Below are 60,948 nucleotides of genomic sequence, written 5' to 3'. Positions count from 1 at the left end.
TGCATATATGACTGAGTTTACATTAAGGTTCTTCGGCAAATCATTTATTATTACTAAAAAGAAAAAGGACCAAGAACGGAGCCCTAAGGTACTCCTATTGTGACGGTTCTAATTTTTGAGTTAGATCCTTTCACACACAAACACACACACACACACACACACACACACACACACACACACACACACACACACACACACACACACACACACACACACACACACACACACACACACACACACACACACACACACACACACACACACACACGCACACACACACACACACACACACACACACACACACACACACACGCACACACAACACGCACACACACACACACACACACACACACACACACACGTACACACTGCTGCACACTAGATAGGCAGGTTTACTTGTGCCTTACAGGCGTGGTATGGAAGCCAATGTTTGTACGTTGAATACACGGTATTTTTTTATTTTGTTAGAGTTTAAGTTTCTCTCATAAGAACGGCTTTTAGATGATAGTATGGGTGGTCTTCTCGTTTTAGTATTTTTACAAGGACAAAAAACAATGACAAATGCACAAAAAATGCAGCAGCACATGGTTTTACATTTTCCGTATCCACATTGGCTTGATTGTGGGTACGGGTTGATTCCAGTTACGTATACATAAAAATGCGTTGACTATTACTGACAAAACAACGCGATCGATGCACTAATATTTTCGCATTTATTGAATGTGCATTAATAATTCATGTTTACATCTCCATTTAAGGTGGAGTTCTTTCTATGGTCAGATGATGATTAGTCTGATAAGACTATCTAGTCTGTGCATTTGCCCCAAACCTGCTGCTAACGACTACTATGGTCGTATAATTCAATAATTGCGTGCGTCTATTTTTTTGTTTGTTTTGGAACAGAAAACTGTTTCAATGACATAATCTTGTGAAATTGTTGTGGGAAGACTTAATTATAAATTGTTGCATGTTGCAAAAATAATACTTTTCGGTTGTTGCAACAAATGATATAATGGCGTTGTTGAGAGGTATCACGAAAAATTTAGGAAGGGAACTATTGCAGTCCAACAGGTCTGCAAGTGTACCAGTTTTGTTTTATCACGAAAATGTAAGTTATAAACTTGCCATACAAATTATAATTTAGTGTCAGTTAATAAGATATATTCTGGTAGTGTTAACCCTTGACTGAAGGTAGGGAGGCAGAACAAATGAAAGACATGTAGGTCTAGCCTATGACTAATTAGTCCTTGGCAGTGTAAGGATTGATTAGTTGGAACAAACATAGGCCTAGTGGTCCTGGTTGTACGATACTAATATACTACTCTTTTAACCTATGGTTAATGTTTATTTTTATTTTATAACTAGTATCTTTCCTATTCTTATCAGCAATTTAACCCATTGAGGAAGCAATTAAACTAGCCTCTCTAGGACTGAATGTTTGAATTGATTTTGGCAAAAATGCATGCCAGTACTAAAATATTAACAGAATGAGTTTGGATGCAGATAAATTAGTCAATTTTCAGGATATTTTAGTCTGGTTGTTCTACAACAGTATTTATTGCTTTCTCTAAATAATGTTTTAAGTGTATAGGCTAAGAAAAACAAAAAGAATAAAAAACGACTCAATATTATATTACTTTTTTTGTTTATATGTGTCAATAAATTTTTATTCTAACCAGAACAGTGTTTTTTTACATGGAAAACCAGTTTTTATTGGATTAGGCTACTTAACACTTAGTACCCTGGGCCTTTAATATATGTTTCTGCGTGGCTCCCTGGGGGGTTTTATGATGCTTTTAAACAATTCTGTGTTATTACAGTAATTATGTTATAAACTCGTACTATATATCATTTTAAAGATAGAGATATACATACTTTTTTTAAATGTATACAAATATAAAGTTTATTTTCAAAATAAAATTATTACATAATATTGAATGTTATGTAAAAAATACAAAAAACAGTTTTTGCTACATAGCTTGTTAGTTCAGGTAGTTCGCCTTAGTGTGGTAATTTTTAAAGCACACTGGTACACAAAGTGGCACTGTACAGTCTGGGCACCACCAGGATGTTTCCTTCCTTCCATCTTTCACAGTTGCATCCTTGTTTTTTTTTCTGAGCATACTTTGCATATTCTTGTAGGCTGGTCCTTTTTCTCTGTCGGTGGTATCTTGTCCAGGAAGTGTCTAGCCGTAAAACTAAAAAATTGTGAAGTAATAGTAATGTAGTACAATAGAAATATTTGTTTTATATAAATATTTTATATACATATATGTCATAAAAAAAAATATTAAGCTTAGCCGGTCAGTCGATTAGAAATCAAACTTGAAGAAGCACCATCACCAGCTCCAGCAAGCATCCCTCCTTTTTCACTCAGAGATTTACCAACAGCTTTGATAAAACTATAAAGATGGCATTTCTTCCTCAGATGTTGTGGCCTCGATTCACAGTAAAGCATAAAATCATTGGCAATCGCTGTCATGAACAGGTGGAAGAATAATTTTTTCCACCACTTCATTTACTTTCTCTTGAATGGGTAGTAGGAAATAATTTGATCTGATCGGTCTACACCAGTTTTATTTTTGTTATAATCAATTATTACATCAGGTTTTGACTTTGTAATCAAGCCTACCTTAGAGCGGACTACAACATCAGAATATGTCATTTTATGCACAGAAGAAAGAGCCAACACATCTCTTTTGTCCTTCCATTTTAGGCACAACAGATGATCTCTTCTCATAAAAGCTGTTTCATTTGTCTTCAATTTCTTGCTAACAATGGAACATTTTCGTTCAGATCGTTCATAAAATCAATATTTGGTCCCAGGTGTGTATCTAAATCATCGTCACTTTCCGACTCGGAGTCAAACAAAAGATCGCGAATTGAATCACTTTTGATTTCATCACCCATATGATTTAAACTCGAAAATAATAAGTAAAGAATATAAAAGAAAATCAACGGAAAGTCGAGAAGAAAGAACAAAGCGAGTGTAAATACAAAACAAAACAAAACACACGGATAACCTCACATTGTTTGCATTTGCCTTTACTTCATTCAGTAAGAAACTAAAGTTCTGATTATTTACAAACAGTTAAATTCACATTTAGAATACATTATAATAACATTTGATTCAGTATTTGTCGGCGAGATTTGTAGAAAATTTAGTAAGACATCACTAAGACTCACAACAACATACAACTTGAAACACTACAAAGCAAACTGACCGTACCGACAATCAGCCGCGGCGCCTACGATCAGCTGTCTAGACACGCTTGTAGTACGACGAAAAATATACGTATTTCATTACTAAAACGTGACCCAGGGATCTTAAAACCAACAAATACAAACTTAGACAACCAATGAACATAATCAAAATGTTTGAATCCAAAAATAAGATGACTGAGCTAAATAATACAATTAAATAACACGACCCGAGCTATACTCGGGCGCCGGTAGCAGGCGCTGCCGACGCGGCCCGACCTATACTCGGGCTCAGGGTACAAAGTGTTAATTATAAAGCATAGTGTCAAACAATACAAATTTATTTACATGTTTTCACTTTTTGATTTCGGATATTATAAGATTGAAGGCCGAGGCGGCAAATCACGAATTTGACATTATCAACGTATTCTGCTCACCCTCCTGAACAAAAAATATATATAGTACTAGGGGGTGCAAATGACAAATAACATGATTTTAGGGGGTATATTCATAAGTAGTAAAGTTTCTAATGTTTTAACCCTTCCCGGGTCAATGACGGTTATATACGCCTAACTTAACTTTTCCTGGGGGTGATATGCGTATATTTACGCATACACTTATTTTGGCCAAGCGTCAAATGCGTGTATACACGCATAATCATGTTTATGAATATCCTCATTGTTTGCAGTTGTCAGCTATTCCAGCTAATCGGGAACATAATATAAGTAGTTTGGTGGCAGTATGGTGGGGGGGGGGGTGGTGTTGCCGGTGTGGCTTGAGCTGTTTGGGGGGGGGGGGAGAGGGGCTTTAGCGGCAACTGAATGAAGGTCATTGTCGGTTGCCTCTTTGTTTACTGAGTCGCTCTCCACTCGGCGTACTGAACTGAAGTTGTTAGATTGTTTCATACTTGATCATACCTATTGAATTGATGAAGATGAAATTTATAATGTACGTTGCCTTAGAATAAGTCATGAATATTTTATTCCTACATCCCACCCAATCTCCTTTGTTATATGATTAGTTTTTACATTATTTGTTTTGTATGTTAACCCTAATCATGTAATACATACTTGTTTTTTATCATAAAATATTTTTATTACCCTAAACACAAACATCAATAATTATATTTATATACGCATGTTAATTCGTGAAAGGATCAATGATGCTTATATACGCATACTGGTCTGTTACACAAAAAAAGGTGGGAAAAATTATTTATGGATAGATTTCCATTTTTCCATGACAGGTAAGCAATTTAAAATCAAATTGAGTAGTTTTGGTCAAAAAACATTTTTTACCCCAACATATGAATAATAGGCAATCTAAGGCTACAGTAAGTTGACCCTAAGGGTTAATGTTCAGTTTGTGTGCTGTGTCTGGATAATCTGTTTACTTGAATATTATCTGCAGCTGGGACTGATAGCAGCCTGATAGCTTATCTGTTATATGAGTTCTCTGGGGCATGAGTCAGTGCTTAACAAGATATTGTGTTCAGTAGGTTGGATTGAGTGAGTGCGTTACAGTTATGAATCAACCATCCACTAGTTCGACCAATCCTAGTGAATTGTGTGTGTCGGAGTGTTTAGTAGGGCACGTAAAGAGTTTAAGTTTTAACCGAAACGAAATTATTTCCTTTTTAATTGAACATGGAATTTTTAATAATGAGTGTATTTATTCGTTGTGCGGTCACGTGTTGTTTTTAAACCGGGAGACTTTGTTGTTTCGTTGCGATAGGAAAATTAGAAAAAGTAAGTGTTCTCTGTTAATATCCATCTATATATTTATATTAGAGTTTTTCATGAATTATTAAGTTTTTTTTACTTTACATAATTGCCTTTGCATTACATTTCAATTTATATTTCTGATCAGCCCCTCTAGAATTTGATATTTTTGATATTTTACTGATAGGTACTATCTCAAGGGATGTTTTTCTGTCATTGACATCAGCGCGGGGTAGCCGAAGCCCGCGCTGATGGCCGGAGGCACTTGTCTCATTTCCATAACAAGTAATTAATTTGTAGCTCGAAATTAAGAAAAACATTGTTCATTTGGATCAAACTTCTGCTCATTTCAATATTATTTTTCATTTACGTTTGCAAAGATGGCGACGCATCCGATGACGTCATCACGAGGTTGAATCATGGTCACAAAAGGTCACGTGACGCTCGACGTGGATGTACAACATGGAAATATTACTCCGCGCGCGTGAACAGTTGTTCCATTTTTTATGTTCTAGAACTTCGTTATTTCTCATTTCCACCCCATCAAACCTTATATTTTTGTTGTTGTATAGGACAATTCCAATAAGTTAATAACGCAAAACTCGTATTTTACTGCTCCGGCCGTTAATATGATAATTACCTTGATTTCAAGTTCAAGTTTTATCTCATCTCCTAGACAACTAATTCAGGAGCTTGTAATAATCATTACTTCTCGTCAATACATATATTCTGCAAGATGATCAGTAATGATGTCACTTCTGACATCAGTTTTTAAGGATTTCTTTGTAGCTCTCCAGTTAGAATCTATAGTTTGGGTGTTTGCAGAAGTTAGTGGACCTATGAAGTTTGTATTTAAAACATTGTTCAATGTTAAAAATACATTTTGGCCTAACATCTGCATATTCATGAGCATTGGTCTTCTCGTGTCATTAACCCAAATAGTTCTATTAATGTCCGATAGATCGGGCGATCGTCTTCACTTGTCAACTAAGAATGTTTAACAACGGTCTACGTTTAGAGTTTTCAAAAAGTTTTATAAATATCCTACAGATCGCAGTTGTATGTCGAAGTAGAAAAATAGGTACTTTGGGATTATACCGACCACACCCAGAAATGAATCGTTATTTAACATTTTGCTTCTACTGATTACTAGATTAGCGTAAAACAATATTTCGTTAATATAAAACCGGAATTGCCTTATCGCAAACCCCTCCCCATCCTCAGACAGAGGTCAAAGTCGAGCGGTCTAGTAGATAACGTGATTGCAGTCTCGCCGCCCGTTCAGCTGGTGCGTCGCTTTGTGTGTACTTCCGTGTTTTACCTCTACTCGAGATAGTACCTATCAGTAAAATATAAAATTCTAGAAGGGCTGATCAGAAATATAAATTGAATTGTAATAGAATCAGCTGGTGCGCCGCATTGTTGTACTTTCGTGCCGCAGTGTCTGTCGAGTACTTCGCTTTGTTGCACTTCCGTCTTTTACTGTGAGTATAATAGATTAGTGATGGGTGACACTATGAGAATTTGGGATTTACCAGGGAGCGAAGAGGGGGCCATTCGTTTTTTACAAGATCATTACTTGTTGCCTAAATCTAAAATATGCCTGAATGGACATGACATGACAATTTATTCGTTTGATAAGGCTCCGTTTTGGAAATGTACGACTTGACCGTGCCTTAAAAAAGTTGGTTTGCGCGTTGACACATGGTTTTCTAACAGTAGAATACCATTTGTTACTGCGGTTCGTTTCCTCTACTGCTGGGTTTACGAACTGACATCTGTGGCGTGGTGTGAACGAGAGTTGGAGATTACCGGTAAAACAATTGTTGATTGGAATAACTATCTCCGTGAGGTGTGTGCGTTCTCTGTGGAACGAAAAAACAGTGGTAGGATTGGAGGAGTTGGCCGTATTGTCGAAATAGACGAAAGTTTGTTTACTAAACGGAAAAATAATGCGGGACGTGTCTTGCCGCAACAGTGGATATTTGGGGGTTTATGCCGGGAAATCTGAGGCAGATTTTTGGTTCAAGTTCCGAATCGTGGAGCTAAAACCTTGATGGAACAAATTCAACTCCACGTTGAACCAGGAAGTACAATTGTTTCGGACTGTTGGAGAGGTTACAAAACGGGCCGAATTAGAAGCAGCAGGTTTTGAACATTTCACCGTTAACCATCGCTACAATTTTGTCGACCCAGAAACTGGTGCCAATACTCAACAGGTTGAGCGAATGTGGGGTTCAGCTAAATGGCGCAATAAAAAACAATGAGGAACAGCACGACACCATCTTGACTCATACCTAGCTGAATACATGTGGCGGTCGGCAGTTGCGGCTGAAGGCGGAAATCCACTACGCGCACTCCTCCGTGATATTGCTGCATTTTGGGCATCACAGGAAACCCATTAATAATTGATAATCGTTTTAAGTTTGTAATTTTGTAATTAAAGAGTTGTTTTTTCGTTGTATAATGTTTGTTTCTATAAATTTATATTTTTTTTGTTCCTCATACTGGTGTGGTCGGTATAATCCCAAAGTACCGAAAAATCATTCATATGAGTTTACTCTCTGCTTTTTAGCGCTTCTGATTGGGTGTTTTCCTCAGTTGTTATTATAATACTTTTGAGGTTAGTGACACAGAACTAAACAATGCAGAAGTAAATGTTAGCGGGTTTAGTCTAGACAATGGCTGGATGTTGTAATTGCTTTGTCCGAGCCTTTATTTAGACTATGATTCAGACATCATCCCTGCCTCCCCGGAACCTTGCTCGCGTGTTATTGTTCCTACATCACAGATACCTCAGCATACCCATGTTCCATCTGAACGAATACCTTCACAGCTGAATTTTCTAATATACAATAGCGAGCGATACAATGTGGCGCACCATTGCTGTTCATTCGGCCGCTGACCGTAAATTAATTCGTGCCCACGCGCCAAAACAATACGATCCACAATGGGTTAACCTACTCACTACTAAATGAAATAATATCTGCCAATGACGTTACTAGCAATGATTAATTATGAATATGTTGCATTCAATAATATTGATAGTTAAAATCTATAATTATGATTTGATTGTGGTGGTGGCCGCTTATTATACTACAGCCTACAATTGATTTTAGCCAAGTTGTTTTCAGTGTTTTGTCCTCTATGAAAATATGTCCAAATGGAACGGATAACCCTCTTAATAGGCTATCATATTACCTTTGAAATGATTGTTAATATGAAGTTACAGTGGAACCTCGATAAGTCGGATTAATCGGGACCGCGGCCGATCCGGGCTAACGAAAATCTGGGTTAGCCGGAGAATTAGGTAAAAATTAATAAAATACGGTATACTTACAGATAAACTCCATTATAATTGTAAAATCATCAAAAATATGCACATTTAATAATTATTAATCCTTACAGTACATTTATAACTGTTCATTTCCTGGTAAAAAACTGTCAGCTTTGGTTGAGCCGGCGATGTTCCTGCCTGCCGCTCGAAATAAACCATTAGTTCGTTTAGTTTGGTCACTGCATCTCCATGACTCATCACTGGATCTTCAATGTCCCTGCCTGCCTCTTCAGCGTCTGATTCATTAGCATTAGGTAAAAACAACGTGATCACTTCCTTGTCAGTAAGTGGCTCATAGCCTCCGTTATTGTCTGCCCCTAACCACAGAGTAATGTCATTTTCATCGACTTCAGAGCAGCCATCAATATTTTGGAACATATCCAAAAGTTCTTGGGGCTGGACATCGTCTGGAGAGTAATTTTCCATATTACAGTTCCCCACTGGTTGAATTATATTTTCAAGCAAGTCGCATACAGCCTTCCACAGATTTTTCCAAGATTTAATTAAGCTGATTCTAGTCACTTGTTCCCAAGATTCTGCAATCATGTACATTACAGTTTTCACATTAAATGTTTTGAGAATCTCAACTACACCGTATTCTCCTTCATTGTCAATGATTGTGCTTAGCATCTGTCTTCTGTAAACCTTCTTGATTTTCTCGAGAACCCCCTGGTCCATGGGCTGTAATAGCGCTGTTACATTAGGCGGCAAAAACTTGACGGTAATGTCCCCACTGACCAGCACATTTGCAGACGGATGTGAAGGAGCATTATCAATTAGCAGGACAGCTTTAATTGGCAACCCACAATCTTTTAAATATTTCGTCACACCTGGCACAAAACCAGTTTTTAAAAGTGTTGCTGTCCATCCATGCACTTCTTTGAGACTTGTAGACAACTGGTAGAGAATCCCGATTTACGTTTTTCAGTGCTCGCGGATTTTTCGCTTTTCCTATTAAGAGTAGAGGAAATTTATGCTTCCCGAAGCATTGCTGCAGGCCATTATTGTCAATCGGGCTTTGCTTTTTTTGTATCCCTTCGCGTCTTTTTTTAGTTTTTGAGGCCAAAGTTTTGCTTGGCAACATTCTGTTAAAGAGACTCGTCTCATCAGCGTTATATGTTTGATCTGCCATTAAATTTTCTTCTTTAACAAAATCCAAAAACTTGTTTTTATAGTCATCAGCAGTGCTGTTGTCCCCAGATAGACTTTCTCCTGTGATAGTTGGCGAATACCATGCCGTTTTTTCCACCTATCCAACCATCCTTGACTCGCAGTAAAATTTGGTTCACAATCAGGCAACTGTTTATTCAGCTTGATTGCCTTTTCTTGAATGATAGGCCCAGACACTGGCAAACCACGTTCCCTTTCCGCACAAAACTAAACATACAAAGCGTCGTCAAGAGTCTCGTTTTTTAGCTTTCTTAGCTTTGCACCGATTGCCCAAACTGTCTTTTGTTATCATCTTGAAACAAAATTCTTCGATTTTTGTCCTATTTTTTTTCCAATCCGATACTGTAGATGTACCAACACCATAAGATACTGCAATTGTTTTTAAAGATTCCCCTTTATCAATCCTACCCTCTAAAAAAGTCCCATCAAGACACGTCAAGTCTAGAGTGTAGAAGTCCCTCTGGCCTCTAGTCTCTTTTCCATTGTTACTACAACATTTTTACGTTCAAACGCACAACACAAATGAAGCACACTATCTGAAGCACAATTGTAGAACAGAAGCAAACAATACAGTACACTACACACACAACACGGGCACAAGCGAGCGGAGCGAGGTAGGAATGGTACTGAGGGCCAGGCGTGGCTGTAGCGTGGGAGAGGATTTGGGGAAATGCGGGTCTGTTATTGTTTCCGAGAATCCGGGACAATGACTGCCACTCGGCCGCCGTGTGCCATGAGTCACACACTCACTGTCGTACAGTTCCATCAAATACTGATGCAACATCGATTCACGGATACTATACCATTCAATAATATTACGTTTTTATTATTGAAATGTTTGTCTGATTTTTAATTTTTTAATTGAAAATCGGTCCGGGTTAGCCGGACTTCCGGGTTAACGGGGGCCGACTTATGGGGGTTGTACTGTATTGGCTGAAGTGATAAATCATGATTCTGACATTATTATCTTATTGCACTCATCCTCATAAACAAAACAATGAGTTTCATGGGGAAAAGTGGGGGTGAAAATAACAAATTACTATAAAATTCAAAGTGTAATTTATTTTTTTTGAACAGGGTACGATAACTAGACCCAGTTTTTATATTTTCATTACAATTAAATGATCAATATCAATGTATCTCAAATACTAAATTAAAGTCTCATATTTCAAATTAATAGAAATAGTTGCTAAAAGCTATTTGCCAAATATGAGACAACTTTTATTCGAGTGCAGATTTTCAATATTTTGCTCTGATATATAAGAAAAGTCATACTCAGTATTACAGATACTTACTTTTTTGAAACTTGGTAAGTTATACTTGTTGCTACTTACATAAGAAACAATAATGTTGCATACAAATATATTTAGATAAAAACATTATTTTTTATCAACATTTAAAAAAATTCAAAATTTTATTTATATGATTTTATTATCCACATAATTATTACAAGTCATATTATAAATTGTACTTAGTCCTGTATGAACCTTAGGGCTGCTTCCGGAGTGACAGGACATTCAGGATGAGTAAGGTTAGGGGATAGGGGCCGCCTCCTATTGAGATCCATGAGGAAGATTAGGGCACTAATCTTAAAGTCATGTCCCCCCAGAAAAAGGAGAGGCCAGCTCTGAACCAGCCTCTCCAGTCAAAGCAGGCAGGGGGTGGCACACCCTTGTTGAAGCTAGCAAGAACCTCTAATAGTAACGAAATGAACCCCACCAAACTTGACAGTCATCTCCCGCAGTAGACTAGACCAGTCGAATTGCCCTTGCATCCCAGAATCTCAAAATTTGCAGTTAGTGATGTGCCGCTCCTGGACATCCATAGGGTTGCCCAGATTTAAGTGACATCGGTTTTTGCTGTGTCAAGTGGTAGGTTCAATTGGAAGGTAAAAACCAGCCAGAAGTGATCCCTGCTGGGTTCCACTCAAAGGGTTAAAGGTAGCTGAAAGTATGATATGAATAAATAACCCTCATATGTAATAAGTGGCTTTCCATTTTAACTAGCTGGATAGTTTTGAACAATTCAGTGCCTTTTTGCTGATAATTTAATGTTTAGTAGACATGGAAGTACCCCATTAAATATATATTCATCACTTTATAGAATAGAATGTTTTATTTTAACAGTCATTTAACTTTATAGGTGTAATTGTTGATTTTCTCTTTTAGGTGATTGATCACTATGAGAACCCAAGGAACGTTGGATCCATGGATAAGAATGACAAACGAGTGGGCACTGGCCTGGTCGGAGCTCCTGCATGTGGTGATGTTATGAAGTTACAGATTAAAGTGGATGAAAATGGAAAAATAATTGATGCTAAATTCAAGACTTTTGGATGTGGTTCTGCTATTGCTTCTAGTTCTCTTGCCACGGAATGGGTTAAAGGAAAAACTGTAAGATTTTACATCTCATGAATCAATTAATTAATCCAAAGATTAGTCAATTATTAAGAGGTAGTTTAAATATAATCTTTATGAATCTTATTTATAATAACGATTTGGTCTTTTTAAAAGTACATTTTTGTAAATATAAAATTTATAAGAAACATCTTTTGTTTGTGAGTTTAGTAATAACTAACTAATAAGAACTAATAATTCAGTAAATATTCTATTAATTACATAGGTTTGTAACTTACCTTCTCGGACTTCCTTTTTTTTTATTAAAGATTGCAATAAATTAGTCTTGGTACATTTAATAAATGTGTGTTAATAATAATCCTTGATTTTGGATACAATGAATACTGATAACAGTGCTGTTGCAATTTTATTGCAAAAAATATACTTGTTTAAAAGTAACAATACTAAACATTTTGCAGACAAAAAATAATAATTTCCAGTATATATTTTGTCTGAATTGGGTTTGATTTTTTTAAATAATTGTAAGAGTACAATTAATACAGTATAAAAATGATGCTTAAAAGTAAATGGAAATAAGTTAGAAACTATTACTATATCAAATAAAATGTTACATGATAATGATATTTTTTGTTTAAAGCTTATTATTGATGATGAAAGGTTTTAAAAGTTTTTACAACTGGATCTCAGACATTTGCCATCATTATATGTTACAAAAGGTATTACACAGCGTTTCAAGGATATAATCTATCCTCTTCGTCAGGTGGGGAAGGTATTAGTACATACAAATACTTGTTTCTATGTTTGTATAGATTCTTGGTTTATGTACTATACCTCCCCCACCTGACGAAGAAGATAGGTTTCAATTCTTGAAACATTGTGTTATACCTTTTGTAAGATATAATTATATTATTAAAAAATAAATTGTAAAATCACAACTTAATTATCTGTTATTAACTCAATTAATTATTACCTCACATTTCTTGTAATCATGTTCATATACATGTCCTACTATTTGATTATTTACTAACTTGAAATGTTGATATACTCAAATATGTGAGGACCTTATATCTTATAATTTAACTAGTAACATAATTTTTCCATTTTGTTTACACTTTTATTTTCTTGCGTACAATACCTTTATTATGTTTTGTAGTAACTTATGAATGTTTAATGTTCAAAATTAATTAATAAAATGATACAATGGTCAGTCATACATGCCTTCTATAAGCTGTGACTGAGCTAGATCAGGAAATGTTCCAATTTAATTATTTTTATAATAGAATTCTTCGAATTGACTGTACTTCTTTATACATTTTAGAGTTTTAAAAATGGGAAAATGGTTCTTATCCAAATGAACAGTTATTTGATAATTTAGGTACATACATTATAAATGTGTTTTCATTGTAATTTTCTAACTCTAGCTGGATGAAGCTGGGAAACTGAAGAATACAGATATAGCAAAAGAACTTTCTCTTCCACCAGTGAAGCTTCACTGCTCAAGTGAGTTGCATACATTTTCATCTAAATAGCTAACTGCCCTGAGGTGGTAGTGAAAAGTAAAATTTATACTTTACAATACATGTTTACTCACAGTATTGGTTTTGGTATCAATTTACAATACCGTGACCATGGAAAGGTATGTTCATTTTTTTTCCTGAAAACTACAATTTTTCCTGAAAACAATAGTGAAGAAAAAATTCGTCGGCAACGAAAATCAAAGGAGTTACGATTTTTTGAAATTCTCTGAAAACTCTGTTTTTGACAGTACCTCTGGCAACACTATCCATATTTGACAGTTTGGTATTACTCCGCGGCTCTCTAAATTAAAGAAGGGACGCCATTTTGTTTTTGTTCCTCCGTGTCTATTCTTAACCTCCTTATTAGACAGTTTCGTATAACTCCGCTGCTCTCTCAAATAAAGAAGGGACGCCATTTTGAACTATTTTGTTCCTCCGTGTCTATTCTTAACCTCCTAGTTCAGTAGTGGTAATGGCACACCTTTGTGTTGGATGTTCGTTATCTTACGTGGAAGTAATTCGTAAAGATGAGTATGGAGTTTTGCAATTTTATGTAAACCACGGGGCTTATAACCGGACTAGGCGTTGTGGTAATACAGGAAGTGTGGCAACGAACTCGTTGTAAATGAATTTGGGGACTTCAGTTTTCGGTGTGGAAAGTACTACAATGAACATTAAGGTAAGTGATAAGTTACTGAAATGATAGTGACTAGTACGTTAATCCTGTCAACGATGCCTGCCCGCTGCGCACTGCTTGCTCTTTTAGAAAAAAAATTAACTCGAGCTTGCAAAAGTCGAATCCCAGATCACGTGATGCCCCTGCTCCTTAACGCAATAATGCCCGAAAGGCATCAATATAATACAATAATATTCTTTCCCCCCAGTTTATATGCACCTGTGATAATAATACTAGGCTATAAATGCCCAACCCATGAAAAACAAGTCCATTTTCAATGGTCACGGTATTGTAAATAAATACCTTGATTTTATATATATATATATATATATATATATATATATATAAAACCAATACAGGTTAGACATGGTTGTGGTCTAATTTATTTATCAGTATGATGTGTATATGATTAATTATATATTTCCACCATTATATCTAAAAAATATGAATAAAGAATTGCCTCTAAAAATAATTTAGTAAGTGCTCACTATTGTGCTGTTATTTCAGATTCCTCCTATCTTTAAAATTCTTCAAAATTGTGAAGTGTTGCCTAAACAAATTTATGTTTGTTTTAATCATTGTTTCATCTCTGCACGGTGAAGAATGTCAATATGTAGAGTTATATACTAGCATCATGAGACAGTGGACCAGTCCGGTAGTGACCCATTCAGTTAGTTTTATCTTCAAAAATGTGTTTTTATAGAAAGCAAAGTTTTGTTTAAACATTTTAGAGCTGAAATTTTTTTTATGATTTATAACCAATAAAACGGAGTTTAGAAAGAAGTCTGCATGAAAAGTTTTCTGTAATGAATATTTAATGATTAGTGCTGGAATTATGGGGACTACAATATCAAGTGCGTAGTATATGTGAAGATTAGTAGTTTTGTTCCGATGCTAGTGCAGTGGTACTGTTGTCACGTATATATCACATTCTATTTTGTAATTGTTTTTATTTTTAGTGCTGGCTGAAGATGCTATCAAAGCTGCTCTCGCAGACTACAAGGTAAAGCAAGATGGCAAGAAAGAGAAAATGAAATCATCCTCCTAAAACACTTGGAATCATGTAACTCCCTGGAAGATAATGCACAGAAATTAGTCGGCTTAGTCTTCAAAGTTATTATGTAAATTTTTATGTAAAATAAACACTATATACTTAAGGTTTAAACATTGTGTTTGATCATTTAAATTACATTTTTCCTTTTTGTTTTGCTTTTAATTTAGAAGGGAAACAAATATGAGTGCACAAACAACCAATATTATAAACTGCCTCTCTGAAATAAGGCAATGAGTTAATATATTTAACATAATTCCCTTTTTAGGTAATTTTCTCTTTTTCATTAAATTCACATTATTTACATATTTTTTTCAAATATTATTATAGTTGTGGTTTGTAGTTAAGTTTCTGATATATTTAGTGAAATTTGAAAGGTTCTACATATTTTATTTGTTTTCTATGCTTGGTGTACTTATTTAAATTCTGTAATAAAATAAAATCTACAATCTAATTAAATTTTACTAACACTTATTAGAAACTAACCACAATTACAGAAATACTTAACCCTTAGCACTCGGATTGAAATAACAGTGAATGCTCATCAGGTTGGATGATTGCGTACGTGAGCCCCGTCATCACAGCTGTGCAGATCGGAGGTTGGGTGGCCACGAGCAAGGTCTGCCCCTGTTATGGTGCTACAGCTCAGCTGGCCACACTTAAGACCCACTGTACTTCGTCGTTATTATTTCAAATATGAAATAAATTCCTAACCCTCTAAGGCTTAACAAGTGTTGCTTTCTATCGAGAAATGCGGTAACTATGTAAATCAGTAGTTGTCTTAGGTCTGACAATGGAATAGAACAAATCATTGAAACACTAGAATTTGATGATACGGATGGTGATTTTCGTTATTTAAAATGAGGCTGAGCACAATTATTTACTTTATTCAACTGAACTGTAGATTACATTTAAAAATTTTATTGCTCTACTCAATTTGTATACTTTTATCATAACAAATTGTTTATGTACTCTCAGCTACACAGTGTCTTTTATTCTTACAACTACATAAATGCAATACGACATGAATACTTCACTAAAATTAGTATTATATTTATAATAAAAATAAAAAAGAATTATAACCATGTATAACCATCTGTGGACTGAATAATATAAAAAAAAAGGTTTTCTTTATATATTCTTAACACCGACTACCGAACAACACAGCAGACTCCCATGTTCAGTAAAAAACACACTGTTATTGTAACAATAGATAGCAAAGGTTTAAAGTTACTACATTTATTTCTCTGACTGTCGGTTTCAATACCGTCAAGCTAAAAAATCTGAGAAAAAGTTATTGCTTTATATTTTTTTTACCCTCTCATTTCAATCTCCATCAAATCTAATGTGTCTGATGATGATTTGTTTCTTAAGAGAATTTCCTCTATTGAAATAAAGGAAAATTAGGTTGTGTGCTTAAACAATGCAAAATGATTCTGGGCTCCTAGTAAATTACAGTGAGACGACAACTGCTGTAACCTAGCAGAGAAATGGAGAACTACATGTGATGTTCTATTGGATGACTGTATTCTCTATTTTGAATGGCTCTGTGTTTAAGTATGTTAATGGATTAATCATAAATTATTAATGATGTATGGAAAATGCTACGTTAGCCTGCCTTTTATCCAGCTACCTTGGGACTGGAGGCTCGGTTTAGCCAGATAAATCTATGTGTTCTAAAACTCATTGTGTTACAGTTTACCGAAAGCTAAATTTATGTATTTATGAGCAAATAATTTAAAAAATACATTATTCAATGTTTTTATCTAAAGTAATACATATTTTATCAATAAAACCTATGTACTTGCCCAACAATAAGTACCACAGTAGGAAATATGTACATCATGTATGTATTTAGAACACTCAATTAATCATAGTCACATGTTTGAAAAACCTAAACCTAAACTGTATTTATAAAACGGTGAAAGTAAACACCACGAAAACGAGATAAACTAAAAAGTTAGTTTTGGGCCAAATTCTAAGTTATAATGAGTTAAAAACAGTTTACTTGCGTATGTACAGTCTGTTTTACAATACGGTATCGTTGCATGGAGAGTTTAACAAAACTATATTTGAACCTTTAATTAATGTTATTCATAAATCAACAATCAAAGCAGCTCTTAGTAAACAAAGACATTATTTATCTACTCTGTCATTTATGGATATTGATATATTTGCAATTATTTATTAGGAGCATACTATTCTGTACCTACTTTCATAAAGATTAGAAGGGGTGTATTTTCTTCAGTGCAGCTCTATAGTGAGTGATCTTCAGTTTCTGTCACCAGTCAACATGTCAAGAGCTGGCTGAGAACAACACCTTCCGTAATAACAATATAAAATCTTTAAGTAATTTTCTCCTTAATTTCTTACAGATTTGTTCAAAATGTCTAATTTTAAAGATGTGCCTTTTACGTATCCATATGATAGATATTCTTTGTCACTAAATATCTAACAATAATTTTATAAAGAAAACAAAAATTTTGTTTAAATTTATGCAATATACTTAAAATGAGACATGTATCTAAACTTTAACCAAAATTAAAAGAAAAAGGCTTAAAATTGTAGTATTGTTCTTGTGAGACACAATTAAAGATGCAGGTTAAGCACTAAAATGGTGTGGTGGATTGAGACACACACATTTTTATTAAAACACAAATATTTAATAAAATCATGTACATTATAAAATTTACAGTAAAAAATACTTGGCATTTACTTAACTTAAAGCATGGTACTTGGTACAAAAAATATTTATATAATTACCCAAACGGCTTTCTTAAATGCTAAAAATCAGCCTGGAAAATGGTTGGTGATGATTTTAATGAAATTCCTAAGTGATATTTAAGAAGTAATAACTTTAATTACAAAATAAAAATGTGCCTTTATAACAAGTACTATACAATGAAGTCTTTTTTTATTACTGAACTTGTTCACTCTGTTAGAATTTCCATTTCTCTGTTTTTTAGACCTTTTACATGAAAAAGAAATATTTTAAACAGTTATTATTTTCTTGTAGGTTCAACACAGTCATATGTTGCAATGAACACCATATACTAAATAATTCAACTGGTTAACCCATCCACTCATCTTCAGACCGGAGTTTATTCTGTCTGGTTGCAACGTAACGACGATCTTGTGTCCAATATTCACATAGCCATGACTGTATGTTTAGTGAAGTGTTCGTACCCCACTTGCAGCAGGTAAAGGAATGTGCTGTTCTCCTTCAGTGCTGCCAGTTCTTCACAAGCTAGTAGATCTTCTATTGATGGTACCATGTCTTCGCACCTCCCTGTGAAACAACCAGAGTGTATGAGTCTTGCAGTGGAAACTAGTCAATATGGACACAATTTTAGAGAAAATGCTGACAAGGAAGAATAGATAAAGTAGTATAGAACTTTAGAATACTCACTGAGGATACAAAGATCTATGAGTCTGAAGATGAACATCTGTTGAACGACCGATTGAGGAGAATTGGGATCCATATCGATCCATGAATCCTTCAAAACTGCTTTTGTCCAGATTTCAGAACTGCAAACAACAAATGTTTCCAGGTTAGAACAAAGCACATTTGTACAAAACCAATATCAATAATCCTAAATACACATACACAAAATACTTTTAGTGGACACTTTTCATTAAAGAGACGTAATGTATAATTTTGATAAGTGGTAATTTTAAAATACCTGAAGAAATTCTACTGATATAAGATTTAACAATAACTTACTTTAACTCATCTCTGTCCTGTTCGTGTTCAACATAACTAAGGACATCGAGAGCAGTTGTGAAGGTAATGCAGTCGTCTGAAGCTGGGTTTTCATCACTGATGTACAGCTGAAATGAAATGTTATTATTGGTAGAAAATATATGGAAATACAATAGATTTTCAATTATCTGACAAATGGGCAGCCATGATACTTGAGAAAGTCATATAGTAGAGACATGAAAAATCCTCCTTATAGAACAACAAAATGTTATAGTTTAACCCATTGTTCATACAACAAAAGCTACTAGTTAAAACATTTAATACACTTGAATATGGCCTAGATGCAGTAATATGTCTGTTCATACCTTCAGATGTCATAATAAAACAGGGTGATTCACATATATGCAGAAATTGTGAGAGCTTATTCTACCTGTAAAAATAATGAAAAAGATTTATATAAACATGAGTGCAAAAATGCTTTACAAATAGAGTTACAGCTAACAAAACATTTTGCCTGGATTTAATCCCACCATGTATAAACCAAGGTCTTCTTGAAATTTTGGTAAGGTAGATAAAGGGCCAAATTCAATTGTTTCTTATGGTGTTTGATCTGATAAATTAAATAACACAGGTCCCAGAACTGTAAGTTAAGTAGTTTTAGAGAAAACCAGTGTCAAATGCAAAAAATGGTTGAAAAATAAATTTTTTCATCTTTAGGCAAGAATAACTTTATTTTACCAAGAAACAGATCATAATTTTTAATAAGACTTGTAGAAAATATTATTCTGAACAAAGCAGTGTAAATAAAGTACACACAAAAACCATTAGAAAGGAATGAATTCACCGCTTTATCTAACTTACCAGAATTTCAAGACCTCGTTTCCCATGGTGAGCTGAAATCCAGACGAAATTTTTCACTAGCTGTAACTCGCCCACAAAGCATGTTTATACAAACTTTTTTCATTATTTTTAAATGTAGAATTAGCTCCCACAGTTTATGCATGTCTTCATGAATCACCCTGTATGGCCATCCAACATCCATGAATAGAACTGGCTGTTTTTTAACATTATTCTTCTATCAATTTCTAGAACCAGTGGAATCATGGTTTGTGCAAGGCATGCTATTTTTATTTTGTTCAAATTTTTTTTATTGACTTTACAACTCATATGGCATTCAAACTGTATTAATATCGATGTAGACTTTCCAGTGTTCATTTTCATGAAACAAAATTATTGTATTCAGTAGAGCAACCAAATTTGCTGATTGTTGTGTTGTCTATGTACGTATGCTATAATATTAATGCACTGTTTCCTTTTTATCTTTACTTTTATATAAAAACAAAAAAAGATACTATCAATTTGCCTAGTTTGAAATATTGTGTTGAGAATGGGAGTGAAAAATATCTAAAATCCAAATACAAAATGAACAAAGAAACAGTTTTCCTTGGATTTAATAAGGTAATACAAATGAATATTGTTTTTAGGGGAAGGATAGGAATAGGATGTGAGGAGAAAAGGAAAAAATAACTATTGTTGTCTTTGTTGAATACAGTAATTTTCTATACTTATCTCATTTCAAACCGTATCTAAAAATCATACTAAATTCTATTTCATCAGGAAATGAGTTCACATTTTTAAATAACATATATAAGCATATAACAACGGTCACTGTGTGACCAGTACCATATATTAAAATTATAATCTGATGTTTTTAATGATAGATATAAAATATCATGATGTATAGTATCAGTAGTATACAGCACTAATCTAGTGGAGTGTAAATATTACCTTAATGAGTTCTGAGGGAGAGAACAGCCTCATGTTGTCACTGTCATAGCCATAGGATGTGAGCAGTGTAGAAGGCAGTTGTTCCTGGTAGGCAATGAGTGTGAGGGCAGAATTGAGTTCCTCGAGGCCTGGGCAGGGGTCGGGGGAGGCTAACAGGGCGAGCTTGGCCAATGACAGTTGTGATTTCTTCCGCTGCAACAGCTGTGTCTCTTGCTGAGCCAGTCCAGTCAATGTGTCTGCAGCCTGCCTGTACTGTCGCAGAGCTAGGTCGTGCAGCCAGGACAATGAAGGTTGCTCACTCAACAGTGGTACCAACTGCTCTCCGCCTCTCTCATTACAGTGCTGCACCAGGCTAGCTTGCTTATGCTCTCGGATATACCACGTAAACAAGAACTTGGAAAATCCCTAAATAATATAAATAAATGTATTAATGCTCATTTATTGAAAGACAAAACAAAATTCATTAAAGTTAAAGAAACTAATCTTGAAAATAGGATACCACAATGAAATATTCTTGTATAATATTTTGTGTTTTGGGGTTTATTGGTAGATCTTATTATTATCACAGACAGTGTCATTATACACATTTTATATAAGGTTGATAGTTACTTAAACAAATAGGTACAAACAGTGTAAACACAAACATAAAACCAAAACAGATTATTAATTAAATACATATACATTAACACATATTAACAAGAAAATTTGTAAGCAATTGCTATGATTTAGTATGTAATGTCTTGGTGTAGGTGAAGTGGAGGAAAGTGTGTATGTATATGGACACACCGAATCATGACCTCATTATGTGGTTTGACATCCATATAATGCGCGGCAACAGCCTGTCATGTGGTTCTATCTAGCGGTCAATTCTTGAAATATTCAGACTATGTTCTAAGTGAATGTTTTAAACAAACAACACAACATATGTTCATATTGTTTTAATTATGATTGTTTTACTTTGATCAATATTGTCAGTCTAGAACAGGTTTCTATCAGCTGACTGAAGTTATGGCGTGAGTAAAATAAGCGGTAATATTGTCCTACCGGAACGAAGTTTTGGATTATTTATGTTAGTAGCCTATAATTTAATTTTTTTTTAGAAAAGTGTTTGAGAATTATGATGTTATCTGTAAGTTGTGAAAAAATAGCTCAGTATAGCGAAATCATTTGCTAGATAGATAATGTTTCTTTGTTACCTCACAATAATAAATAAAATTGAGCATACAAAAAAAATTAAATAGCAAAATTGTTATATGAGATTTATTGTGACTTTCATTATGAGTATTTGTACGAAAAATGAAGAATATTTGGCCAAAATCAGCTAAGATATTGAGGCTTTACTCAACCTTTATATATTTGTGTATATTTATATATGTATGTTGATCAAGAAAGTTCTGTTGTAGTGATTGCCATGCAAGCTATAACAACTTCATCAAAGGGTTAAGGATGCTACAGATGTAAACACATATCTAATTTCTATTGTAATAAAGTAAGATATAAATTACCTGATCACTAAACTTTTCTATGTAACTATTCAGTTTTTCCCTATTATTAGTTTTCTGACAGATATCAACCAAGACCTGGAAATCAAGGTATTTCTCTGCTAACATAGCTGCCCGTTCATATTCCTCTTCATCCACTAAAACACAATTCAAATTAATTTAATTTAAACATAGTTGCAGTTTGAGACTCTGAAAACAGGTTAAAAAGTATCATTTCAAAGAGAGTTTTAAAATCAATATAGTAGAATTTTATTAAGTTACAAAATAACTACCGTTGAATTACTTAATTTCGTTTAGATCACAAGATGTCAAGTTTAACCAAGATCATGTTGACCTATATTATGTTTGGAGCTTGTAAAAGTTCACCAGTAACTTATGTACAATGCCACAAGTCTTTTAGTCAAAATCGATTTGAAAGCTTGTCAACAGGAAGCAAATAGAGGAAATTAAGCAAGTGGATAAAGGAACAGTGTAGCTTATCAAATCCAAACTACAGACTATAACAAAGGGTCTGCCACAAGGATCCATATTGGGGCCAGTAATGTTCACTATGTTTACGAATAACAATGCAGTATTCATGTAAAATTATAGCACAACACTTATGTATACTGATGACACTGTCCTGCAATGAACAATGTTCATTACTGTTCACAAAACAACTTAGTGGTGAACTAGTAAAAAAACCAACTCATTAAAAAAAAAATAAAACTCAAACTGTTATAAGATTCCTAGAAATTACTAATAGCACTACCTACCTTGAAATCACAATTAATGAACATATAACATGAACACCACACACAGACAATCTCCCGCATCACATTAAGCACAGTAATTTATGTACTCAGAAGAATTATGACCATTAAACACTGCCAAAATAGCCTACCACTCTCTTTAAATCGCACCTATGGTATGGCCTATTAGTCTGGGGGAAACTCATCAGAGACAAACATGTACATATTGCTTATTATACACAAGAGAGCTATAAGGATCCTCCTAGGAGAGCTAAATCCTAGAGAATCATGTAGGGAGAAATTCAAAGAGCTTAACATCCTTACTGTGGATAAACTTTTCATACTCGAAATTGTCAAAAACACTCACACAAAGACCCTACATCCATTGAAGACAGGATCACAGCTGCAACACATTAATATCTTCCTATACATTGACTAACCAAGTATGAGGAGAAACCAGGCTATATGGGAGCCAAACTCTAGAACCACCTTTCTGAAACCGGAAAGTAAATGGAATAGAAGACCGCAACTGGCTGAAGGAAAATTCTTTCTACTCACTGATCATTTCAACATTGTTACAATTTCTTGTTAATAACCTTATTGTAACTTGATTCTATTCATATATTGAAGATATTGATAATACAGGAATTTTGATTTGATTTGGGTCATACAAGATAGAACTGTCTTTTATAATAATATAAGAACATTATAGCTCAAAACATTGGGAGAAAAACATTCAGTGGAGGCCTATTCAAACAAATACATGTGCTTTATTTTTAGCAAAAGGTTAATATTGGTCTAATCAGGATTTATATATCTTCTTGTAATCCCACACACTCTGTTGGAAATTATAAGAAATATATAATCACCATAGCCTTGGATGTCAATTCAATTATAGGTCATGCAACACAGAATCCCATTCTTCTTCTAAAGCATGGTGCCCACTGCGACCAGCCCGGCCTTTTATACTCTCGTCAAAATACATATGATCAAATGGACACCCGCCTACTGCCGGTCCGGGCTGGGCTGGGCAGGGCCGGTCGCAGTAGGTGCCGTGTTTCAGGGATGGTCTATTGTTTAGCACTTAGGTCTAAAGGGTATTGTGCATCTCGAAATACAAATACAGAAGTCCTAGCAGCTCAAAGTACCAAAATGATCAAACGAATCTTAGTTAATACAGCAAAGCTAAAAAAAACAATGTTCTATATTTTATTTAATTGCATAGACTACAGAATGGATTATCTGCAAGAATACTCTATGAAGATATTTTCCTCAGATATCTATGCTCAGTAATTAGGCACACCATCCAAGATTTAAACACCTGTTTATGTAGAGAAGATAAGGTACTATGATTTGAAAATGTGAATAAAGAACAAGATTGCTTAAGCCCGGCAACATTAGTCATATTCTTTTGAGTTCTAATGAGAGTCCAGTTAAAAATATCTTGAAAGCCTTGGGGATTGCTTAGAATAGTTGAGGTCCTATTATGATTAATGCAGAGTCAAGTTTCTCTTAGTATCAACCCTTTCATTTCCTAAGATCCCCACATGACTGTAATCTGGCAGGCTGTGTGTGGTTGATCTGCTGAGAGAGACAAAACCAGATAATATTCTAAGACAACAAGTTTCAAGCTGTAAACACAGGAGTCCATTGCCTTCAATGCTGCTGGCTATCAGTGAAATTGTTTATTATCTTCTGCTTCAGTGCAGGCTAAAATTCTCACAAGCGAACTTCATAATGGTAACCAGCAAAGCAATGTACGCCTATCGTAATTGTTAATTTAACTTGTACAATCCAGTTGATATTTAGCATTTCAATAACAGAGTTCTACTCACAACTGGTCAAATTATTGAAATTAACACACTGACTACTGAGCAGTGCAGTGTCAAATGTCAGTTTTAATGATTTCTGTAAGACATGAAAGTATCTTTTTAATGAATTTGTATTAATAGATAAGGGATAAAACTTACTGAAGAGTTGTATGTACGCCAGTCTGTCAGCTTCGTACTGATGTAGTACTGTGGTAAACACAGAGGACTCCCTCAGGCTCTCCACGTGACTCTTGCGCCCGTCTAGTACAAAGTCAACCAGACTCAACAGCTGGTCTAGCAGATCAGCCTTTAGTTGAGGGTCTCCTACACTCTTCACTCCATGGCTCACTGTCACCTGCATCTTAAAACAGAGATGAGATATTTTATTAATGTTGCCAACAATATAATAGTAAAAACGGAAACAATGGGATAAAGGGATAGTAATAAGATAGAAAAGGAATGATATATGCCAGTACTTGCAAAACTAACATTTTTTGCTTTACCTCACAGAACTGCATATACGTGAGGTGTGTGAATGAACTATCTGACCTCACAATGCTCCTGCAGCTCTACTGGTAAGTATTTACCATAACTGCCTCAGAGAACTCGCAGTGATTCTCAGGCAAATTGTACCAAATGGATGAAACACATGGGGTTGGAGATCTCTGAGGTTGTAGTAACGAATACTAGGTATTGCAAAGTTTACTTACAAGTTTAATTTTGGCAAATAAAACCTACAATATATATCTTGGAGAGGGGGGGGTAAGCCTGGTGGTTCCATTGTTCTTTAGAATTTTGCCTACGAACTTGATCATTCAATAAAACTTTAAAATGACTTCCCTTCATATTAGTGTCGACTTATACACACAGCGTCAGCATCTTGGCTCGAAAGGACACTGTAGCTGTAGTCACGAAAAGGAAGATTGAATCAAAGTACTCCTCGAAGAGGAATCATTCTAGGACTGAAGAACTAGCGGACACGGTACCCTAAGTGGTAAACAGTGAGCTGTCGAACGGCTATAAAGATAGTAAAAATGACTACACGTACCAATTAGGTTATTATTCCATCAGAAAAAATAATACTAACTAGTAACGAGTAACATGGTTGCAAATATATACATATAAAATAGCTTACAAGCTTATAAATACTTCCTTGGCAACCGCATCAAGCACGAAGCATGCACCGGGCATTTCAAAGGTCTTTTGTGAACTAAAAAACTCTCCAAGAGATAATCTATAATTTGGATATAACTGTATTTGGTGTTTTGGTCAAAGTCTACCATTCTAATATATCTGTCTACGGCACGGGAAGGGTTAAAACCTTGAGAATGGGTTACAAGTATGGGTAAAACAATTTTAATAACGTGACTTGAAGTAACTTGTGAATGTGACTTTAGAAGGTTCTTCAAACTGTTTTAAATTTAAAAAAATAATAAATAAGTGTTTTAACTTAAAATATAAAAAATATTCTCCAGATTGTGAAATTAGGTCAAGTGCTCTTTCCTTTATTTATACTGAAATTTTCTTGTACACAAAATGAGTAAATCCATTTGTAGTTTATATAACTATGAATCTCATACCTGCAGCAGTAGAGCATCACCAACACACTCTGGCCCATTGGTTGTTGTCCACAGCTTCTTCTCCCACACACCAGGAGAAGTCGGATGGTACAGTGTTGTCACACGCTCACGCAATTCACTTATTGCTCTTAGCATCTCCTGTACAACCATAATTCAAATAAACATTTTGGAGCACTCAGATTCCTGTTTAATACCAGTACCTTACAATGCAAAATAACATAATAAACTGAGGTTTTCAGTCTTGTCAAGCTGGGATGGATGACAAATAAAAGCATTGCACGTTCTAAAAAAAGTTCAGATAATACAAACAGATTTACGAGTAAAATTATTCATAAACATATATGCAACATTATTTTCACCTCAACTCATAAATAATAGCGTAGAGGAATGAATATAAAATATAATAAATTAGAACAATAAGTTAACAAAACAAATGTACTAGTATCTAAATATGAAATTATATATTTTATTGATGCTGGTAATAACCTCTCAGAGACATTTGCGGTAAATTTTTTACTCAAAGTAAAGTCTAGTTTAAGAAACATTCTCAAGGTTATGTATCCTACAACTTCACCAAGTACTGAATGACTTACGAGAAGCAGTGAGTTGGCGGAGACCAAGTGAGTGGCGACCTGCAGCGAGTTCTGCTCTGAGAATACAACATCTTCACTCCACCTGACCAGCTGTTGGATTGCGTCCGGGATTAGGCTCACCTGTACAGATCATTGTTGGTCGAGAACAACATTAAAGCCTTTTTCTGAGAAATCTGGTACTAAGTCAAATCATAGTAGAAATAAAATGCAAATATAATATGTTTGTACGTTTGTGTACAACAAGGACATTTGAGTAAAAACTAATCTATGGTTGAACATTTGTGCAAGTTTAATTTTATACAGTCAAACATGAAGCATTTTTAACATTTTAAATTCAAAATGTTCGATAATTTGAACTTTTAGTTCCTGGTCCCTTGAGATTTCCATAAAATAATAATAAAGTCTCCATAATTCAGAGTTTTAGATAGCTATAAATTTTACTGGTTTATTTAGCTTTGAATTATCCAAGTTACACTGTAATTAACAAATAAAATTATATAACTCTAATGAGAAGTAAACTTTGGAATTTTGAGTCCTCTCTACCACCTAACCTCTTAGGTATTGAATACTGTTGTACCTGACGATAGAACAAGTCTTGATTGGTAAGTGTTCCAGGTGGCCTCTTGTTGTGCTTTATAAGAACTTCTTCTATTATCTTATCCACAACTTCAGCATATCTGGAAAATCACGGTAATTTTAGAAACATCATCGAATATATGACAGTTTATTTTTGAAGTTCAAATAATCAAACCAATTTTCTTTTTTGTGTCAAAATAAAAAGAATTGTATTTATTTTGTGCTCAAAGTAAATTATTATCATTAAGTTTTCTGATTCATAACACATAAAAATAATGAATACAATTAAAATAATACTGAATTGTTTTACTATGTTTCAATGTGGTCTGAACCGTGAAGTTAGGTTGTTATAGTGATGACACTGGCTGTGTAAGCCCTAGAATTAAGATGAAAAATAATTTTCTGAGTTCTAGAGGTAGGCTACTTTAGTGTCATCTTTATGAACACTTTCATTTAAGTAGCTCAAACAAAGTGTCCGTTATTTAAGAGAAATTTCCAGAAATGATCACAAAAGTAAGCAAAATGAAGAGTTAAATATGTAATAACATAAAAGAAAATTGATAAGAAGTTGCTATACTAAAATCTATGATCTTCTTTACAAATTAAATACATTGCTCAGTTTGCAGTACACTTAAATGAATTAAAAAGACAACAGCAATGATAAGCTCTGACTTTTGAACCAGTGTCAGATTATAAACTTTTATGTTACACATAATGGCACGACCACCCGAGATGTCAGGCACATAGGTCAAGATACGGTAATGTTGGTTTGTACATCTAATGCTCACAGTTCCTACCAAGATCTGTCTGTCTTTGGTTCAATAATATTCTAACGATTTCCAGCATATTGGGTTTTTTTATTTGTTGAAGGGTACTTCAAACAGAACAACAAATTATGTTAAAAAAATATGATTGTTACTTTTTCTACAATACATATTTAAAAATGAATCAGAAATCATTTTCTCTTAGTTGTTAAATTTAAAAATAACTCTATATATGTACTTTTGTACAAACTTTCTGAAATTTTAAATTAATTTAAAGTATCTTTGATCAAGACGTGTAAACAAAGCCAAAAATTTAGTGATGTCTGGTACCCATTAAATTGAAAAAATAAAAGATGATGCCAAGAGGACAAACATCAATATTTTAACAAATAAATAAAAAAAATGTTGCTCAGTTGCGTGAAATTCTGTAACATTCATATTTTTATTTTTGTTAGTTTTTATTGTGTAAAATATATGATGATAAATCAGATAGTCTAGTTTTTTCTCCATGATCCATGAAGAATTTTTGATTGAATTTCCAATGATGTATATAAACAATCGTACATATACATTGGTTTTTATCAGCTCGTTTTGTCAGGATTAGGAATAAATGTGGGTCACAGAACGAATGTACAAGTAGTTTTAGTTAACTATCTAATTCTTATATGAAAGTCGGAAGTATACACTAGTGTGGTGAAGAAGATCGGCTTCTCCTTTAAAAAAAATCCTACTAAAACAATTAAAAAGTATTATTTCTATTAACAAAATAACTAGTCATAAAGCGATACTACAAACAATCTTGACTAGAGTAAATATGTATTAAAATTTAACATAAAACCATCATTAGGATTGAAATGTAGGAAGGTTCTCAATATATTTATGAGATTGATCAAGGACAGTTTCTGTTTGCAGAAATCAAAATGCCTAATTTGCCTCAACAAATTCTAATACTTACTGGTGATGAAATGTTATTTATCATGACATTACATGTAACGATGAAAGTCCAATGTGGTTTAAATTGGCATGGTTGGCTATTATTTTTGGCTACAGACTTTATTGCTAATAATGCATTCAAGTTCATAAACAAGGTTTATAGTGGAATTTTTCTCAGTTAAAGAAAATTTAAGCAGTGCTACAATGAAAACATAGTGAGGTTTCCTTTATTGCTAAATTAGAGTAAGTACCTCATTAAGTAAATACAGTTTACATTGTATCAACCTCACAAAACAAAATTACTCTGTATTTCTGTTTGATTTATAGTATTAAAAGTGTATTAAAGTTAAATATTAATGAAAAAATAGAATATCAAGCATATTACGAGGCTTTCATACATTACCCCTGGATGTCTTACTTTTGATGTGCCTTCTTGAGGGCAAGTGTGGCAGTAACCTTCTCTGCGTGTTCTTGCAGGACATAAGTGGTAGATATTAGTCTGTTGGCGTGAGTTACATTACCCAACTGTGAAAACAAAGTGCAATACAAGTACATTAGTTGTTAGGCAGGATATGTGTGTGTAGTATAAATAGTTAAACAACAAACAAAAGAAACAACTTTTCTCTCACTCGAAATGAACGAGTATTCTACATGAAGATGTGAGCTCATGCACATATATCAGATAGCCTACACAGCAAGAAAAAATAGCTCTGTGTCGCAATTGGCATTAACCAAAATATCACTAAGATTTAAAAAAAAAAACATTGGATTGTCACAATGCGCTGTGCTGGAAATTTAGCACGTTGTCAAGGACAAGAGGGAGGGAGAGGAAGTTTTACGGATTGTATTTCATGTTGGCTGTCATATTTGTTCTCTTATTAGGTTCACAAATTTAATATACTTTAAAGAAATTTTTTTTAGTTTAAATATTAACTTCCTACAGTATATTCTGAGATTAATTTTTTGAATAATATATAAAATTTTTATCACAAAAATTTAAGAAAATTGAGATTATAGATGTATATGTAATTAAGAATAGCACAGTGTAGATACATTTTTTGTTGTTTTATACTGTTTAAAGTAATGGTTGTAATTATGAGGAATGCACCTTCAAGAATAATAGAATGCCAATTAAATTAATTATTATGTAATTTAGTTCATTATATTAATTAAGAATTTTGGCCTTTCTATTGAACGGTGATTAGTTAATCATAATTCATTGTTCACTGATTCACTACGCTACAATAAAAGACTCATTATCATGTTTACAATGTTTAGTTGTGAGCAACAGAAAACAATGACAAATTGATAATGATAATCAAAATTGTAATATTATTATTGCCAGTTTACCTTCTCCCAAAGTTGCAAGTCTTTCAGAAATGAGGCAAACCACTGGAGAACTCTCTGTTTTTCCTCTAGCTGATGTACGATTTGCAAGGAATTTGTACCACCAACACTCAGGCCTGTAGAACGCACCAGTGAGTTGTAAAATGATTACATAAATAAAAGATGGATGCTTTGTTCAATACCTGAACAACAATATTATTTTATCACATATAATAAAGTTGAATTAAAGTACAACTTTTCTTTAGTGGTGAAGTGAATAAAGTACTTTGGTACATTACTTTGACTTTCACATTGAATTGAGTAGATATCTCTTAAAACTAAAATATCTATTATTCAGAAAGTAAATTAAATAAAGACAAATTAATATAAATTCCTAACTGACAATGAGTAAAAGAAATATTAATTGATTCCATAAATTATTATGATTGTTGTTTAAAACTAACAATTATCACTGAAAATTCTTCCAACAAATACAACTGTTCTTTTCTGGTTAGTTCTTGAACACTGAAATGATTTATAACTTAATTTAATTAATTCCGCACAAATTTTTTTTGACATCTGTAGCTAGTGTCACACGTGACACCTTTAGGTTGTTTTTTTATTTCTTGTCCAGTACTGATGAATTTAATTCCACTTCTATGAATCAACAAGAGACATTATCTTTGAATGATAAATGGTGAGATTCCAAACAATTCTAAAAAGCTCTTGTCACTTGTGAGTAATTGGCCAAGGATATGCTGTGCATTAAATCACAAAAACAAAATATAATGTTATTAATGAATTTTATTTACATAATAATTGTGACTGAACAAGTTAATAATATTTGGATTAACATTATTAAGAGTACAATCTGAAATAATGAGGAATTTATCTCAAAATGCAGTTCACGCAATATGAAAGAAAATATGATATCATTTACAGGTTTACAATAATCTTAATGGTTATTCTCAGTTTACGACTGTACTTGAAGCCAAAACAGAGTAATAAACTTACGATTTGCTTGTTGATCAGCCCAACGGGGGTCTTTAGCTGGCACATCATTTATCAGTTCAAGGCTTGTCTGTAGAACGGCAGTACCCAGCATTGTGTCTATACAGTTGGTCTCTCCAGAGAACAAATTTCCTAAAGCAGCTTTGCTTTGCACCTAAAATAGATAAAACAAATGTTGAGGACACATATCCCAGCTCATGTAACTGGTGTACGGGATATGGGATCCCATAATAAGATCAGGTGTCAACAAATTTGTTTCAGAAGATGTAACGGAGTAGAACTCACATTATCTTAAACTATAATAGTTAATTTGATGTATGATCAAACTTGGATATTGGTGTGTTATTTTTAATGTAACACAATGTAACTATTAAGCCTAAGTGTGATTTTTCCATTTCAAATTAAAACTTTCGTGCTTAGCTTTAATATTCAAGGACTATTTCACCTAGCATTAAATTTTAGATCTATTGTAGACATTATGTAGATGTGTTTAGTTGTAGATCCATAAAAAGTATTAATCTATCCAAACTAATTACATATTTGGAATCTATTTATTAATTGTTAAAGTAGCACTAAAGCATTTGTACACCAAAACTTGTATCCATTTTACATGCTTCAACCGTTTTGGTGATTATAAAATCTTCAACTCGTAATTACGTTATGAAATTACTCAACTATTAGAAATAAAATGATCTAGACATATACATCATACTTTTTTATACCTTATCAAAGGTTGAAAAGAGAAAAATACTATCAAGACATATATTTGACATAGCAAAGTTCCCAGTGAAAACATTGGGATCAGGACAACATTAAATAAAAATAATATTGAGGGAGAAATTTAATAATTGATCTAAGTCTAGGAGAAAAACTGACAAATATCACATTTTATATAATGATACCATTGATAAAAAATAAGACAGTATCACAGATGTAAAATTATGGGTATACGAGGTGTTCAAAAAGTATCGTTAATTTTGTGTACTTTCAAAAATTATTTATTTATTTGTGAATATCTATTTTGTCCCCTTCAAAGTAATCCCCCTGGGATATTATACACTTGTGCCAACGTTTTTTCCAATCTTCGAAGCACTTCAAAAAATCATTTTTTTGTATCTTGTTCAGCTTCTTTTTCGATGCCGTCTCTATCTCGTCAATCGTGGCGTAGCGTCGTACTTTCATGGGCCTCTTCAGTTTCAGGGAACAAGAAAAAGTCACAGAGGGCCAGATCTGGGGAATACGGTGGCTGCGGTATCATTAGTGTGTTGTTTTTGGCCAAGAAGTCGCGTACAAGCAGCGATGTGTGAGCAGGAGCGTTATCGTGGTGCAAAAGCCAATTTTTGTTTTTCCACAAATTCGGGCGTTTCTGGCGGATTGCTTCGCGCAAATTGCGCATAACTTGCAGGTAATGTTCCTTATTCACCGTTCTACCTTGTGGCAAGAACTCATGATGCACCACGCCCCTGCAATTGAAGAAAACTGTAAGCAAAACTTTCACATTTGACCGAACTTGTTGTGCTTTTTTCGGTCTTGGTTCGTGCGGCAGCTTCCATTGAGATGATTGAGCTTTGGTTTCCACGTCATAACCATAAACCCACGATTCGTCACCAGTTATGACCCTCTGGAGCAAATTCGGGTCGTCGTGGACAGATTCCAACATCTCATTAGCACTGTTCATGCAATGCTGTTTTTGATCGAAATTGAACAATTTTGTTACGAATTTTGCAGTGCCCGTCTGTGCACAAATTATCGATTAAAATCGAATGGCACGAGCCAATCAATATGCCTAGGTCCTCAGCAATTTCTCTAACGGTGATTCGACGATTGGCCAATACCATTTTCTTCACTTCATCAATTTTTTCATCTGTTGTTGAAGTGCTCGGGCGTCCGGCACGCTCTTCGTCGTTCACATCTTCTCGGCCTTCTGAAAACATTTTGTACCACCGATAAACATTGCTTTTGTCCAAAGTAGCTTCTCCGTATGCCACAGTCAACATTCGGAATGCATCTGCGCACTTAATTTCGTTTTTCACACAAAATTTTATACAGGTTCTTTGTTCCATTTTTTTTAATAGGTAATAATCGAAGACGAACCAAAACACGTGCAAGCAAAGCAGCTGTGAACAATTATCTGAACATTCAAAATGGCCGAAATTGTCAACATAAGTGAGAGACATATGTACCAACATAACGTCACAAAAAAATTCGAATATACGTAACCCGCGAAAATTCAAAATTCGCGATACTTTTTGAAGACACCTCGTATATAACCAATCAAAAATATTATAACATCAAGAGAAAAATTATAAAAACACAAATTTTGAAAAAACTGTGCTTTCATCATTTATAAACGATTAATTTAAGCTTCATTAATTCAGTTTCCATAAAATTCAAGATTGGCTCGTAATCTATAAATTTAATTACTTTAGTGTCTGAAAACAAATTAAATTTTTCAAACATCTGCAGTTTTTTAATATATTTTATAAACCTTTAGTTTGTTAAGGATAAGACAGTATAAAAGTAGGTTATACTGAGAAACAAAATTTGAGACTGATTTTGATATTAGATTATAACAGGTTAAAACTAACATAAATTCATTCATAAAGTGTAGGACTTTTCTAAATATACATGAGATTATGTTTACATAAGATTATACAAACCAACTGCTTGCGAATGTACAGTAAGTAAGCGGCCTTCAAAAGTCCAACATTGTCCTTCTGCTGGGTTAGTTCTTCGATGTTGGAGTCTGAAATGCTGGTGTCTGGTGCAACATTTATAGTCCTAAACACCAATAACACTTAAAATGTAATAAAAAATACATACTTTCTAATGCTAAAATTGTGTACATTAAATTCTTTCATATGTTTTATAAGTTAAAATTATTGTGAGAATGTTAGAAAGCTAGAAGAATGTAATTAAAATAGCTTGTACATCATAATTATATTTTAACTGCATTGTACAATAATACATATGAAAATAAAATGAATTTGTTTACATGAAATTAGGCATAAATGTTTATTTAATTTGTAAAAGGAACAAATTTTGGATCAATTTTCCATTTTGTCTTCTATAACAGTTCATTTAGTTTACTTAGACCATTATTTTTTAGGATTTTGTAATTGTCACTAACCTCAACCAACCAGTAGTTGGTTGAAGGACAAAGCCATTTATTCAATTGACGAGTATTTGTCCTGTGACACTAGTGAAATAAAATTTTAGTCTACTGTTTTTATCTTTCTTGTTTCTTTTCAAGTTTATTTATTATTTCTCATTGGACAAAGCCTTTTGATGAGCATTTGTCTTGTTTCAATCTTGACGCCACCGTTACAAATTTGTTGAGTTGTTATTTGTTTTATTCTCTGTTATTACTTCTTATATATTCTATTTATTGTTGTTATGTTATGAACTTATTTATTGTAGTTGTACATTAGTTTTTAATTATTTATTTATTTTATTATAGGCTTATTGAATAATTTTGTATACAAGAAATTAAGGAATTTGGTATTGGCTAGTTATATGAATATTCTGACGACGTCAATTGCATTTATATATGTTTAAAGACAAATAAAGAATCTTGAATTTAATATTAATTACCACTATATTTAAAAACTAAGAATTTTTCTGTCATAAGCTGATTTTTATTTACCGTGCTTTGTATATTAAAAAAAATATAAATGTGGTCATTTTGAATTAAAAGCTTAACATTGACGTGTTAAATAAAAAAAAGCACCAAACCATCATATTGTTTTAGACAAGCATTGTGTCAGCCAGTAGGTACAAGTGTAAACACTGCAGGATGTAGCCCATTTAATTTTTGCTGCATTTACTATATAGATCACACACTTACATGCTTATATCGTTTAGTGACGTTTCCGTTGACGAGACTGAGATAAAACCATTGAAAGTAGAGAAGAAGACGGGCATCTGACCATACAGAGCTCCTCCAACGAGCTGACCAGGTCCAAAATCTAGCAATTCCACTTCGCCTTTGCCTGACAGCACTGAAACATTTCAGTCACATTCCAACTGAGACAATATCGGGTATATATATATATATCCAATAGAAGTTCAATTTAAAAAGGGCTTCAAAGAATTAGTTATCTAGACATCATAGAAGAAATATTAATAACCTGTAAAGCAATGTAAACTTTTAAAAAGATCTAAATTCCAATTGATGAATGGTTTATTTACTGATTGAAAGATGGCCAACTTAATAAGTTTATTTGGATATGAAGAGATTTCCAACCATTTTTCCATTACTAGTTTGAGTGAGATTATCGGTTATTTGCACAATGTTTGTTTCTTTTAACATTACTGCAAAATAATCACTATCACATTTAAATAAGCGTTTAAAAAAATGTAAATTATATGCACTTATTTGATCTAAAGCCCAGCTTCTGGAAACAAGAATATAGGCTGTCAAGAAATGACATAGGCGTATTATCAGATCTATAAACAAAATTAACTCATTCAGTTTATGTGAAAATCATAACTTAAAACTCAGGCAAAACTTTTGAAAAACAACCAAAGTGATAGTTTAAATCTGACACTCACCAGGAATAGCGACAATATGAGCAGTGTTATAAACTAATGCCACTTGTCCCATAAGCAGGAACTGAAGAGCTGAGTCTCCTTGTGTAGAGTGAGTGAGAGGTCCCAGATCCTTAGCTGTCAGTTCACGAAACCAACAAACTGTCAGTGGTGCTTCCTCCGTCCTCACTGCCACTGTGACAGAGAAAATAATTGCTACAATCCATTGATATTTCTTTGGGTTATATTTTTCATTTCTCATATATTATATTTCAAACAGCTAACAATGATAATTTAAAAAAATTACAATTGAGTGTTACTTATTTGATCTTTGCTTATTCAATATTCTGTGTTCAAATCTAACTCCAAAGCAAAAAGAAAAAGTGCTGCAGGTGTCTAAATATTGTTGTGATAAACTATACCACAGATCTAAAGTATGAACTGTTCGTATTGATGTTTACCAATGTTAGCATGTGCTATGACATTGCATTGTATGTCTAGCTAGCTTTTAGCTTAACACTGATTTTTTGTTTCTCTATTAAAATTAGAATTAATATACAAAACAAATTTGTCATTTACAATAAATACTTGCATTATACGATTTATGATGTAACTAATAATTTGTTGTATTAAACATGTTTAAATTTATTAATATATAAAATTATCTTTGTTTTGCTTTAACATTAATTAAAAAAACTTTCCTCATTGTCACGCCCACCCGTTGACCACTGTATGATAAACGAGAATATATTGTATAGTAATAATCGTTGGGTGTTCATACCACTGGCCACTGAGTCAACAATCCTTATCTTATTAACAATTCAAACCTGATTACCCTTATTTTCTGTGATACAAATAACAAAACAAATTTGTTTTAATTCAGAGCAAATTAACATAAAGTTAAACACTTACTAATTAATTGATAAGTTTCTTATTCTTTATGAGTATGGACACCTGTCTCATTCCATCTGTTTATTTTAGGGGGTTTATTTCAAACTTACAAATCGTTCAATAGCACTAAATCTTACTTTTCTCTTGCTTAATCCAACTAAACTACACAAAGCAATTCTTGTGGATTTTCTTTCTGCTTCGCTGAATGGCATATTAAAATCTTATCCACTCTATAAACATTAAGAGCTATCCTACAGTTTTAATGAAAGGAATTTGTCCCTATGAATTTGGTACAGAAGTCCTCTGAAAGATGACAGATTTTCTAATCAACAACTAAGGCTCTTATTCGTGACTTTGGAATACACCCTTCGTAGAAACTTGTTCTAAAAGTTGGAATTGACGATTAACACTACATCTGCCTTCTTTGTACCAGTACAGGAAACAAACTCACTCCTTAAGAGGCTTTAAATGAATTCCTGTAATCTATTTTTATAAAATATTTCTCCCATCAGCCTTCTTCCCTCCTGCACTATGACTGTCCAATGGTTGGAGCACTTATGTTCTCTGAACCACAAGTATAGTTACTCCAGAAAGTTGACTTCAAGACCAGCAAGTGAATTGTTTCGTTTGCAGGTAATGGTTTAGGGATTTGGTGATTCAATCCATTCAATTTTTGTGAATACGTCTCTCAAAATGAATTGTTTCATTTCTGCCTCTACTACTGCATTAATATGTTTTCTCTGTAAAACATTTGCACTCCTAAGGCATCTGGTGCTCTCCAGGTTTTGATAGAATTTCCAAAATTTTTTATCACTTTGTATATTGAAGAGATCTTGAAAGAGACTCACCCAGAGCATATTTGACCTGAGAGTTGTCCTGGACACCAGCTACCAGCAGCATCACACCCACCTCTGATGCCTGCATGTCCAGCAGCAGTAGGTCTTGTACATCCTAGGACAAGTCAAAATGGAGTCATTCAAGAGCAGCACAGGGTCACCCTAGTATTAAACATCACACAATTAGATGTGTGAATTTGGACCATCACAATTACTACAAATATGGTCAGCAATTATTGATTAGGACTCTTATTTATATATTATTAACGTGTTTTCACTTCAAATTACTCACATGACCTGCATCAGCAAATGCCTCTCGGAGGGGACGGGCCAGGTCGGCTTCAAATAGTAACAACTCCATGTCTCCGATACACAACTGCCACTTCTGTAATGAGTGGCCTGCCAGCACCACTACTGTCCACTCCCCACTCTCTGTGCCACTCGTAACAACTTTCACCAGTTTCTGTAATCATATCTTTGCATAAAAAAACAGTAATAAGCCTGCAAAGCTTCCTTACGCACTAACGGTCGATTTGGAAACTGCTAAAAATTGTGAATTAAAAACAATAACTATGATACTTATGCTGAAACAGCATTTTTAAACCTGAATGAGTCAGCATGTGGATGATCAGCTGTTTCCTTCACAGCTTGTATTTAATCGTAACTAAGCTCATGCTGACAATCCACTGATCTTATTTTCTTCCAGAGAGGCTTGGCATCTAACTGATAATGACTATCCAACAAATAGAAATTATTAGTTTGGTTTCTACTACAAACAAATTTATATTTTAACTACAAGAGTACATTGTCAACAATTAAATTAAATTTTATTTTACTACTTTTGTTTTAAGTAAAAGTTTGAGTGTTTAACACGTTTGCTGCGGGCGGTAACTCTGGTTACCACTGCTGTGCTGTGCTAGGAGCGGGCGGTAACTATGGTTACCACTGCTATGCTGTGCTAGGAACGGGCGGTAACTATGGTTACCACTGCTATGCTGCGCTAGGAGCGGGCGGTAACTATGGTTACCGCAGAGTCTTTCTTCTGAAATGAGGTCAGTGTGCGGCCAGCACTCGAGCTATCACAATGCCGTATTTTTCACTCCCCGGGAGGTACTTTTCCTGCGTTTTTATGCACTATGTTTTCACATAGACTTTTACATTATTTTAATGATTTTTTAAATGTTTTTAGTAGTAAGTGATTGTGGAACACAATGGATCTTTCCCCGGGACCAATTGGTGTACAACAACCAAGTTTTAGGTGTATTTGTAAATAATAAATAACTTTTTGGTGGGTTGGTATCAGTGGCGGCTCCTGATAAGTGGTCACGGGGGTGCACACAAGAAAATAACAGTAGGATTAGATAATTAACTTACGTCGCCAACATAGTTATCGTCTCAATATAATATAGTAAACAAAATATTTCAGTCCTTTTAGGCTCTTTATAGCACCAAATTGATTTGTTTGTAAAAGGTGTACAAGACTGTGAGTTATTTCGTACTGTGGAATGAATAATTCGTAAAAAGAAACCCCTTAAAATTTGCAACGATATTTGACTACTTGCATTTTAATAATTGCTTATAGCCCAGAAAGTAATTAGCAAATATAACTGATTTATTGGCTAACAAAATGTTTATGAACATGGAAATAAAAGAAAGATAATGTGAATACAATCTTATTTTTCTTGATACAAAGAAAAATGTAAGGTTATAAGTAACTTTGAAAATAGGTTAAATAGGCTAATTGAAAATTAACTAAATGTTTCATGAAATCATAGTTCAGCATTTTATACACAGTTTTTCTCCAAAAAACACTCTTTGTAAGATGATTAGTTCATGTACAGTTTTTAAAGTTGAAGTCCATCCTTCTTTCTTTTTGCCTAGCAAAAACATCGATTACACGCTCATTAAAGTTAGGTATACTCCTGATCATACCCTTTTCCACAGACAACATAGCCAATGCTGTTAGTCTTTCTTGCCCCATGGTACTTCTCAAAAATGTCTTGATGCGTTTTAAGGTCGAAAAGCACCGTTCCGCTTCCGCAGTAGTCATAGGGATGGTAGAAACAATGGTCAAAAGTTTGTGAGTTTCTGAAAATGAAGTCTGTAAGCCATTCTCAATAACGAACTGTAACAACGGCACAGTCCCGTTCATGACTTGAAAATCTTTTCGTTTGTAGATCACTGAAAGTTCTGTTTTCAATCGTTCTTTGTCTAAAAATGAATACACCTGCACTGTTTCTTCCAAAAGTTGAATGGGAAACGTTTTCTCATAGTGCGTGAACTTTTTTGAATCAAACAGAGAAACCGCTGAATGGTGTGTCAAAAAAGAGTATCTCTCTTTTATTTGATTGGAAATAACATCACACACCTCTTTTGCGGCAATTGTCCTCGTCACATGAATATTTTCATCACGTCGGGCTCTTTTCACAGCCATAGGTAGTTGATCAACATCAATTTTGACACTATCCATGTTTTGCCTTTCTTTTTCGACGCATTCAATAAATGTTTCGACATTTTTCTTTGTTCGCACAGCATCGGTGTATGTAAGCTGTAGTTGATTATACAAAATGTCAACATGGGGCATGATTTTATGGAACACTGCGAGCCAAAATATAAAGTTGGGATCCTCTAACATACGTCGGATTGCCCCTGCTTTGGTGATAGTGATTGCTTGATGTAATGAGGCCTCTATTTCCTCCATGCAAGCAATTAAATCTTCTCTGTATTCATACACAGTGTTGACTGTACGGCTCTTGAAGTTCCATCTAGTTGCGGAAGCACGAGGGATTCTTCTGCCAACTATTGTGTCTAAAACTGCAACTCTTTGTGGAGAATTGCTAAAGAAGTTGGTCAAATCACTCAAATTTGAAAAAAAAATTCTCACTTGTTGGTTTTGGCTTGTAGCCTGTCCAACTACCAAATTCAGTTGGTGTGCATAGCAATGAACATAAAATGCGTGGGGATACATTTGCTTAACAAGAGTCTGTACCCCTGCATGATGTCCACTCATTACACTAGCGCCATCATAGCTTTGTGATATAAGTTTGCTTGGATCGTCTACAACACTTTGTATTGCACTTTTAATACATCTAGCTATTGAGTCAGCATCGTGACCAGTGGGTTGAACAAACTGCCAAAATCGTTCTACAGGTTGGCCATCAGGCAAGACATAGCGGAAAACTATGACTAATTGAAATGTTGATGAAATGTCAGTAGTTTCATCAGCGATCAACGATAAAAACCTAGTAGTTTTTATCTCTTGTTTTATGTTGTCCTGGCAAACGGCAAGCATGCAATCAAGCAATTCGTTTTGGATACTTTTAGATGTACCTTTAAACACTGTTGCATTGTCCAGATGTTCTTTCAATGAAGCATCAAATTCTGCTGAGAAATTTACTAGTCCCCTAAAAACGCCAGGATTTGAAGAATCATCTTGCTCACGATGGCCTCTGAGTGCTAACTCAAACGCCCCACAAAAATTAATACAATCAATTAGTTTGGAAAGCACATAACGATTTTTAGTAACCTGTTTGTTGTGCTTTTTAATATTTTCCCTGTAAGCACAGTCTAGCTGCTGTCGAATGTCTAACTTGCCCAAAATATTAAATTCCAAAACTGAGTTTAAGTGACTGAGAACATTCATGTTTTCTGATTTTTGATTGCAAATGGGAAAGATCAGCAACCCCATATTTTACCCAGTTAGATTCACCAGTTTGCTTCGAAAAAAGTAAACAGGGGAAGCAATAAAATCTATTGCTTTGTTCACATCCACAAATCCACGGGGTTCTGGTATATACGTTTTGATTGAATTCCCTCTTAAAGTCTCTATTCTTACCTTTGGTTATGTGAACAATGTTAAGTTGGGGGGTCGGTTTTCCACTTACTTTAATTTCAACCTTTCTTTCGAGAGATAAGTTAGAAAACCTAAGTTCTTTAAGTTCAGTTACTGTCACTGCCATATTAATCAAATGAATAATAAAATATTACAAAACACTCTCATACAAATCTCTGTAACAAAAAACAACACAAAAGAGACACAATATTCACAAACAGCGGTCATTACGACATTCACACAGCAGAGACGCAACGAAATGAGGTTATGTATACATCAGCTGCGACTAGCCGTCGCACTACTGGCTCGTGCACCCACGCTGTTATATGAGACCCTCCTCCCACCGCTTCCCCCCGCATGCCCCTCGCCTATCCCCGCTTAGATGCCAGGCAGCTCACTGCACATGCACTGTCCGCGCGTCTCTGCTCGATTCGCTTCGAGTTTAACGCGTCATTGTTGTTAATAATTCGTTTACTCCGTATTAACTGAATGTTATTTATGTTGTGGATTCAATAAGAAAGTATTTTAATTATATTTTTACCCTAGGGGGCTCACGTGCTCATGTGCTCAAATGGAAAAACCGCCACTGGTTGGTATATACACATTTGTATCAATATTTTATATGAGTAAACTTATTTCTTCTTTTTCTTACATTTTTATAAACTTACGTACTACAATATTTTTTGTAAACTACAATCATTTCAAGTGAACATTTAAATATATTTTGTTATAATTACTCACCACACATTTGTAAATAATAACTGAATTTGAGTGAGTTAGCGGAGATGTATATATACTTTTTCACATTTTTATAAACTTTTAAATTCATTTTGGTTTACACATTTATGTATAAATATTGTTTATGTTTGTCTAAAACAAATAAAGTACAGCTCACTTAGCTATGATGTATTCATTTGGAATATTCCCACTGCCATAAAAGGGTCTTCCCTAGTGCGAGTGGTGATTAGAGTTTCCAGCTGGCAAGGAACACTGTCCCCAGGAGCTAGCGGTAACCACAGTTACCGCATTCCCAAAATGGTAGAGAGTGATAATTTTTGTGATTAATGAGTAATTTTAATTTATTTCTATCATATTTCATCCAAAAGTAATTAAAAATATATTTTAAAAATTTCAGCATAAACGGAACTCTATATAGGGAGTTTTAGCAGTAAATGTGTTAAAATATAAAAAGAACATAAATATTTATGTTTATTTATTTACAGTTAGTAATGTCTACATGACAACTGACAACTTTATTCTATAATTAACATTTCTGATCTCTTTCCAACATTTCCCTGATTATATCCGAAGATAATAATCTAAACCATAGTTATGTGTATAAGATGTCATTACTGATTACTAAGGCAACACTGTGTATGAGGAATGGGAATGCTGACTAGCCCTAACAAACTGTAATGCTATAAATTTCAGCAGATGAAATATTTAGGTAACATAATTACGTTGCCGAGTTTATAAAAATTATTCTAGTAGAGAGCAGAATAGAACAGGCAATTCAATTTAACCATTAAAAGAATAAGTAAATTTATAACAAAGTAGATCCTAATCTGAACCCTTTGAGTTATAGTGGCATGGATCATATGAGTTATAGAAAAAGAGCAGACGTAATTGCATGTACTGATTTTCTTGTCATATGAGATCATAAATTTTGTTTAGTTATTGTCAGTATAACGATACTTCAAATAAATAGTATAATCTACTTTTATACATGCCAGTTGGATTTGGTATGTTCATAAATGTATGTAAATTTAATTTATTATGAAGTTTAAATAATCGTTTGAACCCTCTTAACCCTTTGCACGCCAGCCTATTTTCCAAAAGTACTACCCAGAAACGCCAAGGGCATTTTCAGCAGTTTTGCAAGCTTTCACAAAATGTATCATAACTTTTTTATTTTTTTAAGAGATATTGATGATTTCTTTACCATTGTTTTGCTTATAAAATTCTATTGTTCAGTTGGTAAATTTTATTTGCATAAATGTAATTTAAACATATAAAAAAAATAAAATGTTCAAAAAAACATTTTTTTAGCACAAATAAATGGTTTCAAAAAACATTTAGGCTGATTTCCTGTTATATCCCAGTAATCTATATCTACCCCTTAACCGAATTACAAAATTTCAAAAGCCTACCTTATATAGAAGTCCAGTTGTGATTTTTTTCACTAAATGTGACACAGGCACAGTTTTTGTAAGTTGCACGGACGTTGTATGTAATGTCACACTATATTCACAAATCAATATTTGACACTATACAAATCGGTACTTTGGGATTATACCAACCACACCAGTATGAAGAACACAATAAATTTATAGATATATTATAAACAAACATTGTAGAACGAAAAAAAATTCTTTGTTACAAAATTACAAACTTACAAAGATTATCAATTGTTAATGAGGTCAGATTCGCTTAAACTTTTTTCAATGAACTTAGAACGTTATAAAACGATGTATTTGAGTAACAGAACTAACATTCCATCAATCATCAAGCATTTCCAGGTATTGTGATCGGTATTGTGGACGCTGTTATCTTATCTTTCTCGAGAATCCCGATTACGGCAGGCCGCGGGGCATCACATGATTATTTAAGTTTTTTGCACGGTACATAATTGCCTTTCCATTACAATTGAATTTATATTTCTGATCAGCCCCTCTAGAATTATATTTACTGATAGATACTATCTCGAGGGATGTTTTTCTTTCGTTAACATCAGCGCGAGCTTCGGAAGGACCTTCGGTTTTACCACAGCTTTACCATCTAATCCGTAAAAAACCACTTTCCTCAATTAGAAATCATGACTGTCTATAGTGCATACATATATGACACTATACTGTCAGTGAAAAATCGAATAAATGATATTGAAAAATGTGGTAAAAACCACTCATATAATACAAGAAATAGAAATAATATGGCAGTCATCCGACATAATTTGGAATTTTTTTGTAAAAAACCAAAATACATGGGAGCTAAATTCTTCAACTTGTTGCCAAACTACATAAAATTACTGAAAAATAATAATTTATTCAATGTTAAACTAAAAAAATATTTAACTAACCTTCCCCTGTATTCGTTTTCTGAATTTTTTGAAATCCATGGTGGAAAACATGAATAAAAACAGTTTTATTACATTTTTTTTTCTTTAACTTTAATTTTTAAATTTTCATTTGTAATTTTAATAATTTTAGTATGAAACTATTGTATTATATAATGAATTGTGACCTGTTACTATTGTTAACAATGATGTTAATGTTAATAATGTTATTATTATAGTATTATATTGGATTGACACCATTCTTATGTACACCATGTGTATTAATATGAATAAAGATGTTTCTGATTCTGATTCTGATTCTTCGGCCGGAGGCACTCGTATTTTGGGTGGCGGAGTTTGATCAAGAATAAAAACAGGTTTTGTGTGTTTTTTTTCAATAAAGAGTTTAGTTTTTGTTTGGTAATGTTTGTTTTTGTTGAATTTTTGTGTTTGGAGAAATGTAGGGGTAAAATACGAAAGTACAACAAAGCGAACGGGCGGCGAGACTCTGCAATCACGTTATCTACTAGACCGCTCGACTTTGACCTCTGTCTGAGGATGGGGAGGGGTTTGCGATAAGACAATTCCTGTTTTATACTGACGAAATATTGTTCTACGCTAATCTAGTAATCAGTAGAAGCTAAATGTCAACTGTCTGAGGATGGGGAGGGGTTTGCGATAAGACAATATTCCTGTTTTATATCGACGAAATATTGTTCTACGCTAATCTATTAATCAGTTGAAGCTAAATGTCAAATAACGATTCATGTCTGGGTGTGGTCGGTATAATCCCAAAGTACCAATGAATCTAATAAAAGGGGCATAGTAAAAATGCCCTAACAACAAAAGTAATGAGAGAATTACAAACGTAAACAACGCATAGCAACACGAACGTAACCTCAATCTCGACCAAACAATCCAACAGCTGCGAAGCTCAAATACAACCAAACAAACAGTCCATAAAGGAATTAACTACTTTGAGGTTGCAAAGCAACTAATCGACTATCGATTAGTCAAAATTTCGCGGCAATCAGATGAACTATAAGAAAATTACAGGCGAAAAAACGTGACGTACCTATATTACGGCCGTTGGCGATTTTCGGTTGAGTAGCCGACGGCCGTAATATAGGTACGTTGGCGTGCAAAGGGTTAAAAATGCAAAAGTAATTTACATATTTGGTTACATGTTATTTTTTACTACTCTCGTGAGGTTTGAATGATTTATGTTCCACTGTATAAAATAATCGTTTACTGGTGAAGGAGAAAAATATGCCGAAGCCTCACTAATAATAGAACTGTATAAAACTCACTGTCTCCATAATCTGAGTTGCCGGGTTGGAGCCAAAGATGAGTGAGGACATCTTGCGACTTATGCCCCCGAGCCAGCCGTGGGGGGCCTTGATGGTGCGACACAGAAGAGCGTGGCGAGCAGCGGCGAAGTGAGGTGTGACAAGAACCAGCGTGGCAGTTGTTGTGACCAACAGTGCTCCCAGTGGCAGCAGCAGATGCAGCGAGTCACACTCCTGACCCTGCAGGTCAGCATTGACCTCGGTCCAGCTGCTCTCATGGGCAATACTTGACCAGTACCGGACGATGCCCTCAGGTGACACTGCCAGGCAGCATGGCATCTGTTTCACGAGATAAAAGCAATTAAAAAGTAGGAAACTAATAAATTACTTACGTGTAATGTAATTTACCTCAAGAAAAGATGACTCACCTGAGAGGTTTGTTGTGTGTAGACAGTGACGAGATGGGCACGATGGGCCAGGTCGCTGGGAGGTAATGATAGCTCCCTACACTGGGCACTGACTGGGCGAGCTCCACTGGCTTGCCAGACCAGTAGACGACGCCCACATACGAACCAGGCCCACCCGTCATTGGAGATGTTCACGCTAGCTGCACTGTTGCCTGCAAAATAATCGTGCTCCTTATTAAATAGCTCAGGATTTTAATAAGTTAACAACAACAAAAAATGTATGATATTTTTTATTTGCTGTCATATTTTTTTAATGATTGTATAAAAAACGCTTAGTGTATTTTTTCATAAAACGTTTAAACATTATAAGGAAAGTACTTGGGCTTTGCAATTTAGCAAAAAACATTATTTCAATCTGTTTTCAGTGTACCCCAGAAGGTACACAATGCACGTGATGATTATTTATTATACCTGGATGTCACACAAGTTTTAACATATTAATGAAGCTTTCAGTTTGAACTATAGTAGAAGTCCAATAGTAGAAATGGGACTGGGACTATCTCGAATAACATGAAGGTCAAGGTAGATGGATATCAAATCATATTTAAAATAGAAAATTAAATTTATTAACTGTAAGAGTAACTTATTACTGCATACAATTTTTGTTTTCTTCATTTTATCACCATCCATTTTTATCTTAATTTTTAGCATCCTTCATCACCTGCCAAAAAGGTCTTCAATTGACTTTTATATCATCCTTTTGTTCCTCTCTTGGTGGAAGTTTAGTGCCAACCCTGTAGTATAATTATTTTGCCTTTTGTGTTCTCTTCCTGTAGCTCGATGTATTTAAGCACTGCTTCAATTTTTGTTGAATCCTCAACATGAGAAATCATATCGATGATTTCATCATCTGAAAGCTAATCTTGATTACCTACTTTGACTACAATATATCTGTCTTCATTGTTAATTTTGTTTACTGCTGGAAGTTAGTTGGTAAACTTTATTAGTTTATTGAGATATTGTTAGACTGGATTATCTTTTTTTGGCCTGCCCATACCAAAATCCTTTCTCTATGATCTTTGAAATGTTTTGCTTTTTATTTAACCTCACGTCATAACAGGCCAATAAACTGCATAATTTACTGATATTTTCTTCAGTGTTTCTGTCAAAATCTGTGATCATTTAAATTTCTTAACAAACCTTCCACTAGCCTTTAGCATTTTAAATGTTTCTATAACACTCTATCATCAGACTACAGTATCAAATTGATTATGCCAAATGGTTTTGTTATTGTACTATGAATTACCTAACAAACAAAAACTTGTTTAATGCATCTGTATGAACTGGGTAATTGTTCATTTCGTAGGGCAATTTTAACTACAATTAAAAAAAAACCACTTGACAAATTCAATTTTATAATATAATCTGATGATATATTTTTATCTATGAAACATGTAATGAGTGGCAACACCTCATCAGTCGAGTTTGGATTTGACGGAGATGAAGTACGTTAATTTGCCATGATGCAATGAAAAAAAAAAAAAAAAAACAATGTGATAACTTAAAAGATAAAGGATACAGCATAATTTATTACTAAGTTTAAGTCTTACCATCAGAAAACTTGAGAGCTTCTGTTATAAGCACTGGTAGCTGGGAACCAAAATGTTCAACAACATAATCAGTTGTTTTTGACAAGATCTGTGAAGTTGACTGGTTGAGACGTCCTGATAAATTGCTTCTTCTGTTGGAACAAAGTGGACATCTTACAGGATTGTAACTTGATTATTATGAGTATGCGATATTCTAGTCGGAATAGGCCTTTTTAAACAGCAACTCTTCACAATAGATTTTTATACAGGCTAAGACATATTTTATAAAGTATATCTTAATTTAATTTCAATTTTAAGGGAATTGAAATGAATACAGGAAGTTACAGTGGGTATGGCATGCCATTAACCCAGTAGTCATTAAAATTAAAGCTTAGGGCCTCAAGACTCAACCAGGTCTAAATAAACAACTACATATTATTAGTAATAGGTTTACAATTTTTAAACTGCTATAAAGTTAACGATAATATCTTATGAACAAGTATATTGTTCAGGATACACAATTAAGAATTTGGCTTTGAACCATTAAAAAGTTATGTGTCATCAAATAAGTTCTCAATTTTAATGCTAGAATGTATCATTGTGTAATGCTTTAGTGCATACTGAAAGCAAAATTGTTTATTGCAACAATGAATAAAAAGTGCAAGAATAGGGTTTCAAGGATTGAGCTAACTGAGGTCCGGTCATTAACACTTTTTATATATGATTTCTTTTTTCATTGAATCATTTGTTTTCTGGACTTTCCAGGTACTGTTTTAAATTTCAGTTCCAGGTTCTTAATTTCATAAAAGTATAATTTTTTAATTAGCGAGTAATGTTATATAATATAATACAAAGCCCATAAGAAACTCATATTAATAGTTTCAAAATGGTCTCTTATAACTTCAACAGTACCTAATCTAATCGTATCGCTAGTGAGCCAACAGATTTATTTAACATTTAATAAAATGGGTTTTCTTTTTATTGCAGCCAAATGCTAACAAGTATACTCACAATGGTGTTTTGTATGAAGGGAGGAGGCTCTGTCTTCTTGGCTGTGGTGTTTTTGTAAGTCCTCGAGGAGAGAGCAGGCCTTTTATCCCAGAATTCATAATTCCTGAAGACATAGCAAATAATTTATTGTATACTAAAAGTCTATTTAGACAGTGAATGTAACGGATTTATTTATATTCAATTAAAACGAGGTAACCAGATGTTTAGTTTTATAGATAGACAGACGTATTTATAAAATTTTCTACAGGATATCTGAGACTACCATTTTAGAAATTTGTACTTAACATGTACAGAAAACATACACAACAGAACGGATTTACTATCTATACTCCAGCTAAATGGGTTTGTTTTATTGAGCTACAATAATTACTCTTGAGTTGGCAATAGATAATGCTAAGTACAAACCTTTTTGATAGTTTACTCTTAATTCTGATCCATGACATGAGTACACTAGTCAGTTTGTGTCATGCCAATAATAGTACATATAGCATTTTCTATTTAAATAAGATAGTATAGGCCTATATACAGAAGCCTCTAAATTTCCAGTCATCTTTTAACCCACCCACCGCTTTAACTAGTCTCTGTTTTCAAACATTGACATCCTTTATAACAGGCCACTTTTAAATAAAACATCGTATTTAACTTGTCATGATTGACCGGAAATGAATGACGGCAATGTTTCAACTTGCAATGTTAAATCCTTGCAATGGGAATGCTTTTTATTTACTCCTTGTACAGTCTTGAGTTTTTTTAAACATTTCAGTCTAATTTTGTTGTTGTGTGCTGATGTTTACTATTTGTAATTTGTTATGTATTTCCTAAAAAGGAACTTCTTGTAACGTAAGTAGGCTACATAAATACCTTTAATAAAACATCTCCTGAGCATTCAAAAAGTGAAATATGATTTACAAATTTTAATAAGTATAAATTATAACTTATAATTCTAGAGTTTGGAAAACTGTAATATAATGAGTTATGGAACACATTGGTTTATCAGCCCAAATTGTTATCTGATCTGGCTTCAAGTCTTGAAGTAGCCTAATAAGAGGGAGGCTACTGTATACTCTATATTATTCAAGTGTTACAAAGAACTTTGTAATTTGATGAATTGAATTGAATTTGAATAAACTTACAATTTGATTTTCTAAAGAACTAGCCTAGGCTATATTTATAATATTGAAGATGATAGTTGAAACTTAACACTCTGCCCGAACCACCGGTCTGTGAGACCGGGGGTAAATTTTGATTTGCTATATTGACAGTGTTGAAGTACTAATCGCTCCCCGCTCCATGGTACCTTCACCCTACCTCTCCCTCCACATATCGGACCAGTTTCTAGTTCAGTTGCAATGACGGTGAACTTCTGTTATTTTAAAACGTGCTGCGCTCTCATATTGGATAGTTCGGTTAGCGCCCAAGTTTGTGACAGTTTTACTGACCGGTGGTTCATTATTCGCCACAACAGATGTTTATATTTTTATCATACTGTACCTAATTTGTTTCTTGTAATTAGTTTAGAGCGTAAAAAAATGGATCCAGGACGAGTATTGGTGTACAAACAAATAACCCTGATTTCCTCAGCTATTCTGGTAGTCCAGTGATTACAAGATTCAAGTTTACCAAGGCATTGAGAGAGAATTTTATCAAGCCTCATCTTGAAAGAAGACTGCGGATCCCTAATTTGAGACGTGACATAAAATTCACCATTCAGAAGATTCTGGGGAACAACGTGGCAGCAGTAAGACCACAAGTTCCTGATGACAATTTTTGAGAAGAGAAAGACTTGTGCATCCTGTCCATCAGTAAAAGAGAGGAAAACTGCCTACAAGTGCACAAGGTGCTCAAAACCAGTGTGTCTTGAATGCAGTCAGAAGGTGTGTAAGGACTGTGCTATTGAATGTGTCCAGTAGGGAATGCTGCAGACTACAGAGACTACTGATAATTATATTTGTGCCCATATACTGTTTTCTATGTATATTGCTAATAGATACATGTAATAAATAATGTTATAGTGTGGATTGGAATATTAATTCATTATTTTACAGACTGGAATTACATAACTCACTTTTAGGTACTTATAAAATCTAAATTACTATCAACCGGTCTCAGAAGACCAGTGGTTCAGATAATGTACATTAACGAGATGGTTCTGGGAGAGTGTTAAACCTCAAAACTAAGTTATATATACCTTACAGGAAGAAAAACTTGGTTTTATTATTTGTAAATAACACATAGTAGTGTAATTTTTGATAAGATAGGTTACCGCACTTACAGGTTAGTCTATGCCCAACTATAAAAATAACATGGTGATAATGTATTAAGATGAACAATGTACTTATTATTTGTTAAGAAAAAGCTTATTTCGAGTAATTAAAATTAATGTTTGCTTAACTTACACAGAACTCTATTCGAGAAGTAAAAAACCTGAAAGTATAAACAACTTTTAAGGTTATATTTTTAAATCAACACAAAACGTGAAACGAAACGACCCGTCCCAAACAATCAAGAATCTCGTTTGGCGGTTTCACATAGAGTAAAGAATTAAAAATACAGATTATATTGTTTTCGATTTTCCAAAGTTACTACTTATGTATAATCAAAGACAATATTTACCTCATTGCACTTCAATCCATAGACTACAAAAAAGTATAGTTAGTTTTTCTCACAACAAGACGGAATAATTTGTAATTCATTGATATGCATGAATTATATCAAGCATTGATATGCATATTCAGTAAACTTTTGTCACAGTATGTGAACAAAGTAAATATTGACGAATGGTACACAGTATACCATGAACACCAATCAGTACGTTGCTTCAAAATAACGCCAGTCTTCGCAGTACAGAGATAACATAAACCAATTTACATGTACTTTTGCCAGTATTGGAGAAAATCTAAAGCTTCACCTCATTGTCAGCCATGATGATAGATTCATCTAGAAGAATTGAAACGGTTCACAGTTAATCAACCAAGTCTTGTTATAACTCCAAGATTAAACAATGATTATTTAAGCTCTGAACAATACAGCTAGATATTTTCAAAGCTTCATGTCAAGAACTATATTAAGCTCCAGTAATAATTACGTCGTCTGCAAAAAGAACAACCTAAGGAAAATATATGTATATGTGTAAGTCCTGGAAAATATGCCACTACCTGGAAGGGGGTGATCTAGCGGTATAGAATACCCCCAAGAAAAACAGGGAGGGACGCAAAATATTTGCATAAACACAGTTTTGGAGCTGTAACAAACTTATTTGCAAAGAACATTTTAGATTGAATTTTCCATAATTCGGCTCAAAAACGTTAACTCACTATCAGGGCTGCAGTAAGATAATTTTATTGTAGTGACTGTTTTTTGGTGGGCTATGGACGTATGCTTTGCATGGGGAGAAAAACGTTCGTTTCGCATCACGAAACGTCACTTTAATGTTCTCCAAAAGCTCTCAAGGCAGAATGACAGCTTTACGGAAACGTAAACTAACCGTTGTATAAACAACTAATCTGAACTAACATGCCACCTAGAAGAAATTTTACTGAAACTACCGACAGTCAACACTAGGAAATGAGAGTGGTGTCTGTAATCAGATGTGACGGAGCGTATATATTGTTATTATTTGGATTCATAGGTACCGTAGTAAATATTTATTTTTAGCTAATAATTGTAATGGAGGAAAACGAAGACAACTATTATTTAATATTATTAATATAAATTATTAATATTTAGAAGTCAATGATCATGTAATATAAGAAACGTAAAAAAATATTACGTAGGTATGTATAAAATTAATAAAAAGTATAACACTTTTTTATGTTAAAGAATTTATTATCTCATTTGATTTAAAAAAAATAAAAAGAATCATTTAATAATTAGTAAACGTACTTTTTCAAGATACTATAACATTTTCTTCTTTTTGTGCAATTTATGATTTTGATAAAAAAATTATTGCTTTATATTCAGTCCCGCGACTGCCTAACTATATTTAGCTTATAGAAAGATCTTCTACTACTATAACTTATAATAAAAAACTCAAATAATCAACCAATCCACTTTTAAAAACATAATCTGTAATTTCATATGGAGCCTGATCACATGGAAGCAAATTTATCAGTTATAATAAACTGAAGTTTTACACTCTGTAGTCATTTGTTATACTTTTCGTACATAAAAAGTGCTGTAATGTATAAGAATGTGAACTTTCATGTTGTTTTGTCTTGCCTCTACGACAAGCGCTTATAGGATATCTAAACAACTCAGTAAAAATCGGTTTTGTGGAAAAACGCACTTAGAACACTGTAGTTGTAGTCTATCCTTAACAGATTATTATAGAACCACTTACCTCAAAAATTAAATGTGATTCTCGAACGTGTATTTTAATTTTATGCTTGTAAGGAATCATATTGTAGTCATTGCTCAATATACGACAAAAGTACAACCAAAAAGAAATGCTATAATTAGACTGAAATGAAATGAAACTAAAAATGCCTTTATTAAAGAGGCGGAGTTAGAGCTGTCAAGCCCCCTCTACCATTAAACCTCATAGCATATACAGCACATTGACAATACTTGAATAGAGAGGCACATGTAAACTTTAACATACTTAACTTTATAATAAAATGTAAACAAAATTGGTTAATTTACATAAAATAACTCATGAAATATAAACAAAAAGGCTAACAATGTAAAAGAGAAAATAAAAAAATTATGGTTGCCTGTAAAGTCGGTTTTACGGGCGAAGATTTTACGTGACAACGTCTTTTTCTCGGTAGAATATTTTTATTGATATGAATATTATTAAATTGCACAATAGGAACAAGGAATTGAATGAAAATAAGAATTGCACAAATTTTAACTATAGAAATATATTTTGTTTACTAAAACATTGTACATAATTTGAAATTAATTAAAATTTGTTATTGTAAATGGTAAAGTTGAATAAAACATTTACTAAAATTGGAATTTGAAATTCTTGCTAAACACAGTTAAATTCTAACTCCGCGCGTGGTGATTGGTCGGTTTAGTTTGTTTGCTTGGTCGCACTGTTATGACAGGTTAGAGGTTATAATTTGTTATTTTAAATGTTTGACTAGCAATACGCGCTGTTTCTTCTCAATCGACTGAATTACGATTGATTGCAGAGTGATTTAAACTAATAATTTACTTAACACTATCAACATTTGTCAATAGTATGACATAACCTATAAACTCAGTTTCTCAACTTTTGTGTCAATCTAACAATTAATCAATCAATCATAGTTTACGATAATGAAATATCACTGTACAATTATTTACCTTTATTGTTGTAGTTGTTGTAAATGACGAATCTAAGCACTCCACATTTTCACGAATAAACATAGTTATCTGCTTTATCCCGTGCGGCGGACCCACAGTTATCTGCTTTATCCCGTGCGGATCCCGTGCGGCGGACCCACTGGACGGGCATCGTAACGTTACCGGGCGTTACACTTTTTCATGAGTGACTCCGAGCCGCAACCTAATTTAAGACGTTGTCACGTCAAAAGAACAATAACACATTCAACTGTTCCAACATACTGTCTGACCTCACACCCACCGCAAGAACCACCGCCCGTCACCCCCGTAGTTCCCCCAGAAGCATGTCCCTGACCCTCACCCCAAAGCACGCACAACCCTCAATACTTATAATATCATCAGAGAGAGGGTTCCAAAAGCGACAAGCCTGAACAGTAAACGACCTATTAAAAATTATCGATCTGTGAATGGGAATTGATAGTAAAGTGGCCCCCTTCTGGTAGGTCGTTCACTAAAATATCTGAGATAAAATTGAAGTGATCCGACAGAGGGAGCCAAATAGGAGTTTTAGTTTTGAACGTGACAACGTCTTAAATTAGGTTGCGGCTCGGAGTCACTCATGAAAAAGTGTAACGCCCGGTAACGTTACGATGCCCGTCCAGTGGGTCCGCCGCACGGGATCCGCACGGGATAAAGCAGATAACTGTGGGTCCGCCGCACGGGATAAAGCAGATAACTATGTTTATTCGTGAAAATGTGGAGTGCTTAGATTCGTCATTTACAACAACTACAACAATAAAGGTAAATAATTGTACAGTGATATTTCATTATCGTAAACTATGATTGATTGATTAATTGTTAGATTGACACAAAAGTTGAGAAACTGAGTTTATAGGTTATGTCATACTATTGACAAATGTTGATAGTGTTAAGTAAATTATTAGTTTAAATCACTCTGCAATCAATCGTAATTCAGTCGATTGAGAAGAAACAGCGCGTATTGCTAGTCAAACATTTAAAATAACAAATTATAACCTCTAACCTGTCATAACAGTGCGACCAAGCAAACAAACTAAACCGACCAATCACCACGCGCGGAGTTAGAATTTAACTGTGTTTAGCAAGAATTTCAAATTCCAATTTTAGTAAATGTTTTATTCAACTTTACCATTTACAATAACAAATTTTAATTAATTTCAAATTATGTACAATGTTTTAGTAAACAAAATATATTTCTATAGTTAAAATTTGTGCAATTCTTATTTTCATTCAATTCCTTGTTCCTATTGTGCAATTTAATAATATTCATATCAATAAATATTCTACCGAGAAAAAGACGTTGTCACGTAAAATCTTCGCCCGTAAAACCGACTTTACAGGCAACCATAATTTTTTTTATAATAAAATGTAGAATGGAATGAACATGGAGTCGGTGTAGTTCTTGGAGTATCATGAGTGATAACTGCTGAAAACATTGTGAAGCGTGCTCATGACGTCTGAGATTAAAAATAAATCTAATACAGTAATTCTGTGCACGATGAAGTCTGTCCAATTGCTCAACGGTCAAATCACTGATCACGTTACAGTAGTTAAAGTGTGGAAGTATAAGTGTCTCCACCAGCACCACCTTAATATTAAATGGCAAATACATTGCAAACTTCTTTAAACTATGGATTCCAGCAAGGACTTTGTAACAAATTATTGTCACATGGTCTGTCCTCATTTCAGGTTTGTATTCATAGTTAGTCCGAGATTCTTTACAGTATTTGATAATTTATTTCACTACTGTTAAGATTTAGTTTCGGCGGTATCAAACTTAGTACGGTTAAATAGTCTCGAGTTACCTATAATCATTGCTTGCCTCATGTTTTCATTCAGGTGCAGTCCATGTTGTGTAGCCCAAAAGTTAATCGCTTCAGTATCCAAGTTGAGCAGTGACACAATTATGTCTAGTTCACTAAGTAAACAGTGAAAGTAAGTTTGTAAATCATCGGCTTAAGGATGTATATTTGAATACCTTATGATTGAAGTAATATCTTTTATGTAAAGTGAGAACAGAAGAGGCCCAAGAACAGAGCTCTGTGGAATTCCCCTCCCAACAGTTTTCCGGTCAGACATTTTATACCCTTCCTTCACATATTGCCGATGCCCAGTGAGGACTCGACCCAGTTAACACAACCAACGGGAAAACCATACTTCTGAAATTTGATGAGGAGAAACGGAATACTACATAAGTATTATGAGTAAAAAGTACCAATAACTTCTATTATTAAATAAATTATTGCATTTTTGTGGAATAAATATTTACTATATAGCGAATGTAATATCGATTTTCTTTAAACTGGCTTAAGAACAAAACTATAGCAGTAAAAGAATATTTGAATTCAGTGGTTGTTTAAAATATTGAGATGAGTTTATTTAGGGTCGCGTATTGTAAATCTGTTAATTTAATCGTTCGCAAATTTCTTGCTTTTTAACTCGGAAATTTCAGGAAATCGAGGTGAAGAAAATCTTTTCCTTGTTTTGCAACAACTGTAGTGTTTTTGGTGGGAGCGTTGAAATCCACCTTGGCTTCGCATTCTAGAAATGTTTCAATTCCTGACGTAGTTGCTTGTTTATAACTGCTTTGAGGTCGAACAATAATAATATGATTCGAATTAAAAGCTGCCGCAGTATATGATACCCATATTTCTCTTTATAAGAGGACAATCGATTTTTTAATTATGGTTTCATCGTAATATGTTTCACAGTTGATAAAACTTGACAAATTATTTTGCAGAGAACGTAGTTTCTTGTAAATCTTTAAATGAGTTTTGGATTCTTTTTATTTGTAGAGTTTTGCGTTGTCTAATACTTGTATCCCATATCTGTACTCAGCTTTGGCAGGCCCGGAAGATATATTAGGCCAGACCTTGTTATGTTCCGCCACCCGCCATCGTACAAGTGTAACGGGGCTGGCCCGGCTCCCCTGAACGCCCGACCCCGGTAAAATTTTCCGGAAAAAACCGGTCTGAATACGAGCTTGTTTGCTGGAATTTGGAACCATGTACGTCTGAAGAGATCCAAAGTAAGATGGTGACGAAGAAGCTATAAAGTAACTCTTATTTATCGAAGGTGACCCGCTACAAAACCCAAGTTTTATTAAAGAGAGCGATATCATATTTTTATAATAGTGTCATTTAACTTGAATATGATAAGCCTTGCAAGTTCGATAAAGGGAGTTTATTAATTTGGATTATAGTTATTCAACGATCTCCGTTTGAGAATTAACACTTTTATCTATACAATATCAGCATGATAGAAAACAAGATTACTAAACTATATGACTAATATCCAAACATTGATCAGATGCCTTTAAGAATAACGTGTTTAAAGTCCTTTGAATAAATACACAAGAAAATACAAAACTAAGGATTATTTCTATGACTACAAATACACTGAGAAAATATGTACACTGATATTGCTAAGCGCGAGTGTTCCCTCTAACAATGTTTAATTCACAAAACAAACAGAAGTGTCTGTAAAAAGAAACCTTACACTTTTGTCAATTGTTCCAAAGATAAATATTGCTAATGAAATGCAAACTGTGACAAGAATAATACGGTTGCTCTGGCAACATTCGCTGTTATTGTTACATTTTAACGTCTCCTTCGATTTAACTTCATCTTTTCAACGCAAATAAAGGTTTGATAAAAATCATGTAATAATTTTTAATAATAAAAGATTATGTGACCTAAATTTTAATTAATATTTTTCTGTTAGGACTTAATGGATAATTGTGTATAGCGAAGGCTATGAAGGGAAACCACCATATTGTACCTCTTTGTAGTTTAGATTCAATGTTAAATTTTTTATTAAAAATGTATTGCTATGTGTTATTCATCTCTGAAAATAGATTGTTTCCAAAATTACGCTTCGATACATTAACTGACCAGCTCTCTAAATTTACTGTATATAAGCATTTTCAGGTTTCGCACCTCTCCTAGTACACTGACTTACATTCTTATTTTGCTAGTGATTTAAAATTGAATTTTAAACAGTTTTCTAACCAGGGACCAGGAAAATTAATGAACATAAAAATGTATTTTTCTACAATGTGTAAAAGAGTTATAAAAGATACAAAATACATGTTTTTTTTATAATTTATGACTTATGAAAAGAATGGGGTATACGTAAAGCAGCTATGGTGGGAAGGGCTGATTCGACGTGAATGCTGAATTTAGCTCGGGTTCACCTTCCTCTTACGTGCACATCTAAAATCTGATGGATGAGATTGAAATGTGAGCATCAGATCCCGGATGTTGCACGTAAGAGGAAGGTGAACTTTAGCTAAATTCAACATTCACAGTAAAAGTTAATTGCAATGAAATTTTTGTAATTAAATAAATTTTGTTTAAATCACATTTTTATAAATAAAAAAAGTAACTTTTCCCATTCATCTCTCAAATACTTATACGCCAACACAAAGCGCCGCGTAACAGGCTTCGTTAAGGTTACATGCATAATTTCAAGTACATAGCTCATATTATTACTGAAAGATGGAATGACAATCATATGAAAAAAATTGTGCATCTCCCGGCAAAAAAAGAGGAATTGTAACAGCCTACTAAGTGTCAGGCTTCAACGACGCTTAACCACATTCCTTGGTTGGACTTGGAAATAATTATATAACTCACTCTTATTTGTGTATAAACGAAGTTTCATGCAAAAGTTAAGTCTACTTATGAAATCTTCCTCGAGATATTTTGCCACATGATGCATTCACATTTTTGCTTATTAAATTGCATTTCATATCAGTGTTGAAATAATGAATGTCATACCTAAGTTACCATAAATTAATAAGTTTGTTTACAAATTTATTTATTATGCTATTAAATTTTAAATGTTAATAATTTTTAACAAATTTGCACATACAAATTTATACTTTAAAAAGTCACTAACAACGTTTCTCTCTTAATATTTGACACCGATTTAGCTATTTACGATTCCTATAATCTAATTCAGTTTACTATTTAACCTCAAAACACTTGTTTGGCGTAGAAGCGCCTTTCTTTATAGGGGAAATTTCCTACTCCAAGGCTAAGGTAAGGTTTCATGAAGCCTGAGGATAGCTACAGGAAAGAGGCACTTCTATAATAACTTAAGATATTATCTTAAGTTGATAAGGCCGCAGGAAATTCATAAGACAGTGCAATTGGTGTTAGGATGGTTTTTATAAACTTATTTAGTCTTTAAAAATGCCATTCTTGTAAAAAAAATTTCATCCTATGAGGAAATGCAGGCAGTAAGTAATTACTTGGGGGTATATTTTAATCAGCCCCGTAGAAAACAGCTGAATATAAAGATATAGCATTTTTAAGACAGCGTTAGCGAATGCTGTCACTCTAAGGGCTGGAAAAATTACATTTATGTCTGTCTGTCTATCCACACGATATCTTGAAAATGAACTGACCTATAGATTTGAAATTGGGCATGCAGCTCCATTTCTACATAATAAGCACTGAATTTGATGAAGGTTCATGTCAATCTGTGGGATTTATACCATACCAGCCAGTGTAGGAGACTAAACTCTACTACTAAAACTTTCTGGCTAAGCCGATCTGATATACTGACAGCTAGTCTATTTTATCATGGAAATATGAAGGAATTAATATCTATAGTAAGATAAAACTTAAGACTAATTTGAAAATACCAATTTTATTAAATAAGCACACAGTTTTTAAAACTCTACTATAATTTTTAATTATTTCCGGCCCAATTAAAAATCAAACTACCTCTAAAAACTTTTATAATAATTTTTTAAACATTCCAGAAATACTCTACTATTTATAAACTCCCTCAGGAAAGAGTAAAATGAAATAATGTTCGTTTAAATTCATATAGTTTTAGAAACGCCTAAAAAATCAAAATCCAACCAATAAAAAAACTAATATAATCTTTTCCCAAAAAGAAATATGCAAATTCTCCGAAATTTCAATGTAAAACTGAAACAAATAAACAGTATTGTAGTATTAATACATATCCACGTGACCTTAACCGCGCTCAAGAATGCTTGAGTCTGATACTCCAAATCAAGTTTGATGTATTCAAGTAAATATAGTGAAGTACTATTTCCACTAGTATTTCCAACATAATACTAATTAATTTAATATACAAGGAAACGCCATAAAACTCATTTATGAAAATTCAATAGTTCTTGATATAAGTTTAAATTCAGTTGAAACATAAGTCTTTTTGTATATTTACTCAACTTGATAGAAATTTCTTCAATCTATTTGGTATTTTCCAATTAATCTCAAGCTTGATTGCTTTTAGACGCAATAAAGTGCAAATAAGTTATTCAATCTACATGATTTGTCGGTTTTGTGGAATATAATTACATATTGGCAATTATTAGCAATTACACAAATTAGTGGTAAATATAAAAATAAGAAATAATAATAACAATAAAATGTTGCTATCCTGCTAAAGCTTTTGGTATATAACAGTAAACAAGCCATAACAACTTGAGAAATGAAACATTAGCTACTCATTCTCGGTAAAAACTAGTTATTTGTAGACTTCAGATGTCACTTAGTCTTCTTACTGAAATGGGGTTAAGACTAGTAAAATAATAGTTTTATCGGATATAGTCTTGTAGCTAGTAAATAGAGACCACCGTTATGTAGAGAATTTTATTATGTGGTGCAAACCTCATATACTCCTGAGCGGAATGGCCGCTGTCTGTAATAAAATGAGTCGTGAAAAGTCCGTCAGTCAGCCATAAATATTGTCGTAAACCTCATCTTTACATCAATGTGCACAGGCCTTAGTACGTGGATTGATAACAGCAATATTTTCAATGTATTATTGTAAATATCGAGGTAAGGAATTGAATTTCCTGCTCAAATAA

The 60,948-nt window shown here is 33.7% G+C and overlaps 2 protein-coding genes across 2 annotated transcripts; one reads left to right on the top strand and one right to left on the bottom strand.

Moving 5' to 3' along the window:
• Window positions 1–873: 873 nt before the first annotated feature.
• Window positions 874–15,144, top strand: LOC124360131 (iron-sulfur cluster assembly scaffold protein IscU). Its single transcript, XM_046813479.1, has 4 exons — window positions 874–1,108; window positions 11,598–11,822; window positions 13,208–13,286; window positions 14,939–15,144. The coding sequence occupies exons 1-4, from the start codon at window positions 1,013–1,015 to the stop codon at window positions 15,025–15,027; spliced, it is 489 nt and encodes a 162-aa protein (XP_046669435.1). The 5' UTR covers window positions 874–1,012; the 3' UTR covers window positions 15,028–15,144.
• A 2,527-nt stretch (window positions 15,145–17,671) lies between these two features.
• LOC124360130 (nuclear pore complex protein Nup133) lies at window positions 17,672–51,301 on the bottom strand. Its single transcript, XM_046813478.1, has 22 exons — window positions 51,182–51,301; window positions 48,786–48,888; window positions 47,796–47,926; window positions 46,207–46,397; window positions 45,800–46,117; window positions 37,898–38,068; window positions 37,618–37,720; window positions 35,903–36,073; window positions 35,196–35,349; window positions 34,009–34,129; window positions 31,352–31,502; window positions 30,362–30,474; window positions 29,430–29,536; window positions 27,316–27,415; window positions 26,739–26,858; window positions 26,146–26,283; window positions 24,725–24,926; window positions 22,027–22,160; window positions 20,522–20,926; window positions 18,755–18,861; window positions 18,440–18,558; window positions 17,672–18,319 (listed from the first exon to the last, which is right to left on the bottom strand). Exons 2-22 carry the CDS (start codon window positions 48,881–48,883, stop codon window positions 18,177–18,179), a joined length of 3,297 nt encoding a protein of 1,098 aa, XP_046669434.1. The 5' UTR covers window positions 48,884–48,888; window positions 51,182–51,301; the 3' UTR covers window positions 17,672–18,176.
• Between the last annotated feature and the right edge of the window lie 9,647 nt (window positions 51,302–60,948).

The sequence above is a fragment of the Homalodisca vitripennis genome, chromosome 4, assembly GCF_021130785.1.
Source record: "Homalodisca vitripennis isolate AUS2020 chromosome 4, UT_GWSS_2.1, whole genome shotgun sequence".
NCBI classification, from domain to species: domain Eukaryota; kingdom Metazoa; phylum Arthropoda; class Insecta; order Hemiptera; family Cicadellidae; genus Homalodisca; species Homalodisca vitripennis.
The sequence above is the reverse complement of the archived record's forward strand: the minus strand, read 5'-3'. Positions and strand labels throughout refer to the sequence as shown.

What these genes read in the sequence shown, in the direction of transcription:
- LOC124360131 (XM_046813479.1), top strand. Translation starts at nt 1,013, where the DNA reads ATGGCGTTGTTGAGAGGTATCACGAAAAATTTAGGAAGGGAACTATTG. An exon ending in TTTTGTTTTATCACGAAAAT is followed by an intron (nt 1,109 to 11,597) that starts GTAAGTTATAAA and finishes TTTCTCTTTTAG; the next exon opens with GTGATTGATCACTATGAGAA. An exon ending in AATGGGTTAAAGGAAAAACT is followed by an intron (nt 11,823 to 13,207) that starts GTAAGATTTTAC and finishes TTCTAACTCTAG; the next exon opens with CTGGATGAAGCTGGGAAACT.
- LOC124360130 (XM_046813478.1), bottom strand. Translation starts at nt 48,883, where the DNA reads ATGAATTCTGGGATAAAAGGCCTGCTCTCTCCTCGAGGACTTACAAAA. An exon ending in CAACTCAGATTATGGAGACA is followed by an intron (nt 38,069 to 45,799) that starts GTGAGTTTTATA and finishes ATATGATTACAG; the next exon opens with AAACTGGTGAAAGTTGTTAC. An exon ending in GGCTGATCAACAAGCAAATC is followed by an intron (nt 30,475 to 31,351) that starts GTAAGTTTATTA and finishes TGCGTTCTACAG; the next exon opens with GCCTGAGTGTTGGTGGTACA.